A 55,315-nucleotide genomic window follows, 5' to 3' on the forward strand; every position below is an offset into this window, starting at 1 on the left:
TTCCTTCAGCCCTGTAGCAACATCATTCACTGGCTTATTTATCTTGATTCAGAATTAGCCATCACTCTTATAGATGGTGCTTTTCATGTGCTGGGTATTTGTGTTTTTTTTTTCTCATTCAAGACTTTTGTTTTTCAACAATTCCTTTCTGATGAGCTGACATGTAGATTTCTTCTTGGATTAGTGTTTCTTGTTTGTTTGAAATCAAATCTGGAAATGTTCAGCCATTAGGTTTTGGAGATTTTCTTTTTCCTGTCTCTTCTTTTTCTCGCTTTTGGGCACAATTAAATATTAGACAACTTGATGTTGTCATTGGGGCTCTGATCTTTCCTTCCTCAACCTTTTTTCTCTTTGAGCATCAGTTTAGGTTAAGACAGGGGAGGAAAAAATACCTTCCTCCTCTAGAGACCCTTCTAAGTTCATGGCTGGAGCCCCTATAACAGAAGACAAATAAGAGAAAAGCATACAAACTTATTTAATGTACTGTTGACATGACATGGGAGCCTTTCAGATGAAAAGCCCACAAAGTGATTAAACCAGGGTGTTTTTATATTGCTTGAAGAGTTGTAGGAAAACATGACAGGCCCCAAGTCAAGGGTGTGTACTATAGGAATCAGAGGAAAGAGCAAGGCCTTATTCGTTCGGATTCTTCAGAGGCTGTGCTTTTCCTCTGGGTACTGGAAGATGCATCTCATGATAGGCCTCTAGATCTAAACTAGGGCACATTTTCCAAGTCCTTCCTGCCTTTGCTATTTCTCACATTCCTTCAGTTTGAAATATTCAGTGTGCCAAGTAGCTGTATTGGTGTGCCACTACATCTATAGCTGACTGACCCTTTTTTCATTATGGCTTCAGAGAATTTTTTCAGATCGAGGAATTACTTGGAAACATAAGCAAGTATCACAGTAAGGCAAATCAAAGGACTTTTTTGGCTTCCCTGGGGACATGCAAGTTTACAGGATGCTTTAGTCTATTAAGTTAGTAATAACATCCTTTTAAAAGGCAACATAAATGCTTCAATCGAAAAACAACTTACTGCTCAAAAACACTAACCAGTGGGGTAGAGCGCTAAGCAGTTTGCATGCAGGAAGCCTGGGTTCACTCCCCGGCCACACTGTTTCACACTTTTGGGGGCATCCTCAGAGCAGAGCCAGGGAACAGCCCTTCAGCACAAAACATGAGAAATACTGCTTGCTATCAAAGTCCTTTATTAGTCAAGAATCGTATGCCAAATGCTAATTTGCAATATGTAATAAAGAACAAAAAATGCCTCCCTTATTTTGCAGTTCTAAGACGTGTGTGGGAGCCACGGCAATGCTCAAGGGCTTACTCCTAGCCCTGCGCTCAGGACTCACTCCAGGTAGAGCTCGGGGAATCATACAGAAGACTGAACCCAGCTCAGCTCCGAGTAAGGCCACTCTACCCACTGCAGCTTCTCTCTGCTGTCCCAGTTCTAGTCTACTTTAGGACAGGGTAGAGGAACGGACCACACGTAGCAGTGTTCAGGGTTCACTCCTGGTGGGACTTGGAGAACCATGTAGGATGCCAAGGACCAAACATGGGTTGGCCGCAACAGCCGCTGTACCAGCTCTCCAGCCCAAAACACTACCTTAAAACAAGTTGCTACCTAATAAAATGGCACTCTCTTTTATATTTTTACAATATATTTTTAAATATTAAAAATAAGTTGACTTTTTTAAACACAGTCACTTGCAAGGTAAGTACCTTAACTCATTTTCAGTCCAATCCTAGGATTACTTGGTTTTAATTTTTTCTTGCTTTTTGGGTCACACCTGGAGATGCACAGGGGGTAACTCATGGCTCATGCACTCAGGAATTACTCCTGGCAGTGCTTGGGGAACCATATGGGATGCTGGGAATTGAACTCGGGTTGGCCACGTGCAAGGCAAACGCCTACCTGCTGTGCTATCTCTCCAACCCCTGGTTCTTTCTTTAGATTAGAGAAAATCTCCATTTTATTTGATTTTTGGGCCACAGCTGGCAATGCTTAAGGGCAATTCCTGGCTCTGCACTCAGGAATTTCTCCTGGGGGTGCTCGGAAGCCAGATGGGAAGCCAGAAATCAAATCCAACTCTTGTCATGGAAGATGAGGGCTTTACCCACCATACTCTCCAGCCCCAGATTCTTAAAAAAATTTTTTTAAACACCATGGTTCATAAAGCCGTTCCTAACAGTTGTTTTGGGCATGCAATGTTCCAACACTGATCCCATCACCAGAGTGACTTCCCTTCCACCACTGAACCAGTTTCACAGCCACCCAAGCCCGCCCCTCAGCAGGTGCAAAATAACTTACCAATATTTTTTTTGGCATTTTGGGGGCACACCCTGTAACGCTCAGGTGTTACTCCTGACTCTGCACTCAGGAATTACCCCTGGCGGTGCTTGGGGAACCATATGGGATGACAGGAATTGAAGCCAGGTTGGCCACATGCAAGGTAAACACTCCCCCTTGCACTATCAACTCTGGTCTCCAAAATTCATTTTAAAATCAACTTGCTCCTTTCCCATACATTAAAATCTATACATGCAAATTCCAATAGTTTTCTTGACATCTTGATGCTTTATTATCTATTTTTTGGCCCACACCAGTTTGGGGATGACTCCTGGTAGTACTTAGGGGCCATGAAATACCAGGATATCCTCAGGCGCCCACAAAAATTTAGTCATACAACAGACCTCGGATTTACTAGTGGACTACTTTATTGCTTTGCTGAGGCGGCCATAGGCCAAGGCTGTGGCTGATGCTTCTTTGTTACAAGAACCACCTCTAGGGTCAGGGTTGCTGTGGTCTCTGGGTAGCCTTCTTACCTGGCTTTTTTGGTATGTGGTGAGGACTGCATCCCCAGTGCTCAGGGGTTACTCCTGGCAGTGGATAGACCGTGTGTGGTGTCAGAGATCAAATTTAGGTGGGCTACATGGATCGCAAAAGCCCTATTCCTGAACTCTCCAGCCTGCCTTTGCTCCTGGTTTTCTTGACCTGCACAATAAAAATCAGCCAATCAGGAGGACTTCATGGCTTTCTCCAAGTCTTCATTTCCAAAGGAAAAAAAAAAAGTTGGGGTGGAGCAATAGTACAGCGGGTAGGGCATTTGCCTTGCAGTCAACCTGGGTTCGAGTCCCAGCACCGCATTTGGTCCCCAAACTCGGCCAGGAGTAATTCCTGAGTGCATGAACCAGGAGTAACCCCTGTGCATCACCGGGTATAACCCAAAAAGCAAAAAAAAAAAAAAAAAAAAAAAAAGTAAAACAGTTAAGATGCTTTGTGTGAACTTTCTAAGGAACCGTAGCAATCTGGGGTGACCTCACAGGCAAAAGGATACCAAGCATGGATCTTAGCTATATCCTTACCATCTTTCAAGGATCTTTGGGTTCATCTGAAATTAATGTCCCACCCATTTTCTTAAACTGTTTTAAAAAACTGGTGGGAATGGGGGATACACCAGCTTACCGAGGGGTTCACGTGGTGCTGAGGAAGAATGGCCCAGGGTTCTGTACCATCTCTGGACCTTCTTCAAGTTTAATTTTTTCAAATGGAAATGCACACATCTTTTAAAACATACATTTTGGTTTTTGGTCCACAACCAGTAATGATAAGGGGTCACTCCTGGCCATATAGAGCAATGGGAATTAAACCCAGATTCAAATGGGCACTGGTGGAGGGATGGGTATTTGATCATCGTATAATTGAAACCCAAGCACAAAATTGTGTAAGTCTGCAACTGTACCTCATGATGTCTATTTAAAAAAAAAAACCCAGATTCAGTGTGAAGACAAGCATGCCACCCACTCTCTAGACTCCAGCCCAAGTTGTGCACATTTTAATAAATCAATTATTACCATTGGGCTTCCTTAACAATGTTACCGGCCAGATACCACAGGGTTTCAAATACTTGCCCTTGCACCTGGTGACCACGGTTTGATCCTTGCATATGACCCTAAGCATATCCAGGAGTAGCCTCTGCCCAAGCCCCAACCACTCAAATGAAGTTTCTAGTATTTTGGCACTGCTAAGTCAAACTTGTCCTGAGGTTAACTTCTTGCTGGCACCACAGTGTTCGCTGTGGTTGAGAGTGCAGTAAGCACCTATGTATGTGTCAGGCACTACTTGAGACCTGTGTGGACCAAAGGGCAAAGGCAAGCTTCTTCACATGTTCCCATGTTGAGGGACCATCTCCCTGGAGGCCTCTGACATAAGGTGGATAGTCCTCATCGACCAGCACTTCTGTTGATGGGGGAAGGGCGTTCCAGCCACATTCTGGTAGTGGTCCACACAGGTTGCAAAAGATTAAGGCATCTATCTTACCCTCAAGTTAAGTTCTCCATTTTCCAGTCCCCCCAGACAAGTGCTGGAGCTGCCCCCCACCCCGAAGTCTGCCCAGATCTTAAGATTAAAGCGATTTCCAAGCAGATATGAGGGGCTCAGCTATGCGGAAATGAACTGAGGGACACAGGGCTTGATTTCCACAAGCAGCAGTTCAGTCCGGCTCAGAGTGGGAGACAGGTGGGGAGCCCTTCTCAGTTTGACAAGGAAGGGAAAAAAGAACAGCAGGGCACTTTGCCACACCTACTGAAGGGAAAAGATGCCAAGGATGTTAGGGAATGAAATGTGGGTAATGAGTTCCTGGAGAAGACTCAAGACAACTTTCACACGAGGCCTGAATCGGAGTCTCCTCTAGATTCCATTGTTCATGCTGAATACTCTGGAGCTGCCCAGAGCACGCTATGCAGGGCTGCGGGTGGAACCTGGGCCTGTGAGACAAGCAAGCACCTTACACCCTGTACTAAGCATTCCATTAATCTTAAGGTTTCCTCTGTATCGCAAGCAGCTGTTTTCACATCCCTGCAGATGTGCTGCCACCTGCTGGCTGACAGGAACAGTAGCACTTGCTAAATGGAACTGGATTCTCTAAAATGGCTCCAAGATTCCGCCTCCAGAATTCTGGTATAAGCCACAGAGAAAGCACAAGTTCAAGATGCTGGCACAACTAATTCCGAAATGCAATCCCGAGGGCCCCTCTGGCCCTACAGCAGGGTAACCCCCACCCAAGGTTCGTGGTCACTGCACAGGAAATCACAAAATTGACCAAGAACTGCTCTGTAGGCTTCTAGACTGCAGCTGTGGCACATCTAGTACACTGTGAGTGCCAAGAACCAAATACTTTTCCGGAATGAGCTTATTTACATGGCAAGTCAGTTCACACTCTAAATTTTCCACCAGAGCGTTGCTCTACAAAGAACCCAAAGTCCTGTATGTCAACTCCTCCATGCAAGTCTTCCTCCCCCTCCAGCTGCTCTAGGGTCAGACTGGAGCATTCCTAACTCATGTTCCCAGACAGCTTATCACACAGACCAGCAGTCGAGCAGCAGCCAAGGGAGATAGTACCACTTAGCACAAGGTTCTAGGATTTCCCAAAGACCCAATGCACAGGTCCCTCAAGACTTAAAGAGAAAGGAGTTAAGTCTAAATCCAATTCCACGAGAAGTAATTTAGGACTCACCACCCTGCAAATAGTAACAATCTTGACAGTGCCAGGGATTCTGATTCAAGGCAGGTCTCAGTGTTAAGTTCAGTCTAAGTCACCTTTTTTGGGAATACCAGTACTTTTGTTATTTCCACTAGTTAGATGGCAATAAGCATTAAGACGCAGGGATTCGGGCTTGAATCTTAAGGTAATATTGCTTAAAGGGCTGGAAATCTTATTTGGCAAGATGGGACCTGGGCTCCATCCCTGGCACCACCATTACCCCCCAACACTGCAGGAAGTGGTGGTGAGGTATGGCCAGAAAACAAACCCAGAAAAACTTTTCTACAGTGATGGGTGGGTAGGGGGGGGTCCTACATTGCATCAAAAATGCCTCACCTTAGATCGCCTAGCCTTTACCCTGTTGGAAAGGGGTCAGGGGAAAGGGAGACGCTCATCACCAGTTCCCCTTTTATTATTCCTAGAGCTAAACTTAATACACCGGGTCAAGTTCAGCTGAGGTGGGAAGACGTCACAGTCCACAGCCTCCACTGGTCCATTCCCACCGCGTGAACGCTAGCCACCACTGTCAATTCCAGATCCAGACTCACGCCCTTGGCTGCTCGTTGTCTACAGAAACTGACCAAGTGCTCTTGCCTTCCGTTCCAGAGGCACCGCTGCAGGACACTTCATCTTCAGGCCCGGTGCGAGTGGTGTCAGCCACAGCACACTTCCAACAACACACGGCCCAGCAGCAGCACACACAGGGCTCAAGTGGTTCCGCTCACTGATCACTGCACCAAATCTTCCAGCCAGAATACTTGAACTCAAAGCATCAAGCACGGCTGTTAAGAGTAGGCGGACCTGGATGCGATGGAGTTGGCCTTGCCAATGCTCCACCCCCTACCAACTAGTAAGTACAAGTCTGGCACCAGAGTTCAGGACTTTTAATTTGTCCCAAAGTAGTAGCTGAAGCAAAAAAACATAAAACATTCTGCTTTCCTTTACACCCCCAAACACAAAACAAAAAACAACTATTTGTAGGAAAAAATGGTTTTGTACATGGGAAGAAACAATATAAATTCAAAACTTACAGATAAGGGTTAGCTCTATCACTCATCTCTTTAAAAAGTTTATACGAATATCCAGTCAAAACCAACAGTATTCTCCCTTGAAATGTTATCTATACCGATTTCCAAGTAGACCACAGGACTGTATACTGTCTTGGAATGTCCTCGGAAGGCTCTGTCATTGATCAGGTAACAGAGTAAAAACCTCAGAGTCCTTTCAAATGGAAGGAAAAAAATGAGGGATAGAATAATCTATTCAAATTTCGTCTTCTTTCCTTGTGGCTTGTGATCTCCGCCGCCTCCTCTGCCTCCTCGGAAGCCTCCTCGGCCTGCAAATAATGAAGGTACTGTTCAAGAAGGACACTCATTTCCACAAAATCTGCTCTACAGAATAATTTTTCAATGGTTCTATTAACCATGTAATGGTAACAACCAATCAATGTAAAACACTGCGGACCTACTATGGGGGCCAGCTTGAGGGGTGGTTGGGACAATGGGGACAACGATGGGGGAGGTGACGATGGAAGGAATGGTGTTGGAATGTTGAATGCCCAGAACAAATCACAAACAGCTTTGTAAACCATGGTATTCAAATAAAATGGGCGAAGGAAGGACCTAGGAGGGACCTAAAGCTGTCCTAAACTCTCCTGGCCCCAGGAGGACGGGACAATCCAAAAGCATGTCTGTGGGAACCCTGGCCCTGGTGGTGCATGTGGCAATGACTGCGGAACTGCCCGTTCTTACCTCCAAAACCTCCTCGACCTCCTCTGCCGCCAAATCCACCTCGACCTCCTCTGCCACCACCTCGGCCGCCAAAGCCACCTCGACCTCCACCTCGACCACCAAAACCACCTTCACCCTTAGGCTTGGCCCAGTCCAAAGTAACTTTGTTTCCATCAATCTCTCCATCTTCCATGGCCTCCTTGGCAGCTTTGGCATCTTCCTCACTGTTGAAATCTACAAAGCCGAACCTAAACCAAACGGAATTCCCCAATTAGCAACCCAAGTACCTGCTGAGCCAAGTGCCAAACTTAGCTGCATGGTCTAGTGATTCTCACAGAAAGTCTTAACCGAGAAAAGATCCAAGTGACCAACTCCATAAAAAGTTGAACTTCTTATTGGATCATTTGAATGCCTGTCTCACAGAACAGCAAATTGTGCCTCCAAGATGGAAGCCAACGCATGCCAGCTCTGTGAATTGTCTCTTCTTCTCGTGCGAATCCATAAACTGTCACCAGCTGACAGAAAGGAGCTCAATGAGAAGACATTCGGTTCAGACAGGCCTCCACTGTGCCCAGGAAGCTCCCCTCGTCTTACCCTTTAGAGGAGCCAGTCTCCCGGTCAGTGACTATCCTTGCCCTAACGGAGCCATCAAACGACTCTTTCAACGTTTCCTCTGTGGTTTCCTCAGATAAACCTTTGACAAACAATGTTTTGGATGGCTCTGTAGGGGGAAAAAAGTCTTTTAAGATCACATTTCGTAATGACCCCATGCTCATTTTGCAAGTCCTAACTACTGGCCAAGAACGCTCACTGAAGGCCAGAAAAGGGAAGAGTACAGCAGGTAGGGCTCCAACATCTCATAGGGACCCCTGAGCACCACCGGGAGAAATTTCAAAGTGTGGAGGCAAGAGGAGTAACCCAAGCATTGCTGGGTGTGACCCAAAAAGCACTCCTGCCTCAAGCTCGGTGAGCAGAAGTCTGTCTGTCATTTAACATGAGGGCACCAAAGTATTTGTGTGAGCCACCACTCACACACATGAACATGCAGATGTTGGTGTTAAAAAAACAAAAAAAGGGCAGCAAACCATGGACAAAGCTCCTTGAAACTGACAAAGAACTGGATCAGAACTTGACTATCTAGAGGAATTTTTCTTGATATTTCATCAATTATTTCTCAGATAATCAATCATCATTTCCAGTATGATTTGTCAAGTTGGGGGGTGGAGGAAAAGAGGTCAAATACCCTGTAACAGCAACTTACGGCTTCTTGCATTGGGTGATCCCCTGGGTCCTTGCAACTCCAGCCTGATTGCTCTGCCCTCAATTTCTCTTTTATTACATGAATTTAAAGCTTCCTTAGCATCTTCAAATGAGGCAAATTCTATGAATGCATACCTGAAAATGAAACCAACATTTAGAATGTCACCAAGCACAAACATCACAGGTCTCCTACCCCATGCCACCAAATGTTCTGAGATCAAGACAACCATGTCAAACAAGTTTTACCTTATACTGATTGAAACAATTTGGCTTACACCAACATTCAGGAAAAAGGGATTTTACTTTTTTAGGTCTATGCAAAGCGCTCATACAGGCCTTAATAATTTAAATATTTTGATTCTTTTACCCTTTAGATTTGCCATTTTGGTTTTGGGGCACTTTGATGAAAGTTGCCTTCTCAAATACTTCTTGAAGAGTTTCTTCTGTTGCACTGTAGGAAAGGTTGCTTAAAACCAGGGTTTTGGACTCACCTATAGAAAAAGAAAACACCCTGAGACTCAAGTGTGGTTCAAACTTCAATCACAGATAGATCCTGTTCTTAAAATCTTAATTAACAAGCTAGTATCAAATGCCACTGCTGCCGAGTATCCTACCACAAGCTCTGCTTCTTTCCAGTTCTCTGGTCTATGTACAAAAATATTTAACTGCCAATGACAGTCACGGCTTACTTCTGGCAGTGCCTGGGTTGGCTGCATGAAAAATCAAGCACTTTACCAGCTGAATATTCTCTTTGCATTCCCCCCAACTTAAATACAAAAACTTACAGAGGAAAGTTTTTATCAATGTTGTAATGCAAATGATTCACATAATTTATTTAAGATACTGAGGTACTACTGTCAAGTAGAGGTATAACTTGATCGGTATCTACTTTCAATTACTAGATATACAAAAGCACAAAGCCTGGGCTGAAACAGCGCAGCAGGCAGGAAGGGTGCTAGCCTTCCTCGCAGCCTATCCAGATTCCATCCCGGCAACCCGTAGAACCTCCCAGTCTTCCAGGAGTAACTGCCGTGTCAGCGCTAAGCACCACTAAGGTGTGGCCCCAAAAGAAAAAAAAGGCACCAAGCTATCAGGGGAACTTCCATCAGTGAGAACGCTGCAGGACCTGTATGAAGGCCTTACCACTCCAAGTGCTATTCTTTCCACCTCTGTAGTCCTGATTTTGACCCTTTTCTCCAGTATAGTAGAGGGAAATGGACCGTCCATCTATCTCTGTTCCCTGTTTTTCTTCTAATGTTTTCTCTGCATCAGCTTCTGTTTTAAATTCAATGTAAGCAATCCTGCAACAGAGAAAAAGGGAATTAATGACTTTTAAAACTATCAAAACACAAATTCTTCACTAATAAAAAATTTTTTAAAAAATGCTATCTGGCAATGGACCCTTGTTTTGGCTGAAGAGAACCGAGGGACCAGAATAAAGCAGGTTGGTTGTTTGCCTTACACAGTCAACATGATTCAATCCCCAGCATTTCGTATGGTATCCCAAGCACCAAGAGTGATTCCTGAATGCAAAGCCAGGAGTAACTCTTCCGTACCATCCGGTAACCCAAAAGCCCCCACCCCACTTCCAAAATTAGAAAAAATAGCCTTTTTAATTATTGTCTTTTTAGCCACACTGAGCTGAGCTCAAGGATCACTTCTGGAGGTGCTAGGGGACAGTTTAGGGATCACAGTGTGCCTAGCTACATGTTAAGGCAAGCATAGCCATCTCAACCTCTACACTATCTCTCTATCCCTGGCTTATTCAAACTGTAAGGTTCAAGGATTTCAATTAAACCATTTCCTCTAGTATTACAAAGTCCACATAAAGATAATCTCTTCTTGGTAATTCTACCTCATCACAATGTGGTCACAATATCTGGGCTAGAGCAAAAGTAGAATGGGTAGGGTGTCCGCTTTGCTTGTGACAAGGTCCAGGTCTGTTCTCGAACACTGCATAAGGTCACAAGGAATAATTCCCAAGTGCATACACAGCATCACCAGGTGTGGCCCAATGCCCCCCACACCCAATTCTTTTGGTTTTGTTTTGCAGCCATACCTAGCATTGCTCAGGGCTTACTCCTGGCTCTATGCTTAGGGATGGCTGGGGTAATCATATGGGCCAGCAGGAATAGAAGCCAGGTCAGCTGTGTGCAAACACTTCCCATGGTACTATCACTCTGGCTATTTCTAACTTACAAGGGCTATTACTAAAATGCTGTTACACTGCAATGAGCCACACCACAATTGTTTTATACAAGTCAGCTTTCAAAATCACTCCACAAAAAATTGTCCAACTCTCAATCTGTCCAAATCTTAGAAAATACAATCACCATAATTAAACTCTGGAAGTACATTCTTTTGATAAGTCAACATATACATACCCCTTACTCTTCCCATCTTTGCTGACTAATCTGATCTCCATAGCATCTTCAAAAATTTCCTTTAATTCATCCTGAGTAACTTTGTAAGGCAGATTTTTAGCCAGAAGTGTTCTTGCGTCTCGATCTATGTAGGAAACAAGAAAACTTGATGACACACAAGACCCCCTCACACAAAATCTAAGCAAAAGCGACTGACAATGTTTCCTACGGAGGGAGGGACCTAGATGCACTTCATGGAGGTTTCACACAGGTTGTATATGCAGGAGGCCGGGGATCAGTTCATTACCAGCACAACCCAGTTCCCTTAAAGCACTGCTTAAAAGCAATCCTACCCCACCAACACCAAGCTGGGTGCAGTTCCCAAATTAAAACCAAGTTTATTATGTTCTTTTATTGGACCACATCCAGGGGTGCTCAAGTGATTATGGGGTACCAGGTAATGAAACCCGGGTTGGCCACTTGCAAAAGCAAGCACTCTACCTACTGTTCTGGCCCCCAAGAACCTCAACCAAGTATGGAGCTTCAATAGAGGCAAAAGACCTAAGTCACATTTGCCATCAAACTGAACACACCAGATAATCTGTACATATGGGAGGGAGTTCAGGCATGGCAAACATGCCAATTCTGGAGGACAGTGTGGAAATAATTAAATGTGGGGCTCCCGCATGCAAAACATGTACACTAGGCTTTTGGGCTGTACCTCCAGCTGCAAACACAATTTGAGATGTGTAGAAGTGCGGAGGAAAAGGTTAGGATCTAGATCTACTTACTCCAAGGGGCAGTCCAGATCCCTGATCTATTAGGCATTGTATTGAACACTTAAATATTCAGACTCACAATCCTTGACTATTAGAAAAAAGGAAGGTTTCAAAGCTTATCAGTGTTACTAAGTTTTACATACCTTTCTTACTGTCTTTTCCCTTTGGTTTTTCTAGTTTAATTTCATTACCAAACATTTTTAAACCAGTAAGTTCCAAGGCTTTTTCCAAGTCTTCAGCAGATTCAAAATCCACATAACCAAACTTCCTTTATAGCAATAAGGGGGGGGGGAAAAAAACAAGGTTTTAAAAAAAGCTAACATCTCTCAATTACAAAATATTATGGTTTTGTGAAAACTGGGATTAAAGCTGTGACCTTTAAGGTCTTGATTAGATTAGCAGTTACATTGCTCATTGGCTTGGGGGACCATATGCGGAGTGAGAGATCGAGCCCTCACCACCCATGTGAAGGGCAGGCGCCCACCGGCTCTGCTATCGCTCCAGCTCTAGGAGTTAGGGGAGACTATCTGTTAACTTTTTTAATTTTTATATAAATCGACCCTGGTTTGATTTCTTCGCCCCTCTCAGAAAGAGCCTGGCAAACTACAGAGAGTATCTCACCCGCACCCGCAAAGCCTGGCAAGCTCCCCCTGATGTATTCAATATGCCAAAAACAGTAACAAGTCTCACAATTTGTTGTGAGGTGTTACTGGTGCCTGCTCGAGCAAACTGATGAACGGGAGGACAGTGCAGACAGTGCTAATTGCTCATTGGCAATGTCTTTGGGCCACAAACAGCTTTTGCTCCTTGTGCTTGGGAGACATGGAGTTCTGGCATCGAACCCAGGTCGGCTATGAGCAAAGCAAGCGCCCTACCCATGGTACTCACTCTCCATCCCTCCCTGGCAATTGACAATAGCAGAACAAAAATGTAAATCAAGACAGAGGATCCTATCTGGCTAAAGTTCAAAATAGTGCCACTACTCAGGGGCAACAGCTTTGAATATTTAAAAATGAGCACGAAATCTCATATGTACTTCTTTGTAAATTATGAACTAGTTAGATAATGAAAATGTCAATTTTGGGATTTTACCATTAGATGTCAAGACTTTATCAACTCTGATCTACATTTTTTGTGTGCAAGTATGAGTCTACCAGAACAGATTACAGGCTTACTTGCTATACTTACCTAGATACACCAATTCTGACATCTACAACAGCAAGGTCATTTTTAGCGAAAAGATCACTGATACCAGTCTTTAACTCAGGAGCAGATTTGTTAAAGTTCAGGTTTCCAACAAAGAGATTGAAAGCTGTAGTTGGTTCATTGCCTATACCAAAATAGAAAAAAAAATTCAAGCTAATGGATTTCTAAGTATAAAGGAAGTTAATTTTTACTACATAATTTTTTTTAGCCCAGCACATCAGAATATCAAGAATGTGACATCAAGTATCAGCATTAAGTCCCTTTATCATTCATCATTGTGCTGTTACTAGGTAGCACTCCCCACCCTGTCCCCAAGGTTACCTTCTACTTTCTGTTTCTTGGCTTCAGGAGCTGCTTTCTGCTTGACCATTTCCTTCTTTCTTTTCCCAGGTGCTTGTTTAACAGGCTCTGGACAAGATTTGAACAAGTGTCATTCACAAATCCTCACAATTAAGTGCCTCCAATTAACAAAACTCCCACAAAATCAAATTACCTTCCTCCTCTTCCTCTTCCTCCTCTTCCTCATCATCCTCGTCATCCTCCTCATCTTCGTCTTCATCGTCGTCATCATCATCCTCATCCTCATCTTCCTCTTCCTCAGCCATATTCTTGGCCTTTACAGGAGCAGCTTTTACGGGAGCTTTCTTTCCTTTGGCTGGTGTAATTTCCATAGGTTCTTCTTCTGAGTCTAAAAGAGCAAAACACCCAAGAATTCTTTGAGGCCAAATCAACATTAATTCTTGTTTTTTTAAAAAGTAGTAAGTCTGGCTAGACAGAAAAGTTTTGAGACTCAAGTACTTGCCCTAATGGACCCCAGTCTGACCCTGGGAACAGTATATGGTCCCCACAAGCAGGAGTAATCGTGAGCAGAGGAACCAGAAGTAGCCTTAGTACCATTGGGCATATCCCCAAAACTCTTAATTTTTCAAGTTAGAAATCTAATTTTTTTCTTTTGGGTCACACCCGGAGATTGCACAGGGGTTACTCCTGGTTCTGCACTCAGGAATCACTCCTGGCGGTGCTCAGGGGACCATATGGGATGCTGGGAATCAAACCCGGGTAGGCCACGTGCAAGGCAAACGCCCTCCCCGCTGTGCTATCGCTCCAGCCCCTAGAAATTGAATTCTTAACAGCAATAATCCATGGTTCTTAAAGTCTAAAAGTACACCACACACAACTGGACCCCAAAAGGTTATCTAACCCCAAGGATGTATCAATATCACTGCCCAAAAATCATTTTACGAAGAACTATGGAAGAATGACTTACCCTCTTCATCATCCTCATCATCTTCATCGTCGTCTTCATCCTCCTCATCGTCATCATCCTCATCATCGTCATCTGAGGCAGGGGCAACAGCAGCTGATGTTTTTATCATGGCTGGCTCAAATTCATCTTCATCTTCCTCCTCGTCGTCATCCTCCTCGTCATCCTCTTCTTCACTGTCATCCTCATCCTCATCATCACTGTCTTCTTTCTTAGCATTTTTGCCATTCTTCGCACCCTTGGCTGGGGGGACTGCTCCCTTCTTACCAGACACTACTACCATGGCTTTGCCTGGTGTTGCACCCTTCTTGCCCGGCGTTGCTACTACTTTGGCTGGCGTAGCTGCTTTCTTGGATGGTGGAGGAGCTGCTCCCTTTTTGCCAGGAGTGACAACTGCTTTCTTAGCTGGTGTGGCCACTGCACCTTTTTTGGGTGGGGAAACCATCATCTTCTTTGCTGGTGTTACGACAGTCTTCTTGCCTTTTTTCTGAGGGATGATAATCTTCAGAATACAAAAAAAAAAGTTTAAGTCACTTCAAACCCAAGAAATTCCATGAGCAAACAACTAAATTCACACTGTGTCCTAGGTTCAAAACCATGTGCTTTAAATGTTAGCAAGCACAGTAGGGCATTATAATGCCTAGGTAATCGGAGTCCCTCAACTCCCAAAGCACCCAACCCAAGGTTGAGGGTGGGGGGAAGCATTAGCCAGAACTCAACATTTAAAACACCTAAGGATGGAGCCACAATGCAGTGAGTAGGCCATTTGCCTTACATGCAGTCAACCCAGATCTAACTCCGGCACTCCATATCAATCCAAGTCCACCAGTAGTTATCCCTGAGCACAGTCAGGCCTTGGATACCACTAGGTGGCCCAAAACAAAACACCAGAGGGTCTAGGAGAGTACAGGTGTTAAGTTGCCTGCCTTGCTCCTGCCAACCTCCAATTTGAATTCCCATCACTGCTGTTCCCCTTAGCAATGCTTAGTGAGTGACCCCTAAGCACAGCCAAAGGTAAGCCAAGCCCTGGGTGTAACCCAAGTTTTTTTTAAAATAAAAACTTTATTAATAATCTCAGGACAGAAGAATAGAGCTGAAAGGGCACTTGTTCAATTCCAAGCACCCCATATGGTCCAACTCCCTCCAGGAGTGTAGAGCTGTGAGCACCTCGCAGTGTGCCCCTGCCCGGAATAAACTACATCAAATCCTGATCCAGGAACCTAAGCAAATATAGTGGTTTAACTTGTCTAGGTTAAAAAAAACTGCTAAGGTGCGTCAAAAAGGAAGAGGTGGCAATACTCACGCCACACTCACTCTACCAAGAACTACCAGGCTCATCTATGATGGAATGGAGAGCCACGTACCCCTCCCTGGAGACTAGGTAAAGGGATCTCCTAGGGGAAAACTCCGATGTATGAATATCCTACAGGCAGGCAAGTTACTGTCTGGGATGCACACGTTGTAAATTAAAAAAAAAAAAGGCAGCGGCTTAAAACACCCAATCCTATATGCCCGTTGAGATCACGGGAAAGGACATTCAAATTCTTTTCCTCAAAGACCTTTCTCATGTTAAAACCTGACTAATCAAGCGCTCAGTGAAACACCCATATGCGGCTGAGGCCGTATATGAACTTGATCCAACTGCCACTGCTCAATGGGGGGGGGGGGGTTGGCTAAAGCACCCTTCTGCACCCTCACATCCTTCCACTTTAAGCTGCACCCAATTATGGGCAATTACCTCCTCCTCTTCTCCACTGCTATCGTCGTCTTCATCGTCGGACATTTCCTCGTCGTCACTGTCTTCTTCTACCTCCTTGGGGGGAGGAGCCATTTTCTTGGTGTCACCTTGGTTTTTACTGGCCTGAAAAAGAATGATTTCGCTCGGTACACACACCTGGCATTTCGGGGGTGCACTCGCCGTCCATCGCCAATCTCCCGTTCCACTTAGCCCTACTTAAAAAAAAAACCGGCAAAGGGCCCTACCAGCAAAAGGAGGGGTGAAAAGGCAACTTCTGGGGATGTAAGTCCCCCCCCATCTCCCCACCACCCTCCGCCCGCTTCCAGAACCCGAACCGCCTTTCAAACTAGTTTTCCCAGTACTCGATGGCCTGCAACACGCGACCCATCTCTGCGGCCGGCCCAGCCGGAGCCCCTGTGCGGGGCGTGCTTGCCCGACAACCGACCTCTTAGCCCCCCTTTAATAAGCCTTCCGAGGTGGCCACGGGCCGGCCCACAGCTTTTCCCCCGCGGCTGGTCGGGGCGGTCCCGCCTGGCCCCGCCCGGGTCACCACCCCGCCCCTCCCAGACCTGGCGGGCCACGTGGAGTCGCCTCCCGGGCCACCATGTGCGCGCGGGACGCACGCGGCCCGGCCTCCTTCCGGCGCCCACCACGTGCCCGGGCGCCCCCGTGGGCCCGCGGGACCCACGAACCCCAGCGAGGCCGCCGCTCCGCGCTCCGGGACCGCGGTCCCTCGGCAGAGTCGCCCCGGCGCGCGGCCCACGTGGCGGACCGCGCGGCCGGACACGTGCGTCAGTCAGGGGGCGGGACCGTGCCCCCCCCCCAGAAACCCCGGCCCGCGCGCCGGTCGCGGGAGTTTGGCTTCCTCCGTCCGCCCCGCGGCGCGAGTTTCCCCCTCCCCGCGCGGGCTCGGCCCGGCCGCTCCAATCCCTCGCGGCACCTGCCCCAGCGCTTCACCGCGCCATCCGGCTGCCAAAAGCCGCGAGACCTCCGCGCCAGTCGCGCGAGACTTCCCTCAGCATGGCGCCCCCGAACGCGCCCGGGACGGCGCGCAGGCCCTCCTCCTCCTCCTCCTTCTCCTCCTCCTCGCAAGCGCCGCGCGCGCTCCTCAGAAAGCAGGCCTCGGCGGCGTCGCGCCGGCGCGGCCAAGGCCTCTTACCTTGGCGAGCTTCACCATGATGGCGGCTTAGAATGGCGGAGCGTGCGGCGGGCGGGTGGCGCAGAGGAGCCCAGAGGGAACCCAAGCGACGTCGATGGCGGCCGCTGGGACTGAAGAGCCCGGAGCACGTACGCCGGGGTGCCAGCTAGCGCTCGAGACTGTGTCGAAAGACTGAGCCTGCCCAGTAATCGCCTGTGGAAAGGCGACGACGGCCCCCTCGTGACTCCGCCCGGGCCAATCAGCGCTTACTCCGGGCCCGCGAGCCAATCACGAGCCGCTGACAGAAAACGGCGCGGGGCGGGGCGCGGCGAGAGTGGGCGGGCCCCGCCTGCGGGGAGGGGACGGAAGTTCGGCCAGCGGCGCCCGGAGGGGGCGGGACTCGCTTTGTGCGAGGCCAGCGCCGATTGGGCCGTTGGCGCGCGGCCCCCGGGTGCCGCTCCGTTGCCGGCCCGGGCTGCGCCTGCGCCTGCGCCGTGGGACGGACGCCTTTTGGCGCCGCAGAGCCGGGCGCCCGGGTGCCGGGAAGGTGTGTGCCGGCGGCTGAGGGGGTTCTGGAACGTGTTCCGGTCCAACTCCACTTGGGAGTTCCTCCGCGGTGCCGCCCGCACGTGGAGCCCGGCCCGCAGCCCGGCCTGAGCTCACCCCGGCGGCCGTGAGGAGAGACGAGCGTGCCTCCGTTTCCCCCGCTGAGGCGCCTGAGCTCGCCGGAAGTGCGGGGACCGGCAAGCGCCCGTCACCCGCGTCGGGGATCCCCCTTGAGCCCGCGGGCAGCCCCCGATCCACGTGCCCGAGGCCCGCCTGGCCGGTTGAGACGGTCGCGTGTATCCCCGACCTCGCTGTGGGCAGTGCCCAGGCGTTAACCGGCCGGGAACCCGGAGTTTTTCGGGGCTTCTGTCACCACACGGGGCTGCGAGAAGAGACTTGGGGCGCCACAGGGGAGCGGGACGGCCTTGGGGGAGGAACTCGATGAAGCCGACCACCCCTCAGTGGTGCCTCGGACCCCCTCTCCAGCCCCCTCTGTTACTTCGGACTAACTTCCTAACTTCAACTTAACGAACTTAAAGGTGATGGCGAAGGCGGCCTGACAGGAGAAGGTCGCGACCACCAAGGGAAAGTTTCCCTCAGTGGTGCTCAGGTTTCGCGTGATCCGCAAATGGGTCGCTACGGGCAGAATTTGGTGGGTGCCGGGCTTAGAACAAAAACAATGACTTCAGGTTCTTCCTTACGTGTTCCCCTGGCACTTTATAACTCATCTCCACCTCTGAAAAATAAATAAATAAAAAAGTCTTTTTGCAATGACGCCATAGCCCCCAGCTGAACTGATGGTGTTCAGAATCGTCTCTGGAGATTCTAATTAGAGAGCTCTGGCTTGGGGGGGCCCGGGGTTTAACAAGAGCCCATGGGGATTCTTGTGAGCAATCAAGTTATTTTGCAATTGTTAACTCTCCAACACGCCCGGGACTGAGAGAAGAGGAAACCCACGGCCGGCCCCAGGGACTGTGACCAGGGAGAGGCTGGGGACCCACCGTGGTCTGCACACTGCTCTCCCATCTGTGGAGAACTCCCTGAGGAGCTGCACACGGTTAGCTCTGAGACAGACTGTGGGGCCCCTTGGTGGCAAGGGACAACCGGATTGCATGAGGCAGAGCATGGCAGAACAAGACCCTTGTGTTTCCCAACCAAGTGGCACAGGGCACGATGGAGTGATAAGGGATGAATATTAGTCAAGAGCATGACCTGACTTTTTTTTCTTTTCTTCTTTTTTTTTTTTTTTGGTTTTTGGGTCACACCCAGCAATGCTCAGGGGTTACTCCTGGCTCTGCACTCAGGAATTATTCCTGGTGGTACTTGGGGACCACATGGGATGCCGAGGATCGAACCCAGGTCAGCCGAGTACAAGGCAAATGCCCTACTCCTTGTACTATCACTCCAGCCCCATGCCTGACTCCTTGCCTTGCCCGTCCCCCTTTATCCCTCTCTTAAGTCTTCCCCGCCCCACCCATGAGAGGTGCACTCAGAGACCCCTTTTCACATCACCCTGAGCCTTTATCCCACACACATCCACTCCCCCCCCCCCCCCGTGTGTGTGTTGGGGGGGGGGAGTATTAGTTTCCTTGGGAGTTTATTGTCTGGGCTCCCTCCCAGGCACGATGACAGCTTTCTCTGCTGGGTTCCTGGTGCCTCCTGCAAAGCCTAGTGAGTAGTACTGGAAATTCTTTGTTAAAGGCATGAACTGATGCATGTCAAATGCATGAATGCCCAGGGATAGCTTAGTGGTTAGAGTTCATACCTAGTGCAGAAGGATGGTAAACCTGATCCCTGCACCGTGTAATTGCAGCGGCTCTGTGGGGGATCCCACTGCCACAAGAAAGCGCACCATCTCCAGCACACTGCAACCAAGGGTGCCAGCCTGCACTTAGCAACCACAGAAAGGGAGGGGAAATGAATGAAATCTTTGGTGTTTTGGTGGAAGCCAGCGAGGGGAACGCAGAACAGCTCACTACTTCCTCTAGAGCTTGGCTTTGAAGTCAGTCCCGGGTGGAAAACTAGGAAGCTCTAGGGTCCCGACTGGTCACCTGCCCTGCCTGCCATGAGTCTGATTCCTGGCACTGCCACACATCATCAGATTCACAAAACACAACCCAGTGTACAGCCCACACCACCAGTACTAGGAAGGAAATAACTATCAAGGAAAAAAGTAATAACTCCTAATATATAATGCTTAGCAAATTTTAAGTCTGTTTCAGTTCTTGCCATAGGAATTTTTTTTTATTTGGCGGGGCAGGAGTCGGGGGGTCATGGCGGGCCTGAATCTGGCAATACTCAAGGTTTACTCCTGGTTCTTTGCTCAGGCATCACTCCCAGAGGGGCTCAGGGGATCAAATAGGGCACCAGGGATCTTAACTAGGTTCAACCGTGTGCAAGGCAAGCACCCTACCTGCTATACTAGTTTTCCAGTGCCAGGAATTCATATACAAAATTATCCTTGGTTTTACAAAAATGGAATAGAGGAGAAAATCAGCTTGTCTGGGCCACAGAGCCAGTGAGTGGAGGAGGGAGACTCGCAATGGAGGCAAAGTTGTGCCATCCCCATCTCTGGACTGCTGCCGTGAGTCCTCCCGGCTGCGTTCCCTGGTCTCACAGCAGTGCTCAGGGGACCATTTGGTACAAGGATAGAATCCGGCACCTGCACTTTGTGCCCAAAGTGGCTGGTGCCTGGCGCTAACCGGGGCTCACACCTGCACGGATTATCTCCCAATAAAGTCCACACTATCAGCCAAAATTCTGGCACCACATAGGGGCTGTTTACACTGTGATCTGGAGCTCAGGGTGTTTCCCCACTGGGAGTATTTAACCACAGGTCACCAATCTTGGAAAGGAGTTTTGTTTTTGGTTTTTTTTTTTTTGCTTTTTTGGGTCACACCCAGCGATGCACAGGGGTTACTCTTGGCTCTGCACTGAGGAATTACTCCTGGCAGTACTCAGGGCACCACTTGGGATGCTGGGAATCAAACCCGGGTCGGCCGTGTGCAAGGCAAACACCCTACCCGCTGTGCTATCTCTCCAGCCCGAAGAGTTCTTTATTTTTTTTTCTTTTTTCTTTTTTGACTTTTTGGGTCACACCTGGCGATTCACAGGGGTTACTCCTGGTTCTGCACTCAGGAGTTACTCCTGGCGGTGCTCAGGGACCATATGGGATGCTGGGAATAGAACCCCGGGTAGGCCAAGTGCAAGGCAAACACCCTACCCGCTGTGCTACTGCTCCAGCCCCGCCAGCCAGGAGTTCTTTTTTAAAACAAGACCAAAGGCCTTATTTTTTTAATGAGGGCGAGTGAAGAGGGCTAGGACTTGCATGCTGTTGCCCCGTGTTTGATTCCTGGTACTGCCTTATGTCCTCTGAGCACTCAGGAGTGATCCCTGAGCTCAGAGCCAGGAGTCAGCTAAACACAGCTGGGGGAGACCTAATTTTAACCCCAATGTGCCCCCATCCCCTTGAACACAGCCAGCAGCAGCTCCTCAGCCCAGGCGAGGGGTCCTGCCAAGCACTGCCCACACTAGCTCCAAAGAAAAAGGAAAAACAAAAGCATAAATTTTAAAGGCCAAGGCTCCAAGTATGGTTCCTCTGGAACTGCACCGCTTTTCCAATACTGTAAAAATTGAAAAACTTTGAAATCTGGGCCATCCATTATAAACAGAAAATGAAAACCGGCCCAGAGAGAAAGCACTGTGGGCTGAGCATGCTTTGGCCCGAGCAGGTTCCTGTGACCTCGTTGTCCCTGTGTTCAGGCCAGTGAGCTACAGTGTTCCTGGAAGAGGCGCATTTGATTGCGGCGCCCTGGGGCTGGGCCTTGAGCACTGTTTCCCAGGCTGTGTTATCAGAGCCCACCTGGCCCGGAACAACTTCCTGGCCTGGAACAACTTCCATGCCCAGAGACCTCATGAAGGGAACAGTGGGAGGAGGAGCTGCCTCCCCCCCCCCCCCCCCCCACACACACACAGCATAGGGACCCTAACTCTAATTCTTTTCCCAAAATTTTTGCACTGAGGTTTTGAGGGGGTTTCGTTCTTTTTTGTTTCTTTCTTTTGCTTTTTGGTTCACACCCAGAGATGTTCAGGGGTTCCTAGTGACTCTGCACTCAGAAATTACTCCTGACAGTGCTGGGAGACCCTATGGGATGCCAGGGATCGAACCCAGATCAGCTGCGTGCAAGGCAAACGCCCTCCCACTGTGCTATCGCTCCAGCCCCTTTTGTTCGTTTTTTGGAGGGTGACAGCCAGCCGTGCTCAAAGGACCCTATAAAGTACGTGGAACTGAGGTTGGCCACAAGCCAGGCAAGGCCAGAACCCTGCACCGTTCTCCCCTCCAGCAGGGGGCTTGCGGGGGGGCCTTTGATGCAGCTGAGCCTCAAGCACCCGACTGACAGATGAACTATCACTGCCACCCCAGGCCCATCTTCAGGAAGGCCCCCCCCCCCCCCCCCCCCGGGCTGTGGGGTCTGTTCCCCCTCCCCGCCAGCAGGGTGCAGTGTGCCAGCCAGCCCCAGCCCCGAGGGCAGTTCCCCTTCCTGCCTCAGGTGCCCAGAGGCAGGAGGGCGCCTGCTCTGGGGAATGGGCTCCCTCCCACTTCCTGGCCACAGGGTTGTCGCCCTCCCTGAGTTCCTGCCACTGCCTCCTGCGGCCTGAGAAAGCCTTGATTCTCCCACCCGGGAATTGGGAGAGAAATGCGAAGACACTCACCTCCAGCCTGCCCGCAGCTAGCCCAAGGCTCTTCTCAGGGCACTGCCCTCTGCCCCCCTCCCCCTGCTCCCCACTTCTCTCAACAGTTCTCTAATCTCCCACCCACAGGGAACCCACTCCCTGGAGCACCCCCTTCTGTTTCCCTTGGCTCCCCCCCTGAGCACTGCCGTGTGGGCCCTCACCCTCAGGCCACCACTGGAACTGCCCCCACCTCGGGTCTCCCGCAAACCTGACAGCGGCACCCGCTCGGGGGTCTCCCATCTGGCTGCCAGGCTGACCTGGGGGTCGCACACTCTGTCTGGCCTCACGCCCTTCAGCGAACTGGGGGGGTCTGAGAAATGCCCATTCAGGGGCTGGGGCCACGTGGTCTAGAGCGGCAGAAGGAACTTCAGGGTGAGTCCCAGAGAACCCTGGGAACTGCGAGGGGGTTTCCTTGACCTGGGGGGCTCCCACACACTTCAGAGAACAGGGCAGCTAGCTGTATGCGGGGCCGGGGCCAGCCCCGAGCTGTCTGTTCCCACCTCATGGCCCCGTCCCTGTCCTCTACCCCCTGTCCTGCCCCCTGAGTCCATCAGGCTGGATGGCCACTGAGGGTCTCAGCTCTGTCTGCTCAGAAATTGGAATTTTTACTTTCCTTTTAAGAAACTGGATGAAGGGTTATTTCAGGGGTCAAAGCCAGGGTCTCACACATGAAAGGCAAGTGCATGCCCTCTGGGCCCAAACCATGAGCCTTAAATGATCATTTTTACCTCAGCCCTACTAGGATGACTATTGTAAGGAAAAAAAAATAAACGGCCTAGAGCAATATTACAGGGGGTATGGCACTCGCCTTGCACATGGCCAACCTGGATTTGATCCCGACACTGTATGGTCCCCTGAGCCTACCAGGATTGATGCCTGGGCTCAGAGCCAGAGCAGTGCCAAGTATGGCCCCAAAATAAAACAAGATGGGTTCATGACCTCAATGTCAGAACTGGAACTATAAAGTTGTTAGAAGGACCAGTAGGTCTTAGGGTGCACCAGTCCCTCTAGGGATCTCCCTGGCCTCGGTGTTGGGGGTGTCTGCTAGAAAGCGTCCAGAGCCCCGAGGGTCACTCATGGAAATTCTCAGCCAGTCGGGCCTGCAGTTCACTGTATGGGCCAGAGGATGAGGCTCTGTTTGGGTCCTGTGGTACTGTGGTGATCTGGGGCGCCCCAGAGGTACTCAGGAGATGTCCTTGGCTACACCCACGATGCACAGGGGCTCTTGTGTGGGCTGAAGAATCCAAGCAAGGGGCCGGAGCGTAGTACAGCGTGTAGGGTGTTTGCCTTGCATGCGGCCAACCGGGGTTCAATTCCCAGCATCTCATATGGTCCCTCAAGCACCTCCAGGAGTAATTCCTGTGCACAGAGGCAGGAGTAATCCCTGAGCATTGCTGGATGTGACCCAAAAAGAAAAAAAAAAAGAATCCAAGCGGGTTGACTGTGGTGTAGGCAGGAGGGTGTGGAGGTTTGGGGGGTGGGTGGGTGCTTGGAATGCCTTTCTGGGGAATGGAAAAACTTTTTTTTTTTTTTTTTTTTGGTTTTTGGGTCACACCCGGCGATGCTCAGGGGTTACTCCTGGCTCATGCACTCAGGAATTGCTCCTGGCGGTGCTCGGGGGACCATATGGGGTGCTGGGAATCGAACCTGTGTCGGTCATGTTGGCTGCGTGCAAGGCAAACGCCCTACCCGCTATGCTATCGGTCCAGCCCCGGGAATGGAAAAACTTAAAGAGGCATTTCCTTAGCCTAAAACAACCCCTGGGCATGTGGGCATGAAGACCACAGTCCTTGGACATATGAATCCTGAGAGGAGAAACTGAGGCAGAAAAGGGTGGAACCCTCAGAGAAGAAGTGTCAGGAGCATCTGAGGTGATGAAGAGACCCTCAACAGTGCAGGGGAGGAGATCCTGAAACCACCAACAATACAGGGCATGAGATTCTGATGGGACCACCAACAGTGCAGGGATGAGGTTCTGATTAACAGTGCAGGGGTGAGGCTCTGATTAACAGTGCAGGGGATGAGGTTCTGATGTACCATCAACAGTGCAGGGGATGAGGTTCTGATGGGATCACCAACAGTGAAGGGGACCAGGTTCTGATTAACAGTGCAAAGCTTTCCTGTGATATCACCCAGATTAGCTTTTATTTTAACCAGATTCATTTTTATGTGTGTCAAACTCCAGAAACAACCACTTGGAAGAATTGTATAAAAACTCATCCCGAAAGGCATTTGGGTCTCGCTCTTCGAGACTGGGTTCCCCCGTGAACACATCTCTCCCTCTCTTGTCTCTGTTTCTTTGCCGGCTCTGTTCACTCTGGAACACGTTTCCCCTCTTTTTTTCCTCTCACATCTAAGTAAGTTTCAATTTAAAAAAAAAAAACACCTCATTTCACTATTTCTCTTACTCCTGAAATTATTTGTTGTATTTTTTGGGGGTTTTTTTTTGGGGGGGGGCTACACCTGGTGATGCTCAGGAGTTACTCCTGGTTCTACACTCAGGAATTACTCCTGGAAGCGCTCGGGGGACTACATGGGATGACAGGGATCGAACCGGGGTCAGCCATATGCAAGGCAAGTGCCCAACCTGCTGTACTCTTGCTCCAGCCCCATGAAATTCTTTTCTGTGAAGGAAAGACCACGGACCCACAATACCTGTCTGTGCCCAGGTTAGGGTGACCTGACCGAGGTTAGATCTGACCCTGGTCTGGGCATTTCCCAGAGGTGGGTCGAGCGAGGTAAAACCCTTTTCTCAAGTCAGCTCTCCCCACTTTACCCAGCCACCAGCAACAGCTGCACGCATGTAGCTAAGCCCCGACACTCTCTTCTGAACTGTACACGCCACCCATTTCTTCATTTTGATTTGGGGGGTTCACATCTGGCAGTGCTCAGGAACTTTTCCTGACTCTTCTGCTCAGCAATGACCCTGGCAGTGCTGGGGATTGGATCCACGTCAGCCGTGCCAGCTGTGCGCAAGGCAAGCGCCTGACCTCCTGTATACTCTCTCTGGCCCAAATTGTACACTGTAAAAGGATGAAGAGGGTCCGGGCAATGGGGCCAGAGCAATAGCACAGCGGGGAGGGTGTTTGCCTTGCAAACGGCTGACCCAGGTTTAATCCCTGGCATACCATATGGTCCTCTGAGCACCACCAGGAGGGATTCCTGAGCACAGAGCCAGGATTGACACCTGAGCTTCGCTGGTGTGGCCCAAAACCAAAAACCAGAACAAAATAATAAAAAAGAGGGTCTGGTCAAAGTGCTGACGTTGCAAGTGTAAGGTCCAGAGTTCGATCCCAGGTACAACCCCCACGAGTGCCACTGGGTCCCAGCCACAGTGCTGTCCATCAGTCCCATGATCTCTGCCCAGCAAGTCCAGCCACCAGAAGTGTGACAAGTAGCGAGCGTGTGGGTGATTCCCGTGGTACTGACACAAAGCATAAGGACTAACCCCAGTTAGCTGTGACAACATCAGCCAAAGGAAAGGGAAGTTTGTTTTGGGTGCTGGGGATCAAACCCTGGGCCTCACAACACAAGGCAAGTGCTCTCTTACTGCACTACCTCCCGACCAAAGGTATAGAAGTCAGATCACAAAAAACAAAAGCCAGATTAAACATGCAGTCACCAGGCTAGTAAGGTGTGTGCATTACACCATCGGCTCACCCTGGCAGATGGTTCCCTGAGCACCTCTAGGTGTGATCCTTGAGTATAGAGGCAAGGAGTGAGCCCTGAGCACCACAGGGTGTGGTCACAAACAAACAAACAAACATAAATTAATCTTCAGGTAAAACCAGGGCCAGGATGAGGACTGCACCATTTGCAAACCTGGAGAAGCTGGCCCAGATGCATGGGAGGGCGACAACCCAGCTAAACTCAGGGACATGGCCCTGTGGTTAAGTTCGCATCTCACTTGCGATGCAAACATTCGGGGAGCAGAAAGCAACACAATCCATAAAGAAGCCAGGGGTAGGGGCTGGACACAGGACCGCGAGAAGCCAGGGGCAGGGGCTCAGCTGGCCTTGCTGGAGGGAACTAAGCATGAGGCTCCCGGAGGAAATGACTTTAAGCTGGACCGGAAGTCCAGAGGACCTAGGTTGGGAGCAAAGAGCTTCAGCAGGAGGGAGAGGGGGAGCGGAGGGGCCCCCTCCGACCTGGCTGAGTACTCTGGAGCCCAGAGCTTAGAGAGTGTCCCCTCCCCGCCTCTTGCCGGACCCCCTTTTCTCCACTGTGCCCACATTCTCAGCAGCTTCAAGTCTGCACCCCTCAGAGTCCTGAAGGAGCTATTGGTAGGGGGCACCAGGGAACCCCCTTGGGTTCCTAAAAATGGGAAGTAAGCATGTACCGGACAATAGACAGGTCACCAGAAACCTCCACAGCCACGAGCCTCGGGTTCTAATTTCATTTCCTCTCCGTGGGGGTATCTGCTCATCTGCTCTAGCTCCTGGGGGCAAGAGCGGAGGGGTTCCTGGACACAGGGAACTTCCCCTAAGACGCCCCCCCACCCCCACCGCCAGGCCTCCCGGCCCTAACCCCACACCTGCTCTCTCCTCAGTGGAAAGAAGGGAGGGGCGGGGCTATACTACAGCGGGCAGGGCATTTGCTCTTCACACACCGGACCTGGGTTCGATTCCCGACATCCCATCTGGTCCCTGAGCCCACCAGGAGTTATTCCTGAGTGCAGAGCCAGGAGCAACCCCTGAGCATGCCGGGTGTGGCCGAAAAGAAAAATAATCAGAAAAGAAGGGTCACCTGGCCGGAACCCCCAGTTTCCCGCCACCTAGGACCGGCTCCCCAGGGGGTGCAGTGGCCCTCGGTGTCCAGCAGGTGGCGGCGCCGAGGCCGTCTGGACCTTCCCGTGGGGGCGGCGGGACGCCTTTTCCGCAGACGCCGCCGGTGCCGTCTTGGGAGCCGCACTGGGTCCCCACCCGCAAGAGCGTGGAACTTGGATCCTGCCTTTGGCTTTAGGCCCCGAACCGTGTGGCGTGGCAGAACCACAGTAACGGCCCGGGCCTCTTCCCTGCCGTCTCGTCTGCGCCAGGCCCTGTCCTTGAGGTGCCTTTGTCCCGCCCTCCCCGGGCGACAGCTCCTTCCTGCAGAAGCTCAACTAGGGAGTCTGGAGACGAGGGGGCCTACAGGGGAGGAAGGGGGTCTGCACTGGGGGAGGGTCTAACAGGGAGACGGGTGAGAAGGGGACTGACATGCCTCCAGTCCCTTCTTTTTTCTTTCTTTCATTTTTCTGTTTCCCGGACTCTAGGCGATGCTCAGGGGCCCATCCCAGCTCTGTGCCTGGGGGCGGGGACTGCTCCAGGTGGTACCCAGGGGGCCCCTATACGGCACCCACCCGTGGATAGCCCTGCTGTAGAGGTGCTTCCTTCAGGCTTCCGCCTCCCCAGGGCCATTCTCCCACCTGCTCCTGACCCTCCGGTCCTCCTGCAGCATACCCCAAGGCCGCGGACTTCTACCCACCTGCCTCTGGCACCCCACTCCTGACCCGAGCCAGAAAAGAGGTCTGGGCTCTGGAGGGGTGAAGAGGGCAGGTGGTCAGGCTCCTTCCCAGGGACCACCAAGGTTCCCCCAAGTCCCGCCATGGATCCCCCAGTGAAAGAAAGAAGACTTACTCCTGGCTAACGGCGACCCCCTCTTCTAGAAGCTGTCCTGTCCCTTTCGTGCCTTGGACACCAACCCTCTGAACTCAGCTCGCCCTGCAACCCCAGCCGCCCCTCCCTCTGGTCACCCCATGCCCCCCTCAGTAGCTGACGCCCTGCACTGCCCCCCTGCACTGCCCCCGGACCTCCCTTCCCCCACCCCAGGTCAGCGATTTTTAAGTCCATGCCTTTGTAAAAGCCATTCACAGAGGTCTATAAAATTCACCTTTGGGGAAGCTCAGATAGAGAAGAGAGCACCAAATAAAGGGTGTTGGGAGGATCCTCCCGGGATGGAAGTAAAAGTAAAAAGTAAAGGCCCTCCCGTTGATCATCGATTTGCTCCAGCGGGCCCAGTAACGTCTCCATTGGAGACTTTGTTGTTACGGTGTCTGGCATTCCGAATACGTCACGGGGAGCTTGCCAGGCTCTGCCGTGCGGGCGAGATACTCTCAGTAGCTTGCCGGGCTCTCCGAGAGGGACGGAGGAATCGAACTCGGGTCGGCCATGTTGGCTGCGTGCAAGGCAAACGCCCTACCGCGGTGCTATCGCTCCAGCCCACGCTGAAAGTAGACTATAGACCAAACATGATTGCCACTCAAGGCCTCTCTTGCAAACCACAGGACCCAAAAGGAGAGAGAACAAAAGGGAATGCCCTGCCACAGAGGCGGGGAGGGATGGCGGGACGGGGGTGGGAGGGATACTGGGACCCGTGGTGGTGGAGGATGGGCGCTGGTGGAGGGATGGGTACTTGATCATTGTATAACTGGAACCCAAGCACAAAAATTTGTAAGTCTATAACTGTACCTCATGGTGTTTCACTAATAATAATAAAAAAAAATTCACCTTTGGAGGGTGGGGGCTGAGTGACAGTACAGCAGGTAGGGCACTTGCCCTGCACACAGCTGACCCGGGTTCAATTCCCGGCATCCCATATGGTCTCCCAAGCCCACCAGGAGTGACCCCTGAGCACAGAACCAAGAGTAACCCCTGAGCACAGCCAGATGTGGCCTTCCCCTTCCTGCAAAAAAAAAAAAAATTCACTCTTTTTAGATGTGTAGTTTAGTGAGTTCCAGTAAACATAATCCTGACAAAATCCAGTTTTCCTGCTCCCCCAAACTCCCTGCCTGCCTTTTTTTCTCCTGCAAATTAAGACCTAAATTCAAGATTCAGACAACTCAATCCACTAAATTGTACAAACCCGCCTGCCTGTTTTGTACTTGCGTCCCCCTTACTCCCTAACCCCAGTCTCTTTCCCATTTTCTGTCTCTGGTTTGTCCTTTCCCAGACCCCCCTGTACTGGTCAGACAGCCTGAGAGGTCCGGCCTCACTCACACGTTTTGACGCTGTTCTGTTGTATTCTCCCTTTCCCCCTTGTTGTTGCTGTGATGATGGTGGTGGTGGCGGTGGCTGGTGGCAGTGGCATTGTCACTCTCCGGAGTGGAGACGTGGGGGCTCCCAGCCAGCAGAGCCACCCACCCCTCACTCAGCTCCTGGAGGCGGCCGCAAGGGTCCAAGTCGAGGCCTTGAGTTTCAGAGCAGGACCCTTCTGCCCTGAGACAGGCTGGACCCATCACATTCATTGGGAATCTTCACTTTTTTTTCTTTACATATTTTATTTGTATAAAGTTGTTCACAATAGTTCATTGCAGATAATATTCAAGCACCAATCCCACCACTGTGCACCTTCCCACCACCATAAGAGGAAAGTGTGTGAAGAGTGTTGGATTTCATCCTGGAGCCATTAAGCCCTGGTATAAGAGATGACAAGCACGTATGTAGCACACAAATGGACATCAGTGGATCTTTTTTGGCTACTGGAGCCCAGTCGGGGTTAGGGGCCCTCAGCTCTGACGGGCACTCCCCGAGCATCAGCGGTGTGAGCCAGTGTCCCCTCAGCTCTGATCTGGCAGTCAGTGGTGTGTAGTACCTTTTCAAGCTGCTTTGCCATTTGTCTGTCTTTTTTTTTTATTAGTGAATCACTGTGAGGTAGTTACAAACTTACATGCTTGCGTTTCAGTCATAAACTGGTCGAGTACCCATCCCTATACCAGTGCCCATTTTCCACCACCAATGGTCCCAGCATCCCTCCCACCACCCACCCCCACCCCCACCCCATCCCCTCCACCCTACCCCGCCTCTTGGCAGGGCATTCCCTTTTGCTCTCTTTCTCCTTTTGGGTGTTGTGGTTTGCAGTAAGAGGTATTAGGTGGCCATCATGTTCAGTCTATAGTCCACTTTCAGTCCGCATCTCCCATCCCAAGCGGGCCCTCCTTTGCTTGGTGGTTCCTTCTCTATCTGAGCTGCCTTTTCCCCCAGGATACGAGGCCGGCTTCTAAGCTGTGGAGTAATCCTCCTGGTACTTACCTCTTCTGCTCTGGGGTGTTAGTCTCCCATTCTGTTACTTTATATTCCACAAATGAGTGCAATCTTCCTATGTCTGTCCCTCGCTTTCTGATGTCTTTTTCAGAAATATCCATTCTCATTTTTTGTGGGGTGGAGAGGGAGGCACACCCAGCAGTGCTCAGGGCTTACTCCTGGTCCTACACTCAAGGATCACTCAGGGGACCATACGGGGAGCCAGGAATAGGACCCAGGTCTGGCTTGCAAGGCAAATGCTCTACCCACTGACCTGTTGCCCGCCCTCTTGGCCATTTTCTGATGGATTCCTTTGGCACTGGATGCATTGTGGAGTGGGGGTTGTATTAGAATCGACGCAGGGGACTTATGAATCGTAAAGGTTGGTGCATGCCCTAACTTGGGCTTGTTTCTTTTCTGGTTCCCGCCTGTGGACGGAGACATCAGAAGTCAGGAAACGAGAGGCCAGACACACTGCAAGTGCTTCCAACTCGTCTGCCCTTTATCCACCAGCCCTGAGGCCTAAGGGCACTGAGAAGCCGTGGGAACAAGGGGCAGGTGCCAAGGGGATTGGCATTTTTAGGGGACAGAGGCGGGTGGGCCCAGAAAGTCACCTTCAGAGAGGAAGGAGGACGTGCAGAAGAGCAGAATGGGATTTCCAGGGAAGCAGGGTCAGGGTGACCACGGGGGCAGAGAGCATGGGTGCCAAGGCGACAGTGCTGTGCTGAGAGGTCCGGCCTTCTCGGACATTCTCAGCATAAACCCGAGGACCCACGTGTGCTGACACGCGGAGGGACCTCGGCTGACCACAGGCACAGATGGGAGACCGTCTAGGGGACATCAGGCTGTAAAAAAAGAGTGGGGGGTGGGGTGGGGGACTGGAGCTGTAGTACAGTGGGGAGGGCATTTGCCTTGCATGTGACTGACCCAGGTTCAATCCCCGGCATCCCATATGGTCCCCTGAGCACAGCCAGGAGTAATTCCTTCCTGAGTACAGAGGCAGGAGTAACCCCTGTGCATCGCTGGGTGTGACCCCCCATCAAAAGAGCTAGGGTGACACAGAGCGATGGGACAGTGGGAAGGGCATTTGACTAGCCAGCTGTGGACCCAGGTTTGATCCCCAGCACCCCAGAGGGCCCCTGGATCACAGCCAGGAATGATCCCTGAGCACAGAGCCAGGAGTAAGCCCTGAGCACTACCAGGTGTGGCCCCCTCCCAAAGTTTGGAAGTAGAAATAGTGAAAGTTTCATAACGGGTGCTCTCCAGATCTGGAAGCCCCACTGTGACCTCCCAGCGTCAACCTGCCGGAGGTGGGGGGACACTGTACAGCCCAGATTTCACCCTGGGACCCTTAACTGGCGGCATGTCTTGTTCCATTTCAGAGCAGCAAACAGCTGCTCACACACGGCCGGGACAGGGACAGGAGTGTCAGTGATTCCCGCAGTCCAGGGATCTCCCGAGGCTTTCGGAGAATCTGGGGACTCCCCATGCTGGCCCTTGGCCATCAGCCTGTGTCCTGCTGCAATCCAACCGAGTCCCCTGGAGTGCTTGGTTCGTGTGACAAACACTCGTTGAGAAAGACCTCTTGTTTGCGCAAAGCTGAAGGCAGAGTTTGGCCTGGAATTCAGGCGTCAACAAACTTTCTTTGCTTCTGTTGGGGTTTTCGGCCATACCCTGGGGTGCTCGGGGGTCACTCTGGTGGGGCTCGGGGGACTGCACGGGGTGCCAGGGACCCAGCCCCACCCGGCCTGGGCTCCCTCCTGGCCCTCTGTCACTGGGGACTGTCCTTCAAGCTGCCACTGTGCTTCCCAACACTAACTGCAGTGAGGGGAAGTGGATCAGGCTTCTGAGCCAAGTGACTTTCCGAAGGAAAGTTTGTCAAGGAGTGAGCGCGTGGAAGGGTTCCAGCCGAGAGTGCAAACCTCGGCGAGCACCACAGCCTTGCACATGACCCCTCCTGAAGGGGTGGGGCCAGAGGGAATAAGCGAAGCCCACCTACACGGCCACTGGGGACACCTCAGGGACAACACTCCAAGGTGTCTCCTTAGTCCTGACGTCACCAGAAAGGCGAATTCTCGGACCTAATCTTGGCTGGTAAAATGCGGCAGAGTCTCCTTTAGAAGACATGAAAAAGTTGATTTTGTCCAACTGTTGAAACAACAGGGGCTGGAGCAATAGCACAGCGGGTAGGGCGTTTACCTTGCACGCAGCTGACCCGGGTTCGATTCCCAGCATCCCATATGGTTCCCTGAGCACCGCCAGGGGTGATTCCTGAGTGCAGAGCCAGGAGGAAACCCCTGTGCATAGCCGGGTGTGACCCAAAAACCAAAAAATAAACCCCAAAAAACAACAAACCACCCCTTGGCACCATTCTGTGACAGAAGAGGCCGCCTACGTAGGGCCAACCAAACACAGAGCTTTCTGTAGCCGAGGCCAAGGGGACGAGGCCAGGAGGGGTGAAAGTGACCGTGTCCACGCCCTGGTCCATTTTTAGCTTCTCAATCCAGTGGGATTCCCGGAGCGTGAGGCAACACACTGCAGCTCTGGGTCTCTGCCCGGGCCAGACACTGGCACTTCAGCTCGGTGACAAGCTGAGGAACACAATTCAGGACAAGGGATGAAGGACGTCTGTGCTGACGCATGACCATTTGGCGGGGGCGGGGAGGGGGGTTTGTGCACAAGAAATCTCAGATTTTCCTCAACACAATTCTTTTCCTGTACTGAGAGTAGTCAGAAAAAAAAAATTCATTTCTGGATGTTGTGCACCCAGGTTGAAAAGTTCATCAGTTCCTCAGTCACCTCAAAGTGTCCATCAACGCCCTGAAAAAACAGTAAGTAGGGGGCAGTGTGGGACAATATTTCCAGTCAGCGCGAGGGGGGCAGATGCTGTCTCTGGTGGCGCCAAGGATCTTGACTTGTTAGCGAGCCAGCTTGTTTCAAACCCAGAGTTTTCTCCTCAACCCTGTGAAGAGGTACTGTGTGTCTCTCCTCCATGTCTCTGGGTGGTTCTGTGCTTGGTGCGAGGTGGCACAGAGGCTAGTGTCCTGCCATGCTGATTCTGCCTAGCAAATACCTGGAGTTTTTACTTTTTTGGCTTTTTGGGTCACACCCGGCAATGCTCAGGGTTACTCCTGGCTCTGAACTCATGAATCATTTCTGGTGGTGCTCGGGGATTCATATGGGATGTCGGGAATCGAACCTGGGTGGCTGTACTATAGCTCCAGCCCGCACCTGGAACATTCTTGACTGCCACAGAAATAGGCTTCCTCCCTCGGCTCCTGAAACTGGAGCTTTCTGGTTCTAGCTCTCGGTTCCCACTTTTGTTTTTTGGCCACACCCAGCGGTGCTCAGGGCTTAGTCCTAGCTCTGCTCTAAGAAATCACTCCTGGTGGGCACAGGGGAACACATAGGACGCTGAGGATGAAACCGGGGTCAATCGCACACAAGACAAGCACCATCCCTGCTGTCCCATCACTCCAGCCCGTTGGGGCCCCACTTTTTTTTGGGGGGGGGTCACACCTGGCGTTGTACAGGGCTTACTCCTGGCTCATGCACTCAGGAATTACTCCCGGTGGTGCTCAGGTGACCATATGGGATGCTGGGATTCGAACCCTTGTTGGCCGAGTGCAAGACAAATGTCCTACCCGCTGTGCTATTGTTCCAGCCTCTGGGGCGGCACTTTTGATGGAGACAAATACACCAGAAAAAAAAAAAAGTCATCTTTCTGTTTCTCTGCTTTGAGGCTAGACCCAGCTGTGTTCAGGGCTTCCTCCTCGCTCTATGCTCACTCTGGTGTAGTGGTAAAATTAGGAGAAGTGGAAAACTAGCAGAACCTCTGGGTGACTCATCCTAGGAGCTGGACAAAGACAAATAAATAGGTCATAAATCATAGCATTGTGAGCATCACCGAGCAGAAGGACCAGACCCATCCAGCTGTTTGGGCAGAACAGACCAGGATCACAGGAACTGGGCCTGAATTGTCCTTCTGGAACTTTAGACATAAGAGTAACCATCACCGTACAATCGTTAAGGTCTCGGCAAGCCCCGAGTCTGTCAGATGCAAAATGCTCGGCATCCTGCATCTAACCTCCTTGGGCGCTTGCCAGCTGCCCTGTGGCCTCATGTCCCGGCCACGGCCTGGGGAGACCTGCACGCGATGCGAGATAAGTCCTCGGCTCCTGCTCTAATCACTCCCTCATCTGTTTCTCGGTCAGATTCTCGAACATACCAAGAACGGCCCTGCCCGGAACCCCACAGCAGCCTCCCCCATCGCCAAGCAGATTTCGGCTGCCCGGATCTCCCCCGTGGCCCCCCCGCCCCCAGCCCAACCCCCGCCCCACCACAAGCACTTCCCCTTCCTCTGGCCCTTGGAAACGCAACCACTTTCTCAGACTCAGGGAAAGAGCCTGCCCAATCACTTGCCCCCAGACAAATCTGCCCTATTTTTCCCCTTTCAGTTTTGAGGCCCCACCTGGAGGTTGCTTGGGGACCACTTCTGCAGCTTCACGGGAGCCCCTGTGGTGGCCGGGTTTGAACCGGGGGCTCCCGCGTGCAAAGCCTGTGCTCGGCCCGACTTCGTCCCCTCCCCCAACACAGGCACCTGTTGAGGAGAAAGACAGGAGGGCTGGAGAGAGACACTGCACCCTGGGTAGGAGTCTGCCTTGCATAAGGGGTAGGAGTCTGCCTTGCACAAGGCTGACCCGAGTTTGATCCCCAGCACCCCACTGGGGTCCACTGAAGCCTGCCAGGAGTGAGCCCTGAGCATTGCTGGGTGTGGCCCAAAAAGCAAAACAAAACATTGTTCTTTCCAGGGAACTGCTCCAAGATCTGAGAGCCCGCACACCTAAGGAAAGGCACAGCCATTTGGACCCTTATTCAGAATAATTTCAAATGCGCTATCTTGTGTTTTAATGACAAAAATTAGAAATTCCTGCTTTTTTTTTTGGGGGGGGAGTTACACCCGGAGATGCACAGGGGTTACGACTGGCTCATGCACTCAGGAATTACTCCTGGCGGTGCTCAGGGGGACCGTATGGGATGCTGGGAATAGAAGCCAGGTTGGCCGCAAGCAAGGCAAACGCCCTACCCACTGTGCTATCACTCCAACCACAGGAATCCCTGCTTTGAAGCAACTAATGTAAAGACTTGATAAAGTCCATCAAGATAAGGAATCAGTAATAATAGCAGAGGATTTGGGGACCAGATGGATAGTACAGCGGGTGGGGTGTTTGCCCTGTACATGGTGGACCCAGCTTCGATCCCTGGCATCCCATATGGTCCCCTGAGCCCGGCAGGAGTGACCCCTGAGTGCAGAGCTGGGAGTAAGTCCTGACCACTGCAGTGTGCCCCCCAAGCAAAAAAGCAGAGACTTTGTTTTGAGGGGAATTCCACAGAGAAACCCCTGTGACTACCAAGGAGAGAAACTACCTCTGGTCTCTCTCACAACAGGCATCAGTCACCAGGTGCCCACAGGGCAGAAACCAAGGCTGAAGAACCAGCCAAGATGAGGGGTGGCGTCTTTCTAGGGACTTCTCTCAAGAGCCACCTGGAAAGGGCAGGCTGGGCTGACGGGCAACACCGTGCTCGCCTGTCCCACAGCTCTTGGTCCATGTGGTGACTTGAACTTGGGAGCAAACCCAAGAACCCAGAGACGGGTCTTCCCCAGCTTCACTCCCTGGAGCAGAAGCATCTTCCTCCCCCTCTGCTGATGGAGGATGCCTGGAGGAGAAAGAGTCATAGGGAGAAAATGTCTCCCGCATCCCCAGCTAGCCAAGGCGACGCTGGGTCAGACACCTGCCCACACCAGCAGGCTGGCTCCCACCTGAACAAGAGTGCTCCCAGCTGTGCAATCACCCGCACCCTTGTCTAAGGAAAATTCTTGGTCTTCATTTAGACCTAACACATCAGAATTCTGGGTGGGCGATGCTCAGGGGTCACTGCTGGCCGGGCTCAAGGAACCATATGCAGTGTCGGGGATCGAACCTGTGTTGGCCAAACGTATGGCAAGCGCCTTCATAAGGAAAGAGTCTAGGTCTCTCTAGGTAAGCAAGCTACAGCCTGAGAAATACATCATCTTGGGGCTGGAGAGAGAGCACAGCAGGTAGGGCATTTGCCGTGCATGCGGCCGACCCGGGTTCGATTCCCAGAATCCCACATGGCCCCCTGAGCACCGCCAGGAGTAACTCCTGAGTGCAGAGCCAGGAGTAACCCCTGTATATAGCCAGGTGCGACCCAGAAAGCAAAAAAAAAAAAAAAAAAGAAATACATCATCTTTCCTCAGGGGGCCCCAACGCCTTTAGTACCCCAACTCTCTGCAAACGGGAAACACATCAAAGGAGGGGGCCCCACCCGGGCAACGGGGTTGATCTGCAGACGTATCCCCCAGTCTGCTAAGAGGCAGGCAGCCGCTCTACAGGCTAAGGGTGTCTTAGCACGTGAACCAACAGGAAACTTCCCTGACTGGGGAGTTGGCTCACAGGGCTAGATGCCAGAAGCCCTGGTTTCAGTCAGTCCCCAGGACTGCATGACTGGAGCCCCGGTGCCACCAGGAGTGACCCCCAAGCACTCAGCACTGAGCCAGGAACAGCTGGGCGTGACCCCCAAAACACTGAAAACAAAAGTGGAATATGTTAGGGCGCAGCTGCTCCTTTTTTTTTTTTTTTGCTTTTTGGGTCACACCCGGTGATGCACAGGGGTTACTCCTGGCTCATGCACTCAGGAATTACTCCCAGCGGTGCTCAAGGAACCATAAGGGATGCCGGGAATAGAACCCAGGTTGGCCAAAGGCAAACACCCTACCCGCTATGCTATCGCTCCAGCCTGCTGCTGCCTTTTTGGGTTTTTTTGGCTTTTTGGGTCACACCCGGCAATGCACAGGGGTTAACTCCTGGCTCTGCATTCAGGAATTACTCCTGGCGCGGTCAGGGGACCATATGGGATGCTGGGAACCGAACCCAGGTCAGCTGCATGCAAGACAAACGCCCTACCTGCTGTGCTATCACTCCAGCGCCCTGGCTGCTGCCTTCTTAAAGTGTCTGCTCCATAATAATCCGTGGCTGGACCACCAGTGGGTCTCCAATCCAAACAGGACTACCACGATGCCCCTGAAAAGGCAAGCACATCCCCCTCGGCGAGGTACCCCAAAATACCACGAGATGCCCTGGTATTTCTGTGCCCATGAGTTGTGTTGCATCTGTACTAAGCCCTAGTTATGCTACTTTGCAAACCTGCTTATGAGCACTGTTCGCAATTCGCGTCATAATAAACACCATGCAAGCCCATTGAATCCAAAACATACGCTACTGAATCAATGAACACAAAGTTGAATGTTTTGGGGGCCAGAGACACAGTACAGTGGGGTGGGCATTTGCCTTGCACGCAGCCAACGTGCTTTCCATCCCCAGTATCCCATATGCTCAGAGTTGATTCCTGAGTGCAGAGCCAGAAGGAACCCCTGCGCATCAGTAGGTGTGAACCAAAAAAGCCAAAACAAAACTAAACAAACAAAAAACCACCAAAGTTGAATGCTCGGGACATACCTGACGAAGCTCAAAAAGCCCCAGTCAGGTTAGGTGGCGGCAAGCCACCAGGAAAGAAAGGGAGAAACTGAAAAAAGGGGCGATTTGTATTGTTTTGCTATTGCATTTACAGTTTGGGTGAAACAAAGCTGAACTTGCCAAAGATTCCTGTATAGGGGCTGGAGCAATAGCACAACAGGTAGGGCGTTTGCGATGCACGCGGCAAACCCGGGTTCGATTCCCAGCATCCCATATGGTCCCCTGAGCACCGCCAGGGGTAATTCCTGAGCGCAGAGCCAGGAGTAACCCCTGTGCGTTGCCGGGTGTGACCCAAAAAAAGCAAAAAAAACCAAACAAACAAACAAAAAGATTCCTGTATAAACCTTACTTCATACAGGAGAAATATGCTACTCCAAAGGCGAGGCCAGAGGTAAGACAAGGCCTCAGTCTTACATCCAAAGACTGGGTCCAGAGCTGGAAGACAGTTCAAAGAGCTAGTAAGCTGAAAAGAAAATCCCTGGAGGGCAATTCCTGAAGAACCTGCTCCCTGCCCAGGATATGCACCCAGGAAAATCTAAAAGATAAGGCTTTCAAACATCCTGCTTTTCTTTCCCAGGCCCCTTTATCTTGCAAGCTTTAAATCCTACCTGCTTCTCGCCCACCCCCAGTTAAGAGTCTTCTTTCCACCTTTCCCAGACTTGCTACTTAAGGTCATTCCCAGCTTCTCCACCACTTCCTTCCCCTGTAGTTTCTCCTGAATTTTGTCTCCAGTTCTCTGCTTTCAAACTTCATTAAACTAGTTGCAAAGCATCTGCAATCCCCTCTTCGGATTAAGCAATGCAATGGAATGACTTTTTTCTGGATCCTGATTTCGAAAGAGGAAGCTTCTGCTTCCCCTTGCCAGCTGCCTAGAGAGACTCTCCCCAGCCTACTGCAAATTCCTGAGACTGAGAAAATTCAGTCATCCCAGGACTTGGGCTTCCTGGGAACTACAATCACTTGGGCAGTTGGTCAAATATGTAACTCAAATAGATCCCAAACAGACAGTCCCTACCAGCCTAAGTGACAAGGCAAGATTTTAATCTTAGCAATACAAAAGTTTCTAAATTAACAAGGCATTGGGGCTGGAGCGATAGCACAGCGAGTAGGGCGTTTGCCTTGCACGCAGCCGACCCGGGTTCGATTCCCAGCATCCCATATGGTCCCCGAGCACCACCAGGAGTAATTCCTGAGTGCATGAGCCAGGAGTAACCGCTGTGCATCGCCGGGTGAGACCCAAAAAGCAAATAATAATAATAATAAAAAATTAACAAGGTAACTCCCAGGAAACAAATGATCCTCTACATAGTTCCTCCTGAGAATAAGAGTTTCTGTATCTCCAACCTAAAGAAGTTTCTTTCTCTTCTACTTTTCAATAAACTTCTTTTTATTTTGGGGGCCACACCGGGTGATGCTCTGGACTTACTCCTGGCTCTGTGCTCAGATTGGCCATACCGGTTGTCAGGAATCCAAGCTGGGTCACCTACAAGGGAAGCACCCTACTTGTACTATTGCTCCGGCCCCAAACTTTCCTGACTCTGAGCATCTTCATGACTCAGTATTCTCATTCTTCGAGCACATCATTCTTAAAAAATACTGACAAGGGGCTAGAACAATAGCACAGCGGCTAGGGTGCACGCCTTGCATGCAGCAGACCCCCGTTTGATCCTCAGCACCCCAAATAGTCACAGAAGCCCAGCAGGCGTGATTCCTGAGTGCCGAGCCCACAGGAGAGCCTGAACACCTTTGGGTGTGGCCCCCAAACAAACAAGCATGAGGTACAGCAGCAAGAATTAAGACGAGGGGCTGGAGCAATAGCACAGCGGGTAGAGCGTCTGCCTTGCACGCGGCCCTCCCAGCATCCCATATGGTCCCCTGAGCACCGCCAGGGATAATTCCTGAGTGCAGAGCCAGGAGTGCATCGCCGGGTGTTACCCAAAAAGCAAAAAAAAAAAAAAAAAAAAAAAAAATTAAGATGAAAGGGGCAAGTTCGCCAAGAATTTCTCCCTCTCTCAGGCATTCAGCTGCCTTCCCCTTAAGTTTTCGAAGAAAAAAAAAAACGTTCTGAAATACGGAGTCCACTACTGTTCAAACGCAAGTGCACGGGGCTGAGAGAAAACCTCCATCCGGGTCCGAATCCGCATCGCCAAAGCACCTGCCCAGACGGAGGGCTCTGTCCAGGGAGCAGCTGGCAGCTCTGTCCGGCTGAATTACATCCCAAACAAGGATCCTCACGCCAGAAGCGCTTAGCACCACCTTCCCCAGCTTGGCCCAGCGCGGTGCTGGCCGCGGGGCAGGGACACGCAAGGAGCCGAGCACGCGTCCAGCGCGCAGCCTGGGCACCGCGCGCGTCCAGGGAGCGACGGTATCCGCGCGATCGTCCTCGGCCAATCCGAACGCTCGCCGCGTTCTCCTCCGAGCCAATCCCGAAGCGCGACCCCAGGGAGGAGGCGGGAGGAGCGCGCGTCGGGGCGGGCTCTGGAGCGCACTCTGCGCTTGCGTGCTGGGCGGCGCTCGCGGTCCCGGCGCGCGCGCGCCTGCGAGCTCGGGTGCACCTGGGTCGCTCGACCGTCCCACCAGGTGCGCCGGGTGGAGCCTTGATGGCCCCATAACTTCCAGGTCTGAGTGTCACAGCCTCGGACTCAATGTCTCATAGACGGATTTGGGGACCCCTGTTTAAAAAAAATTTTTTTTTTTACAGAGGCTGGAGGGATGGTACAGTGGGTAGGGCGCTTGCCAACCGGGAATCCTCAACATCCCATATAGTCCCCCAAGCCCACCAGGAGAAATTCCCGAGTGCAGAACCAAGAGTAACCCCTAAGCACCGCCAGGTGTGGCCCCCAAACAAAACAAAACAATCAAGAATTGGGACCAGTGGGGCTGGAGCAATAGCACAGCGGGTAGGACGTTTGCCTTGCACGCGGCAGACCCGGGTTCGATTCCCAGCATCCCATATGGTCCCCCAAGCGCCACCAGGAGTGATTCCTGAGTGCAGAGCCAGGATTATCGGCTGGGTGTGACCCAAAAAGAAAAAAAAATTGGATTCAGTGAGATAGTTAAATTTTTTTTTCCCTTTATTTTATTTTTTTTAAAGTTGTAGACTTACAATTTTTTGTGCTTTGGTTTGAGATAGTTAAATTTTTAAGGCACTTGCTGTGCACATGATTGATCTGGGTTCGGTCCCGGCAGCACATATGGTTCCCTGAAACCCCCAGAATGATCTCAGCACAGAACCAGGAGGAAGCCCCACACATGCGCAACCCCCCTCCCCTTCCCCCAAATTGTAGGGGTTGGAGAAATAATACAGTTGCTTTGCATATGGCTGACCCCAGGCTGGAGCAGTAGCACAGCAGGTAGGGCGTTTGGCTTGCACACAACAGACCCAGGTTCGGTTCTTCGATCCCTCTCGGAGAGCCTGGCAAGCTACCTAGAGTACCTCGCCCGCAAAGCCTGGCAAGCTCTCCTTGACCTATTCGATATGCCAATACCAGTAACAACAAGTCTCAAAATGGAGTCGTTACTGGTGTCCGCTCGAGCGAATAGATGAACAACGGGAGGACAGTGCTACAGTGGCTGACCCAGGTTTGATCCCCAGTACCACATATGGTCCCCTGAGCCCTACCAGGAATGATCCCTGAGCACAGAATCAGGTGTAAGCCCTGAGCACTGCCAGAAGTGATCCCTGAGGACAGCCAGGAGTGACCCCAAAGCAAATACTATAGCACTGTAGCACTGTCCTCCTGTTGTTCATCGATTTGCTCAAGTGGGCACAAAGTAACGTCTCACAGCAAATTGTGAGACTTGTTGTTTCTGTGTTTGGCATATCGAATATGTCATGGGTAGCTTGCCAGGTTTTGCCGTGCGGGTGAGATACTCTCGGTAGCTTGCCGGGCTCTCCGGGAGGAGTGGAAGAATGGAACCCGGGTCAACTGCGTACAAGGCAAATGCCCTACCCACTGTGCTATTGCTCCAGCCCAAAGCAAATACATACGTACATATATATATATATATATATATGTGTGTGTGCACACATATTTAAATTTGTTTTTGTTTGTTTTTTGTTTTGTTTTGCTCTTTGGGTCACATCCAGCAATGCTCAGGGGTTACTCCTCGCTTTGCACTCGGGAATTACTCCTGGCGGTGCTCGGGGGACCATATGGAATGCTGGGGATCGAAGCTGGGTCGGCCGCGTGCAAGGCAAACACCCTACCTGCTGTGCTATCGCTCCGGCCCCATAATATTTAATTTGTGACTTTTGAAATATAAGTTTTGGGTTTTGGGGACCCAACGAGAAGTGCTTGGGGCTCTTCCTGGCTTGTGGTGCTCAGAAGCATGTGGGATTTGAGCCAGGTTCTGTGGGATACAAGGCTTGCACCTCAACTCTAGTATTATTATATCTCCAGCCTTCAAATCTTTCTTTCATTACAAGGAGAATCCCTTTTACATGCCACCAACTGTATTTCACCACAAAATGTTGTTTCCTGGGTGGCCCAAAAACAAAATAAAGTCTCATTTTTTTTTAAAGCTTCACATAGCTTTTTGTTCAATATCTTAGCAAGGTTCTGGAGGTAGCTGCCTCCCTCCAAGCTTTCGAAATGCATCCCAGGATGACAAGAAAAAGATGCTAGAAAGTCGGCCAAGAAAGGCAAAGACCCAGTGAACAAACCCAGCAGCAAGGCCAAAATGAAGTGGTTCAAAGGCAAAGGTCGGGATGAGCTCAACGACTGAGTCTCATTTGGCAAAGCCACCCACAACAAGCTCTGCAAGGAAGTCCCCAACCATAGGCCTATACCCCCCAGCTATTGTGTCTGAGATGCTGAAGATTCGGGGGTTCTTGACCAGGGTGGACCTTCAGGCACTCCTTAGTAAAGGGCTCACTAAAATGGTTTCATTCCCAAAGCTCAAGTAATTTACACCAGAAATACCAAGACTGGGGGTGCCCCAGCTGCAGGGGAAAATGCTTAAGGAGGTCCTAACAGTACATTTTGAAAAATAAAACTTTTTTTTTTTGGCTTTTTTTTGGGCCACACCCGGCGATGCACAGGGGTTACTCCTGGCTCTGCACTCAGGAATTACTCCTGGCGGTGCTCAGGGGACCATATGCTGGGATGCTGGGAATCGAACCCAGGTTGGCCGCTTGCAAGGCAAACGCCCTACCACGCTGTGCTATCTCTCCAGCCCCAAATAAAACTTTTTTAAGTAAAAAAAAATATATATATATGTAATGGTCACACCCAAGGGCCACACATGGTGGTGTTCAGGGATCCCTCCTGGTGAGCTCAGGGAACCATCTGGGGAAGCGGAGATTGAACCAAGGTCAGCATGGCACAAAGTGCCCAACTCACTGTACAGTTGCTCTGCACTGGACAAACAAATTTTTTTTAGATTTTTTTTTTTTTTTGCCTAAAATCTTGTGACTATTGGCCATGAAATGCAGATTTGTTGAAAGGGCCTTGCCGTCAATCCTATAGGTAAAAGTAAAAGGTAAAGGCCTTCCCATTGATCGTCGATTTGCTCGAGCAGGCCCAGTAACGTCTCCATTGGAGACTTTGTTGTTACTGTGTTTGGCATATCGAATACATCACGGGTGGCTTGCCAGGCTCTGCCATGTGGGCGAGATACTCTCGGTAGCTTGCCAGGCTCTCCAAGAGGGGCGGAGGAATCGAACTCGGGTCGGCCATGTTGGCCGCTTGTAAGGCGAACGCCCTACCGCTGTGCTATGACTCTAGCCCGAAATCCTATAGGTATTTGTCTTTATTCTGGTTTTGGCTGACAGCTTTCAGGTATTTGCTAGGAGGCCACACCATGTGATGGTTCCGAGCTGCTCCTGGCATCGTGCTCAGGGTTCTCTCCCAGGGGTGTTGGGATGCTGGGAAATCGTGCAGTGCTGAATGGACAGGAAGGCTCCCACACACACACAGACTGCACCCAGCTCTTCCTGGCCCTCATGTTCCTCTACTCCTCCTTGTTCCTGGAAGCCAGTAGTGGGGAGAGTAAGTTCAAGTGTGGGTGCATTCTGTGGCCAAGAACCGCCTCCCCAGGTCAGCCAACAGGGATGGACAAACAAAGGAAGGGGACCACAGGCTGGTTGGTAATCTGTGACCCTTGATTCAAGTCTCACAGCTGGCTTGCATAGAGATCAAGAAGGGTGGGGGGACACATAGGTGTGGTTGCATATTACCATAACAACAAACGGATGTAAAGCCCCTCCTTCAGGGGAAGCTCTTTTGGGAGATTAACTCAAAGACAATCTCATCGGGGATTCCACACTCTAGATTACTAGGAAATCCACTAAGGGTGTGACTCCATTTAAGGGCAGATTGCTTTCTCCTTCCTTAGCTAGTTATTCATTTAAACAATCATGTTAAATTTACTTCTTATAATATTCGTAGTCATTTTGTATGAACACAGTAAGAGACATATTAAGCTTAAAGCGTGGCTTTTCCTGGGGACATATCACTGTGTACCCCAGACTATAGCCCTCAGGCCAGGTTAGTCTTTCCTAATGCCAGCAGGGTCCTTATTCAGTTACTTCTTTTCAGGTCATGACAAAGTTTGTTCCATGACCGTGCTCTTATTATTTTTCTTATGGTGCTTAAGTTTTTTCCCTTTTCAATGCCAGCATAGTTTACTGCTTTCCCTGGGCCCATTCGTGTCCCTCGCTGGGACCTTTTCTTGGATACAGTTGGTGCCCAACCGGTTAGGATGAGCCTTTGGAGACTGACCTGCAAACGGGCAGGAGCACCAGCCCCATGAAAATGAGCGAGCTGTGACTCGTGTGTCCGAACTGGTTGGGAAAGGGTTAACATCTCTTCTCTTGACTGTAGCTTTCACTGTTGCATAGAGCAATCTTTCCTCTCTCACAGATAGACAACCCTGCTCTCTCCCTCCTTGACCATCTGCAAGGGAAGGACATCTGGGCTGAAAACTCGGCCTTGGCAAATAGTTTCGTAACCCAAACATCAGTAGCCACCCTGACGCGGGCGGGGGGAGGGGCCACAGAACCTCCTGGAACATGTCCAGATAACCAATGTGTAACTGTTTGTACTCTCTGAAATTATGTTTCCATTTGAGTCATGAAACTTACGTTTTTTTCTTTTTTTTTCTTATTTTTGGGGGGTCACACCCGGCAATGCACAGGGGTTATTCCTGGCTCTGCGCTCAGGAATTACCCCTGGCGGTGCTCAGGGGACCCTATGGGATGCTGGGAATCGAACCTGGGTTGGCCGCCTGCAAGGCAAACACCCTACCCGCTGTGCTATTGCTCCAGCCCCGAAACTTACATTTTTACTAACGGTTTTTCTTTGAATCTGTAAGCACGGACTGTAACGCTACATGACCTAAAGCATCCCCTTGCTCGGGGTCTTGCTTTGGCTTGCGTGCCTGAGAGCTTGACCCCAGCTCGCTGGCTTGAATAAACTCCGCTTGTGTTTTGAGTTACTGGCTGGACTCTGTGTGGTTCGGAGAGGGGAGATTATCGACCTCGGACCCTAACACTTTCCTTTGGGGGTGTTAGGAAGTAAGGGCAACTGAGACTTCCGTCAGGAAAATATGACGGATGCCCAGGAGCAAATATTATTCAGAGTCAATTAGCTCCCATGTCATAAAAACATAGCAACGGCTGTCTTCCTGTGCCTGCACAAAAAGAACATTTCTCTAAAATAAACTCTGCAAAGGATATAAAGGAAAGAGAGAAGCAATATTTCACTTATATACACAAAATCCAGAGCCCTCAAAAGAATTTGACATTACAAGTTAGAGGGTCTGATTTGGGGATAAGTGATTAACAGGAGAAGCAGAGCACAAACGAGAGCTTAAAGATAAACGCAGAGCACTGGGAGTGCCTGATGGGAGCACTGTGGTGGGTGTAACTCAGTAAACCGAAGGTCCCCGTGGGAGGAGCAAGGACAAACCAATGTTATCCGACAGGGGAGGCTCCTTCTCCGGCACCAGGAGACAACGTGGCTGCAGCTGGTGCTTCTCTTGCCCCCAAGAGATCCCCTTCCAGCTGGTCCCTCTTCACCCTGACGGACACCGGCCTCCTGCCAGATGTTTCTCGGCAACTGCTTCTTGCGGCAAAGGATTGGGCACTGTCTGTGCTCCACTCATAGAGGGAGAGGATGTGTGTTGAGAAATGACAGTCATCATGGCTGAAGAGCTAGGACAGCGGCGAGGGCATTTGCCTGGCATGGGGCCGACCCAGGTTCGATCCCTGGCATCCCGGATGGTCTATGAGCATCACCAGGTGTGAACCCTGAGTGCAGAGCTCTGAGCACTGCATGGCACAAAAACAGAAGGAGGAAGGAAGGAAGGAAGGAAGGAAGGAAGGAAGGAAGGAAGGAAGGAAGGAAGGAGGGAGGGAGGGAGGGAGGGAGGGAGGGAGGGAGGGAGGGAGGAAAGAAGGAAGGAGGGAGGGAGAGTGGGAAAGAAGGAAGGAAGGGAGGGAGGGAGGGAGGAAAGAAGGAAGGAAGGAAGGAAGGAAGGAAGGAAGGGAGGGAGGGAGGGAGGGAGGGAGGGAGGAAGGAAAGAAGGAAGGAGGGAGGGAGGGAGGGAGGGAGGGAAGGAAGGAAGGAAGGAAGGAAGGAAGGAAGGAGGGAGGGAGGGAGGGAGGGAGGGAAGGAAGGAAGGAAGGAAGGAAGGAAGGAAGGGAGGGAGGGAGGGAGGAAAGAAGGAGGGAGGGAGGGAGGGAGGGAAGGAAGGAAGGAAGGAAGGAAGGAAGGAAGGAAGGAAGGAAGGAAGGAAAGAAAGAAGGAAGGAGGGAGGGAGGGAGGGAGGGAGGAAGGGAGGGAGGGAGAGAAGGAAGGAAGGAAGGGAGGGAGGGAGGAAGGGAGGGAGGGAGAGAAGGAAGGAAGTCTCTCCAGTCCATGTATCATCACATCCATGTTCTTTGTATGCTGCTGGCGCAGGGCTGGAGATAAGGACACGTTCTGGATGCCTGTGGCCCGAGCTCGTGGTGCAGTAGGCGGAGTTGGATACTCTGGGCGTCACACTCGGGTATCATGCCCCAAAGCCCCCCAGGGGTGACTCCACGACCGACCCCTAGGAGTTGGGGGAGGTGGCACAGCTCCCCGATGGCCTCCACTGGCATCCGCATCCCGGAGAGGGCTCCATTTCACCGGCAGATTTTACCCATCGTGTCCAGTTACTTAACACTGTAGCACTGTCCTTCCGTTGTTTATCTATTTACTCAAGCAGACCCAGTAACGTCTCAATCGTGAGACTTGTTACTGTGTTTGGCATATCGAACACGTCACGGGGAGCTTGCCAACCTTTGCCGTGCGGACAAGATACTCTCGGTAGCTTGCCGGGCTCTCCAAGAGGGACGGAGGAATCGAACCCACTCGGCCAGGCCGGCCGCGTGCAAGGCAGACGCCCTACTGCTGTGCTATGTTTAAGGAAAAGTCAAATAATCATTTGTCCAAGATGATACGGCTCACTCCCAGTTCAGTGCTCTTGCTTACCTTACCAGGAAGCCTCTCTGGTAGTCTGTCGCATCACATTGGTTTGTCCTTACCGCTCCCAAAGGGAGCTTAGGTTTATTGAGTTACTCCCGCTAACAGTGCTCCTGAGGCACACCCAATTCCATCAGGCACTCCTAGTCCTATATTGCTTTTCTCTTTCCTTTATGTCCTCTGCATGGTTTAGCAATGTCCTTTTTGTATGGACAAGAAGACAGTTGATGCTGTGTTTTTGTAACATGGGAGTTAATTGACTCCGAATAACATTCACTCTTGGGCACCCATCATATTCCTTGACTTAAGCCTCAATTGCCCTTTCTTCATAACACCCCCAAAAGGAGGGTCCCAGCAAGGGGCAAGGATGGACCCAGGGCAAGTCGCAAGCTACCCTGGTTTCAAAAAGGGGCAGGCTAAGCGCCAGAAGAAACATAATGTTAAGAGCACAGTCATGGAGCAAACTCTGTCATGACCCAAAAAGAGTTGATGGACCCGTCACGATTTCTGTGTAACTAGGCTGTGAGACTAGAATAAACTGTCACTGTTTACTAACTAGCCTATGGCCCCGTTCCTTCATTCCCTCGTTCCTTCGTTCTCCCGTTGCTGTTGGTGGGGCAGCGGAACGGTTCTCGGCCACCAAACACAGCCACAATTTGAACTCACGGTAGTCAGTGGCAACTGACCAGTCCTAGTCCATTTGCCCATCTTCCAACTCCTGCGTGACAGCTAAGGAAACCCAGGTCTCCCCAGCACACCCCTTTTAGGAAAAGATCCACTTCCATGGAAGCTTAGAAAGTGACCCTTTTGGACAAACACGCTTAGCCTAAGGCACAGAGAAGGCAGGTCATTCCTTGCATGAGGATCTTACTCACGCTGTATACTTCCTTTCCTCCTGATGAACTAAAATGGAAACAAAGGGAACCTCGGCCAGTCAAGCCAAGAAAGACCAGGAAGAACTGAGAGGACCTTTCCACACTGAATTCCAGGAAGGGCAGCCGGGGCCCAGAGTGGCCTCCGTGAGCGTGGGGCGCCATACCCGCGCCTGCTCTGTGTTCGTTTCTCCTCCCCTGGGTTTAGTTTGAGTGACACCGTGCAAACTGAATGGCGCCCACCCTCTGCCCCCGGCCACAGAGTCCCCTTCCTCCCAACCTGCAGAGATGCAGCTGAGAGCGCTTTCCTGCCAGCATGCCCAGGCCCCATCAGCCTGGTAGAGAGGCTGGTACAATGCTCATCACTTGTTGGCTGAGTGAGTGCCCTGTGGCTGAGAGCTGAGGACAGGGTGGGATACTAAGACAAGAAGCCCCCAGATACATCTGCACATGTCCAAGGGAATGTAGGGGCAGAAACAGCCTTTTTGGTTTTGTTGTTTTGGGGCCATACCCAGCGATGCTCAGGGGTTCCTCCTGGCTCTGCACTCAGGAATCACTCCTGAGGACCATATGGGATACTGGGACTCAAACCCGGGTCAGCCACATGCAAGGCAAACACTACCCACTGTACTATCACTCTGGCCCGCAGAAACAGCCCTTATTGGACTCCTCTGCCCCCGTGGTCTCTCCCCCAAACTGCTTTGTCCAATATAAAAAAAAGTTTTTTTCATAGGCTAAGGGGAGCAGGTTGAATTTCCCTCCCTGCCCCGACCAGGGCTCCGGCAGCCAAAGACCTCCAGAACCAGCCACCACCATGCTGTGACCACTCTCCACACGCATGAAGGTACCGGCAGAGAAACAAAGGCATGCAGGTCCCAGGGCTGAGATCTCCAAGCCTACTCGGATCGGGGCTGAGCATCCTCCACCCAGATCCTCCAAATTCCAGTAGGCGGGGGTCACACCCACCAACTGGCCCCCTGGCACCGTGTAATCCCATCAACGGCCAAGACTCAGAGACTATAAAACCCAGCTCCTGGAACCGACATCTTATTATCCCATTCCTACTTTGGACAAACTGGCAGGCTACCGAATGTAACCTGCCCACACGGCAGAGTCTGGCAAACTCCCCGTGGCGTCCCCAATATGCCAAATACCAGTAACAATGATGGGTCTCATTCTCCTCACCCTGAAAGAGCCTTGAATATGGCACTTTTCAAAAAAATCTCAGGGCTAGGACGAAGGAGACATTACTGGGGCCTGTTCGAGGCAATTGACGAATAACAGGATGGTCGTGATCGTGATCATAGGCTAAGGAGTTTTAGGCTATAGAAAAGGTTCCCCGTGTTTCCAAAATCAGATTCCCTCTATCTGTCCATTAGTCTGGGGGAGTCAGCATGTGGTGCGTGCTCAGAGGTCACACCCAGGGGATACAGGAGGTTGAGATTGACCCAGTAACCTCTCTCTTGCCTCTTGGGGTGAAAAGAAGGAAACAGAATGAAAGTGATTATTAAGCAGTGCACCCTACTGTCACGTGGGGTTTAGAAAGTCCTGATAAAATCTGCTGTTCTGAGAACCGAGCTGCAGGAAGGGCAGTGGAGAAGGCGCGTGTGTGGAGGGAGATGCGGCGGGCTGGGTTCCGGTGGGCGCTCGCCAGGCTGCGAGGCAGGCTAGATCCGACCTCACAAGCAACGAGATCAGGGCAAAGCAACAGTTTCGCTGAAAGATAAAAGGGTGTGGAGCAGCAGTACAACAGGTGGGGCATTTGCCTCGCACACGGCCAACTAGAGTTCCATCCCATATGGTCCCCGAGCACTGCCAGGTGTGGTTCCTGAATGCAGAGCCAGGAGTAACCCCTGAGCATCGCAGCATGTGGCCAAAAATCCCGAACAAACAAAATTAAATAAATAATAAATAAAAGAGTGGAACTGAAGAGAGGAGAGAAGGGAGGGTGCTTAATTTGAGCGTGGCCGACCCAGGTTGAATCCCAGCACCCCATAGGGTCCACTATGCACTGCCTGGAGTAATTCCAGGAGTAAGCCCTGAGCACTGCTGGGTCTGGCTCAGAAAGAAACAAAAACAAGAAAGAAAGAAAGAAAGAAAGAAAGAAAGAAAGAAAGAAAGAAAATATTAAGCAGTGGACACTACCTGTGAGTCAAGCAGAAACGTCGGGGTCCTGTCACTCAGAGTCCCCACAACAGACCGAGAAACCTGGCAGGGGGAAGGGGCCCATATCTGGCCGGAATCCGACAGGGCCCTGCCACACACGTGGCCGTCCCAGCTATGGGGGACCTCTAGCTTGGAGCCCCCCACATGGGGTTCGGACCCTGCCAGGGATGGGAGCTGCGGCCTGGTCCCCCATCCCCCCCAGACCCCTCTCACACAGGAAGCACCTTCACAAGTGAGCTGGGGGACACTGTTACAGGCTAGGCAGGCACCCCAAAGTATTGCACAAAGCCAGAGTTTTGTTCTTAAATCAAGGAGTCTTTATTAGCTGACCAGCTACTGGTCTCTCAAGCCCGCCTGGATGAGAGGGGCAGCCCTGACAGGAAAAAGCAAAGTTCTGAAAGGGTCAAACCACATCTTAGAATTTCACTAAGTAAGCAAGCTAGTTTACAGAAGCAAAAATGTCATTAGCTAGGGGGCCGGAGTGATAATACAGCGGGTAGGGCGTTTGTCTCGCACGCGGCCAACAAGGGTTCAATCCCCCGCATCCCATATGGTCCCTCAAGCACCGCCAGGAGTAATTCCTGAGCATCGCTGGGTGTGACCTCCCCCCCCAAAAAAAAGCCGTTAGCTAAACCATCCATTGTTAAATACAGACATCAAAAATGAAGTAGTTTGGGGCTGGAGTGATAGTACAGCGGGTAGGGCGTTTGCCTTGCACGTGGCCGACCGGGGTTCGATTCCCAGCATCCTATATGGTCCCCCGGGAACCGCTAGGGGTAATTCCTGAGTGCATGAGATGAGCCAGGAGTAACCCCTGTGTGTTTCCGGGTGTGACCCAAAAAAGCAAAAAAAAAAAAAAAAAATGAAGTAGTTAAACAACAGTTAAACGGAAACCAAAAATAAACAAAGAATAAAGTAGTCAAACAATCAATCAAGTAGTTGATCAACTAATTGATGCGGAAACTAAAAAAAAAAAATTAATGGTTGGCTTCACTCCTTATTGATCCACCGCGTCTTTCGTCCTGTTTTTCTGTTACTTGAATATACACATCCTGGATGCCAAGCCAAAATTAAAGCAGTTTGTTTCTCAAGGGAATGGGCTCAGTCTTCCCCAGACAGAGGAAGCTGTGGGCTCACTAAAAGTCAAGAATAGAGGAGAGTGAGAGTGTGCCGAGTGAGGGGGCCAGCACCCAGGGGCCAGCACCCCAGATTCTCCTGAGCAGACACAGGGCAGGAAGGGCTCCTTGCAACTTTCTTCCCTGAGACCTACCTCCAGCTCCAAAATCCCAAAGAAGGGGCCGGAGCGATGATAGTACAGTGGATAGGGCCTTACATGCGGACAACCCAGGTCCGTTCCCCGGCATCCGACATCCTGAGTGCAGAGCCAGGAGTCACCCCTGAGTTTCACTGGGTGAGACCCAAAAAGAAAAAACCCAAAAACCCAAATCCTAAAGAAAGCAAAACAAGGGTGATTCTAGAACATTCTGAGGGTCACTTGATCACTTGACTTCCCGTTATTCATCGATTTCCTTGAGCGGGCGCCAGTAATGTCTCCATCCGTCCCTGTCGTGTGCTAGTGTAGCCCAGTGACCTCTGTTCGTTCTAGGAACAGATGAGCCTCAAACCGATCATTCAGGCAGGGTCTTGATGAAGAAGCCTGACCATCTTGCAGGTGGGCGGCCACACGGTCTTTTGACATCCCGTGGAATCCAGTCGGTAACGGCTCGAGTCCAGTGGTTGTCTCCAAATCTCATTACGTGTCCAGCCCATCTGATTTTTCAGCACCTTGCAAACGAGACAGCGTCCCTGATTCTTGACCATCCACGGAGGTCAGAACTCCGGATTCTTTCTCTCATTTGAGTGAAGCGTGATCCTCCAAGCATAGCTCTTTCAATTCCTCTTTGGGAGACCCGAATAGCGATCTCATCCTGTTTTCATAGGACCCAGGTCTCTGAGGCGTATGTTAATGCAGGAAGAACAGTGGAATCAAAGAGATGTACCCGGAGCCGGAGGTTCTTCGTCCTCTTAGCTATTTCTTCGACATTCTTGAAGGTGTTCCAAGCTGCTCTCTTCCTTCTGCGCAACTCAGATGCCAGGTCATTCATCATGTTCACTTCTCGACCTAGGCATATATAACTGTTGCATTCGGAGATGGTCGTTCCGTTGATAGTGAATCGAGCATCAGGAACGAGGCTGTTTCTCATAAACATTGTCTTCGTAAGATTCAGCTGTAGTCCGGCCTTTCCATACTCACGGTCCAAGTCGGCCAGCATTTGTGCCGCTTGGCTAATGTTTGGTGTTTTTAGAACAATGTCATGTTATTAGAACCCAGTAAATGCAATGGGTCTCATTCCCCTGACCCTCATTCTGAGGGTCGCCTTTGGAAATACTGACCTAAGGGATGGTATGCTGGCCAGACACGGGCTCTCTTTGGGAGGTGAGTGGGGAGGAAGGGACTGGCAAGGGCGAGCTAGCTCAGCCAGGACAGCCCGCTAAAGGCAAACCCGTGAGGCTGGCATGGGGCGAGAGCGCCCCCCTCAGGAACGAAGAGTCTGGAAGGATCTGGAAGGGCCCATGAGGTCCAGCCAGGCAGGAGCTGCATGTCAGGAGGCAGGGAGGGGAGGCGGCCACCCAGGGGAGCCAGGTTTTTCAGGATTTGCAGACTCGTGGTCTGGGGGACAGGCCCGGGGTGTCCAGAGAATGCCGCCCTGCCCGACCCGGGCAAAGAGCCCCCCACCCCCAGGGCTGAGCCCAGAGTGACTGGACCGTCTTCCACATGCAAGAGCGCATGGGCCCTGGGCAAGCTCCCGCAAGGCTCTGGGGGTGTACAGACAGCAGCCCTCAGCAGCCTGGCCAGCGGCTGGCCGAGGGGAGCACGGAGCAGATGTGGGGTCAGTCCAGAGAGTCTCAAGGGCCAGGCTCCCCCGAGGCTGGGCTCCCCCAGGTTCCCCATTAACCCATTTCCCAGGTTGCTCCAAAGGATCCCCGTCCCCCGGGAAGAACGGTCACTTAATCACTTAACTTTCTGTTAATCGTCGATTTGCTCGAGCGGGCGCCAGTAACGTCTCCATTTGTCCCTGTCGCGTGCTAGTGTAGCCCAATAGCGTCTGTTCGCTCTAGGAACATGAAGAGCCTCAAACCGATCGTTCATGATCTTGATGAAGAAGTCTGACCATCTGGTAGGTGGGCGGCCACGCGGTCTTTTGACATCCCGTGGAATCCAGTTGGTAACGGCTCTAGTCCAGTGGTCATCTTTAAATCTCATTACGTGACCAGCCCATCTGATTTTTGACACCTTGGCAAACGAGACAGCGTCCCTGATTCTTGATTGTCAACGGATGTTGGAACTCCGGATTTTTTCTCTCATTTGAGTGAAACGTGATATTCCAAGCATAGCTCTTTCTATTCTTCTTTGGGAGACCTGAATAGCGTTCTTGTCCTGTTTGCGTAGGGCCCAGGTCTCTGAGGCATATGTTAATGCAGGAAGAACAGTGGAATCAAAGAGATGTGCCCGGAGCCGGAGGTTCTTCTTCCTCTTAGCTATTTCTCCAGGAAGAACGGTAACCTGCTTTTTCTCTTCTGGGTCTTTGGCTTTGTTGGCTATGAGGGATCGCTCCCAAGCAGTGCTCAGGCCACTCAGGGGCCACATCTGGCGGTACTTGGTGGTACTTGTGCAACTGGACCAGAGGTCTGATACCTGAGCACAAGTATACTGCGGCTGCTGGGATGCCCAGTGATGCTTGGGGAGACCACCAGAACCACACCTGGAGGTGCTTGAACCCTCCAGGGCTACACGTGGGGGCTGGAGCGGAGGCACGGAGGGGAGGGTGCTGCCTTGCAGGGGGCCGACCTGGGTTCAATCCCTGCTACCGCGTATGGTCCACCAGGAGTGATCCCTGAGTGCAGAGCCAGGAGCAAGCCTTGAGCACCGCCAGGGGTGACCCCAAAACCAAAACCAAACCAAAAAAGGGTTCCACGTGGTGGTGTTCAGAGGACCGTGTGGTGCTGGGGATTGAACCCAGTCAGGCCTACAGCCCCAGACCACACCTGCAGATGTCCAACATTCCCAGCACCTGTTTTTTCTTTTCTTTACCAGGGGTGGGGGACATCAGGCACACAGGCCATCTAAGGACCAGTCCCTCATGTTCCGACTCTAGCACGCGGCAGGACGGACAGGATACTTCTCATCAGCTGCCCGCATTGCACCCGTATCTCACGGCAAATGATGTAACACAAACACAAACGGCCTAAAGGTTCCCCACCTGCTTCCTCCCCCTCCCAACTGTGGTAAAATACCCACAACCGACGCTGTTTTCTTTCATCGTGCAAAGCGCGGGCTCCACAGCCACTGGGTAATCTCCAAGTCCGGCCCCTGATAACGGGGATTTTCGTTGTTTCTCTTGTTAGGGGGGTGGCCCTATCGGCAGGTGTTCTAGAAGAGGCTTGAGGAGCCCGGGACAGAGGCCAGGCCTCTTTTCCATTTTCTCTTTTGATGACTTGCCCAGTCCAAATTGCTGTTGGGGGCCATACCCAGAGGTGCTCAGGGCTTTACTCCTGGTTCTTCACTCAAAGATCCCTGCTGGTGGGCTTGGGGGCCATATGGGGTGCAGGGGGATTGAGCCTGGGTGACCATGTGCAAGGCAAGCGCCCTCCCTGCTGGACTATCGCTCCCGTCCTGTCTAAATTTCCAACACCGTGAACCATGGATTTTCTCTCTTGAGTTCCAGCTCTCTGGGACGCAGCTGTTTCCTTGTCGGCTCCACCGTTCTCGTGGGGACTAGATATGACCAGGTTCAGAACCACCCCCACGCGACCCCCAAAAGCCAGCAGGGGAGCCAGGGACCCGGCCTGAGTGGACCCTGCAGACTGCGGGTCTGCCTTTCCCTCTCCCCCCCCGCCCCCGCACAGAGGCTCAAATAAGGCAGTTCCTACTGGAGCGATGGCACAGCAGGGAGGGCGTTTGCCTGG

The 55,315-nt window shown here is 51.4% G+C and overlaps 1 protein-coding gene, 3 non-coding genes and 1 pseudogene across 5 annotated transcripts; 1 reads left to right on the forward strand and 4 right to left on the reverse strand.

The window, feature by feature from the left end:
- Window positions 1-6,415: 6,415 nt before the first annotated feature.
- Window positions 6,416-17,323, reverse strand: NCL (nucleolin). 2 transcript variants are annotated; one of them, XM_056121760.1, is made up of 14 exons: window positions 17,046-17,323; window positions 15,890-16,009; window positions 14,152-14,650; window positions 13,378-13,572; window positions 13,206-13,292; window positions 12,867-13,008; window positions 11,822-11,946; window positions 10,921-11,044; window positions 9,680-9,837; window positions 8,904-9,027; window positions 8,538-8,671; window positions 7,871-7,997; window positions 7,298-7,524; window positions 6,416-6,882 (listed from the first exon to the last, which is right to left on the reverse strand). In XM_056121760.1, the coding sequence occupies exons 1-14, from the start codon at window positions 17,061-17,063 to the stop codon at window positions 6,806-6,808; spliced, it is 2,157 nt and encodes a 718-aa protein (XP_055977735.1). In that variant the 5' UTR covers window positions 17,064-17,323; the 3' UTR covers window positions 6,416-6,805. The 2 variants fall into 2 exon arrangements, with proteins under 2 accessions (XP_055977735.1, XP_055977726.1); XM_056121751.1 differs by having other exon boundaries at window positions 15,887-16,009.
- On the reverse strand, window positions 7,687-7,819 carry LOC130030959 (small nucleolar RNA SNORA75). Its single transcript, XR_008793595.1, has one exon. It is a non-coding gene; the product is annotated as a small nucleolar RNA SNORA75 (small nucleolar RNA).
- Window positions 8,394-8,474, reverse strand: LOC130030971 (small nucleolar RNA SNORD20). Its single transcript, XR_008793598.1, has one exon. It is a non-coding gene; the product is annotated as a small nucleolar RNA SNORD20 (small nucleolar RNA).
- Window positions 13,097-13,166, reverse strand: LOC130030969 (small nucleolar RNA SNORD82). The gene has a single exon (XR_008793597.1). It is a non-coding gene; the product is annotated as a small nucleolar RNA SNORD82 (small nucleolar RNA).
- Window positions 17,140-42,822, forward strand: LOC130030221 (40S ribosomal protein S25-like; annotated as a pseudogene).
- Window positions 42,823-55,315: the final 12,493 nt, after the last annotated feature.

The sequence above is a fragment of the Sorex fumeus genome, unplaced genomic scaffold (assembly GCF_029834395.1).
Source record: "Sorex fumeus unplaced genomic scaffold, SorFum_2.1 ptg000005l, whole genome shotgun sequence".
Lineage (NCBI taxonomy): Eukaryota > Metazoa > Chordata > Mammalia > Eulipotyphla > Soricidae > Sorex > Sorex fumeus.

Bases quoted from the DNA above. Each gene is read 5' to 3' on its own strand.
- NCL (XM_056121751.1), bottom strand. The intron at 13,573-14,151 runs GTAAGTCATTCT...TTGCTCTTTTAG, and splicing joins TGATGAGGATGATGAAGAGG to ACTCAGAAGAAGAACCTATG. The intron at 11,947-12,866 runs GTAAGTATAGCA...ATTGCTATAAAG, and splicing joins GTCAGAATTGGTGTATCTAG to GAAGTTTGGTTATGTGGATT.